We start from the raw sequence: 72,089 nt of genomic DNA, 5'->3' as shown, positions 1-72,089 counted from the left end.
ATCGCGGTACAGCGGACTGGCGGCGGACCCCCACCTCCTCCCCCACAACTAACAACATGGGAGGAGCAAGTCTTGACCATCATGCATCCAGAGGGCCTCAGAGGAGTTGGTGGAGGATGGGACACTGGTAAGTCAATTCGTAACTATCATATCCCCCACCCTACCTGCAGGATATCACACACCCCCACCCTCACCCCCTCCCCTATCACTCCAAATCCTCATTAATCTACCCATAACACAAACCACCCATCCCAACACCAAGCCCTGCATGACACAACTAAGCATGGACACCCCTCACTAAAGCATGCCCACTGCACATACCCAGAACACACCTTCAACCATCATCACACAAACCCACACACAGGAATGCTTGCACTGGGGTACACAAACACCCACCCATTGCACACCATTACACACACACATGCAATAATCATGCTCTTATGCCCCTACACGAAGGACCGTCACCACACCAGAGGGTCCAGACAACACCACTCCACCCCCAGAAGAGGCCCACAGTGACGAGAGCAGCTCTGCCCTACTGGATCCTGATGACCAGCCCGGACCATTGTGGGCCTCGGGACAGTCGGTTCCTCTTGCACAGGCACAGCCCAACACCGACCTTCCACCCTCTGGTAACACCAGCACAGCACCCTCCCAGCGGGCCCAAACCTCCCTACCCAGGACAGGTCAATCAGCGGTGTGTCCACCACTACAGGGAACCCAGGATAACCCGCCACCCCAACAACAACAGGGACCTGGGGGCAGTGGTAGTGGGCACACGGTCCAGGGGACGGAGGCACAGGAACACAGGGGAACTGGGAGGGCTGCTGTGTGACAGGGGGCGGACAGGCCAAGGGAACCCACTCTCCACGAGGCCCTCACCTCCATCATGGGAGCATACCACCACTCCCAGGAGACGATGGCCACGGTCCTGGACAAGTTGCAGGAGACCCTGTGCCTGCAGGACGAACTGTATTTGGGGTTCAGGGAGGAGTTCAGGACCATCAGCTCCGCCCTGGCCACCATTGTAGGGGTGCTGAAGACATACAAAAGACCTTGAGGGACACCGTGGAATTCCAAGGGGCCCCTGACACTAGCCAGGAAGATGAACTGCCCACCACCTCCGCCGGCGCTAGTGGACAGGACGCCCCGCCACAGGACCAACACACCAGCACCCCACCCCCTGCAGACGGACAACCACCACGCAAGCGGGCCCTGAGATCCAGGAACAGGACAGAGCAAGATGGCAAGACCCCCGCCAGGAAATGAGACCACCCTGATTGTCACCCCACTGTCCCACTTTGTTACCCTGTCCATACTTAAACTGCACCAGCTCCACTTCCTATGCCCAGATGGGCAGTGCACCTGTGAGACAAATAGACTGGACTCTGCCATGGACATTCCTCCACCATCACCCATCCTCATTTTACAAACCCCTCACATTTCAGAGCACTTCAATAAACACCCTTGAAACACAAAACAATCTGGAGTCAGTCTGTGATTTACTAAATATGTATTATCAATGACAGTGTCATAATGGGTTTACCATTGTAAGGCTAACATACCTATGTCACACATCACAAGCACTTGAAGGATGCAAGCAGTTGACACGTAGGTAACCACACCTGTGAAATCGTAATGGAAGGGCACAACTCAGTTTCCAAATAGTGATTTAAATCAAGAAACAGGATAGAGGTAGACGTGTGAAAGTTAATGTAATGGTAAAAATAAAATTCTTCTCACCTGTGTCTCACTGGAAATACTGCTGTATGACTGACTCCCTGTTGTCGTTGTCTTCTTCCTCAGCATCATCCTCATCACTGTCCACAGGCTCCACAGACTCCACAGCTGCTACAACACCGTCATCTGGATCATCCTCCTGCAGAAAAGGCACATGGCGTCGCAATGCCAAATTATGGAGCATGGAGCAGGCGATGATGATGTCGCACACCTTCTTCGGTGAGTAGAATAGGGATCCACCTGTCATATGGAGGCACCTGAACCTGGCCTTCAGGAGGCCGAAGGTGCGTTCGATCACCCTCCTAGTCCGCCCATGGGCCTCATTGTACCGTTCCTCTGGCCTGGTCCTGGGATTCCTCACTGGGGTCAATAGCCAGGACAGGTTGGGGTAACCAGAGTCCCCCAATAGCCATGCACGGTGCCTGTGGAGTTGACCCATCATATCAGGGATGCTGCTATTCCGCAGGATGTAGGCGTCACGCACTGAGCAAGGGAACATAGCATTTACCTGCGAGATGTACTGGTCTGCCAAACATACCATCTGGACATTCATTGAATGATAACTCTTCCTGTTCCTGTACACCTGTTCACTCCTGTGGGGGGGGCCCAGAGCTACATGGGTCCCATCAATGGCACCAATGACGTTGGGGATATGTCCAAGGGCATAGAAGTCACCTTTCACTGTGGGCAAATCCTCCACCTGAGGGAAAATGATGTACCTCCTTACGTGTTTCAGCAGGGCAACCAACACTCTGGACAACACGTTGGAAAACATAGGCTGGGACATCCCTGATGCCATGGCCACTGTTGTCTGAAAAGACCCACTTGCAAGGAAATGGAGCACTGACAGCACCTGCACGTCAGGGGGGATTCCAGTCGGATGGCGGATTGGTGACATCAGGTCTGGCTCTAACTGGGTACATAGTTCCTGGATTGTGGTACGGTCAAACCGGTAGGTGACGATGACATGTCTCTCTTCCATTGTGAACAGGTACACCAGCGGTCGGTACACCGGAGGATTCCGCCATCTTCTCATATGTCCCAGCTGACGGTGCCTACGAAGGACAACAGCGAAGAACCAGTCAGTATTCCTCCAGGTATGTACCCACAGTTACACACAAGACTACACCACTCACAAAACCCTTCCTGTATCTGTGTAGAGTGTAGGCCTAGCTATGTGTGACGCAGTAGTAATTGAAGCCATGCGGGCCCCTGAAATGGCGGCTGCCTGACCTCTAAACTGGGACAATTGGATTGTGGGGTAACAGCGCTGGCGTTGCACACCGTCGTGGTAGGCGTTCGTGGACCGCGGCGCAATGCTGCATTGGTTAACATTGGACCCTATGGGTCCCAGGAGCCAATGAACAGGTGCGCCGGCGGTGATGATGCGCCCCGCCGCGGACGTCACCGCCGCAGACGTCAACACCATTTTCTATCTGTTCAATCACTAGATACCTGACCTTCGACAGGAGAGGACCTACACTGCAAGTGCTGCTGTGACCTCGGTCTGGAAGCGACGATGGCTGCTGCGTCTGGGGAAAGGGCCCCTGCCTTCACTGCACAGGAGTTGGAGAAACTGGTAGACGGGGTCCTCCCCCAGTACACGCTACTCTACGGTCCTCCAGACCAACAGGTTAGTACACAGGGAGCACGTTGTATGGGCTAGGCCTGGGTGGAGAGGGCTGGTTGGAAGAGGGAAGGGGGCAGAGTTCAGGGAACATTAATGCATGTGCCAAATGGCAAGGGTAGGGAGGGTGGACACTTACATCTACGGTGCAGTTGGTAATGGCTTCTCTTCTTCCCTTGTGCATGTCATGTAGGTCAGCGCCCACCAGAAGAGGGACATTTGGCGTGCCATTGCCAAGGAGGTCCGGACCCTGGGGGCCCACCAGAGACGGGGCACCCACTGCCGTAAGAGATGGGAGGACATTTGCCGCTGCATCAAGAAGATGGCGGAGGCTCAGCTGGGGATGGCCTCCCAACGTGGGAGGGGTGCCCGTCGCACCATGACCCCCCTGATGTTCCGGATCCTGGCGGTGGCCTACCCGGAGTTGGATGGGCGCTTGAGGGCATCACAGCAGACACAAGGGGGTGAGTACAACCTCATTCTGCTGACTTTGCGCGTAGTGGAGGGGTCTGCGTGGGGGAGATGGGCTGTGGGTGTCCCTAGGCCAGGGCGAGTTAGGTAGGCAAGGCCCCTCCGTAATGTAGGCCATGTGGCACTCTACCCCACCTCAGCAGAGTGCCAAGTCGAGGTACAGTTGTCCCTGTGGCATCCATGTGCGCAGATGTCCACCATTGTCATGTAGGCCATATCCCAGGAATCGCATGTGCAGAGGGCAGGAGCACGGCGTAATGCAGGGGGCAGCTGCGTCTGTCTTGTCCGCCAACGGTAGCGGTAATCCATGCACTAAAACTCCTTTTCTTCTGTCTCCCCCCCTTTTTCTGCTCTCCCTGTCCTTTTGTACATCAGCATCAACAGGCGGAGGTACAGTGGCACCGGAGCACGAGGGAGCTGCATCCCTCATGGCCATGGAGGGCCACACCACAGACTCTGAATGCACCAGTGGGACGGAGGGCGAGGGGAGCTTCACGTCGGCCACCGGATCACCAAGCAGCGACACAGACTCGTCCGCCGATGGGGGCTCCCTTGTGGTGGCGGCACCATCTGTGCCCCCCACCTCTACAGATACAGCCGCCGCCTCCCCTACCAGCCCCGCCCTCCCAGCAGCCCCTCAGCATTCGCCCGTGCCCGCTCACCCAGGAGGGTGGGCATCACCTTCGCCCCAGGCACCTCAGGCCCTGCCCCAGTCACCCCTGCTGCCCTCTGTGAGGAGGCCAGTGACCTCCTCAGGTCACTCACTGTTGGGCAGTCTACCACTGTGAATGCCATCCAGGGTGTAGAACGAGAGTTGCAACACGGTAATGCATTCCTGGAGGGCATTCATTCTGGTCAGGCTGTCCTTCAGCGAACCCTGCAATCTCTGGCCTCAGCACTGATGGCAGCCATTGTCCCTGTCTCTAGCCTCCCCCCTCCAACTTCCTCCACCCAGACCCAATCACCTTTACCCCAGCCCATCCCAAGCACACCTACAGACCAGCATGCACACAAGTCAACAAACACAAGTAGCTCAAGCAAACATAGGCACCACACACACCACAGACACTCACGCAAGCCTCACCCACGTACAGACACAGCAACATCCACTGCCTCCACTGTGTCCCCCTCCTCCTCTTCTCCCTCCTCCCTCCCAGTCTCATCTACACACACACCTGCATGCACCACATCTACAGGCACCATGAATCGCACAAGGACACCCAGCACCACAAGCCGCTCACCTGCACTCACCACCTCCACTGCCATTTACACGTCCCCTGTGTCCTCTCCCAGTGTGTCTGTGACGCCACCTCCCAAAGTACCTAAACGGCGGCAATCACTCACCCAACATCCATCCACCTCACGACAGCCTCCAGTACCTGCACCTGCACCCAAAACACCTAAAGTGACACCTCCGACAACCACCTCCTCTTCCTCCACTCCCAGACCCCCTCCAACTACCCATCCCAGTGTTCGTCAGAAACTGTCCCTCTGTAAAGTTGACCTTTTTGCCCCCACCCCACCCCCTCCAATTCATCAGTCCCGTCGTAGCGCCTCAGCCAAAAAGCCTCCAATACCAGTGGTGCCTGTTCAAGGTTTGTGGAGTGCACCGGCCACCAGGGCAGGCAGTAGGACCCGGAGCCAAGGCACTGGCAGCCCACCCCCTGTAAAGGCTCTAAAATTGGAGAGTGGACCGCGGGACCATGTTAAGACTCCTGGTGGGAAAACAACTGACATGGGTTCCAAGGGGATTGGAGAGTCAGCTGTGACTCCACCAAAGTTGTGGAAGGGCCAGAGGAAGTCTGCCCAGCCTGTTGTGAGTGTCACAGCGGAGAAGTGCGCCATCATTTCCGGCGGTCGACACACAACCGCCAGCACCGTCATCACTGGTCAGGAGACCACCGCCAGAGTCACAGCCCAGGAGGGCGCAAGTATCGTCACTGGTCAGGAGACCCCCGCCAGAGTGACAGCCCAGGAGGGCCCAAGTATCGTCACTGGTCAGGAGACCACCGCCAGAGTGACAGTCCAGGAGGGCCCAAGTATCGTCACTGGTCAGGAGACCACTGCCACAGTCACAGCCCAGGAGGGCCCAAGTATCGTCACTGGTCAGGAGACCACCGCCAGAGTCACAGCCCAGGAGGGCCCAAGTATCGTCACTGGTCAGGAGACCACCGCCAGAGTCACAGCCCAGGAGGGCCCAAGTATCGTCACTGGTCAGGAGACCACCGCCAGAGTCACAGCCCAGGAGGGCCCAAGTATTGTCACTGGTCAGGAGACCACCGCCGGAGTCAGTGCCCTGGAGGGCCCCGGCTGCCACAGCCCCGCTGGGCAATGATGGAACGTCATGCCACACAGCAATGCCCAGTGTAGAGAAAGTCATGCCACACACCAATGTCCGTAGCAGAACCGCCATGGCAAAGCACCGCTGAACAGGGCAAAGACCGCCATGGCAAAGCACCGTTGAACAGGGCGAAGACGGCCATGGCAAAGCACCGCTGAACAGGGCAAAGACCGCCATGGCAAAGCACCGCTGAACAGGGCAAAGACCGCCATGGCAAAGCACCGCTGAACAGGGCAAAGACCGCCATGGCAAAGCACCGTTGAACAGAGCGAAGACCGCCATGGCAAAGCACCGCTGAACAGGGCAAAGACCGCCATGGCAAAGCACCGCTGAACAGGGCAAAGACCGTCATGGCAAAGCACCGCTGAACAGGCCAAAGACCGCCATGGCAAAGCACCGCTGAACAGGGCAAAGACCTCCATGGCAAAGCACAGCTGAACAGGGCAAAGACCGCCATGGCAAAGCACCGCTGAACAGGGCAAGCACCGGGTAGGAATGAATGGGCCGCCACATCAGGCATCCTTATCCCATGTGCAGCTGGGACAGTGACAGGACAGGAACTTTCACGGGCAGACTCATCCAGTCTGGGCACCAGTCCCCCCCAGTACCACTAGAGACCTGCATCTACTTGAGTGACTGTGGCTTTGCACTCCCCAGGATGGAACAGTGGGCACCCCACCCACTGTAGAGACTTGAGAGACTGTGGCTTTGCACTCCCCAGGATGGCACAGTGGGCACAACCCACCCACTGTAGAGACTTGAAAGACTGTGGCTTTGCACTCCCCAGGATGGAACAGTGGGCACCCCACCCACTGTAGAGACTTGAGAGACTGTGGCTTTGCACACCCCAGGATGGCACAGTGGGCACCCCACCCACTGTAGAGACTTGAGAGACTGTGGCTTTGCACTCCCCAGGATGGAACAGTGGGCACCCCACCCACTGTAGAGACTTGAGAGACTGTGGCTTTGCACTCCCCAGGATGGAACAGTGGGCACCCCACCCACTGTAGAGACTTGAGAGACTGTGGCTTTGCACTCCCCAGGATGGCACAGTGGGCACCCCACCCACTGTAGAGACTTGAAAGACTGTGGCTTTGCACTCCCCAGGATGGAACAGTGGGCACCCCACCCACTGTAGAGACTTGAGAGATTGTGGCTTTGCACTCCCAGGATACATCAATGGGCATGGAGCCCCGTCGTGGATCTGGCTTTGCAGTCATCCAGCTGAGGTGCCCCCCCTTCCCTTCCCCCTGAGGTGCCTGTAGTATTTCTATCTGATGCCCCGGCAGTGTTCTCTCCGATTGTGGTCAGGTATCCTTTGTGGGCCTCGCCCATGCATTTTTGGACTGTTGGTGCACGGACATTGTTGTGTACATATCTGCACTACTTCTCGTATTGTATATAATTCTGACTGATTTTCAAATATATATCTGTATATTTTTGTATGACATGTATATTGCCACATTACAATGTTAGACCGAATTTCGCATTGTCTTTTCATTCTTCCGGGGGGATTGTGGGTTGTTACTGTGATTTTTGTGAATGTATTGGTGTGTATGTTGTAATATGCGAGGGTGGGGGTGTTTGGTGGGTGTCCCCCTAACTTTTGCCTCCCCCCTCCCCTATGTCGTAGGTGCAGTACTCACCGTTGTCTTCGGCGCCTATGTAGCTGTTGGTCGTAGAGGAGCAGAAACACAAGGGCAGGTAGTATTTGGAGTTCCGGCTCCATGGAGTCCTCGTTCCTCGTGGGATGTGTTCAGGTGAGCGTTTTCCCATAGTAAAAGCTGTTTCCGCCGTGTTTTTATCCACGGAGAATCCGCCCCGGAAAAGGTGGCGGATTGGCGGGTTGTAATACTGTGGGCGGTACATTGTCTCCCGCCTGTCTGTTGGCGGGGACCGCCGCACTGCTTGTTTGCACCGCCGTGGCGGGCGGTGTGTTAAAGTGGCTGTCTTTGTTGGCGGTTTCCGCCAGGGTCATAATTCCCTTTTTTGGTCCGCGGGCCTGTTTGCGGTGTTTCCGCAGCTTTAACACCGTCCGCCAGGGTTGGAATGACCACCTTAGACTTTGCGATTAAATACTATTTTCAGGAAGCATCTTTTGCAGAATATTAATGCTTAAAGTTGCATTTTTTGGTTTCTTTGAGAGGTTAGTGAAAAGGATCCTCATCTTTTTGCACAGACATAGGGGGTCATTTTGACCTCGGCTATCTTTTTTACAGACCGCCGAGGGACCGCCGTGCAGAAGACCGCCAGTGTGGGCGGTTTGCCGCTCAGCCTATTATGACCGTTGGCAGCTCTCCGTCCCTTTACAGACGGAGAGCCGCCAACAGCCATACTGGCGGGCGGCGGGGAAGTGGAGGTTGCTCCACCTCCACCGCCACGCCAACAGAACACCGCCCAGCGAATCACGTCTTGTGATTCGCCGTGGCGGTGTTCTGTTGGCGGTGTGGTGTCGGCAGAGCTGCCCCCATGGCTCCCTTCCCCTCCCAGAGGATCGACGGACCAGGTAAGTCGATCGTCCATTAGGGGAGGGGGGTGTTGTGTGTTGTGTGCGTGCATGGGGGTGTGCGTCTGAGTATGTAGAGGGTGTGTGTGAGTGCGTGTATGCTTGTGGAGGTGATGCGTGTTTGGGAATGAGTGCGTGTATGTCTGTGGGTATGTCTGTATGGGTGTGTGCGTGTATGTTTGAATGTGGGTGTGCGTGTCTGTCTGTGTGTGTGGATATTGGCATGTATGTCGGGGTGTGTGCGTGTGTGTGTTGGTGGTGCCTGCATGCGTGTCGGGTGTGTGTGAGTTATGTGATGTTGGGGGTCGGGGTGGGGAGGGGGGCCCTGCCACCTTTTGGGGGTGGCAGGGGTGGTGGGGGGTGTAGGGGAGGGAGTCGTGGTGGGGGTGAGGGGGTGGGAGAGACCCCTATCAGTGCCAGGGAAGGAATTCCCTGGCACTGATAGTGCTTACCGCCATGGATTTCATGGTGGTTCAAACCGCTGGAAATCCACGGCGGTAAGCCGGGTCCAAATACCGCCGGTGTTATAGTGACAGCTACCGGGCTGGAGACCCAGGTCTCCAGCCCGGCGGGCGGAACGGAGAACCGGCGGATGACCATGGCGGTAACCGCCATGGTCATAATTCCACAAGGTAAGACCACCAGCTTGTTGGCGGTCTTACCGCCGGTTCTCCGCCTTCCGCCAGGGTCGTAATGACCCCCATAGAGTCTTTCTTTTGAGACATGTTTATATGCAGGTATCGATTTTTGCAAATATTATATATATTCTCTTTGGGTTTCAGCTATATGAAGGCACAGGGTTCCACCAAAACATAGAGAGTTTGAAACATAGCAATCATTAAAATGTATATCATATGCAGTGTTAGGAATTAGGCACCGGAGTCAAACTGAAGAGATCATTGAAGCCTTCCTCTTGTGTTTAGATATCAAAGCTCCTGAAGTTCAGACCATGCCCATCAGGGTGGCCAGGCAGAGTGACGATATTCAGTGTCTCTGTTTCTCTCTCTTATCCAATCCAAAAGTACGTCTACTTCTAACCAACATATTGGTTGGAATGTATCATTTAAAACACTATGGCACTATTGTCTATTGTGAAAGATTCTTCGTTTCTGATACTTATCCTGAGGTCAGTCTCATACACATCAATCAATCAACATTTATAAAGTGTGGCTTATCACCTATGGGGTCTCAAGGCGCAATACCCACACACTCTGCATTCCAAGGTTTGCAAATGTCAGCATGTTCTACGCCCATGGGAAATTACCTTCAACTTGGACAGCCATCCCCTCTTCAAAGCTCAGCTTCCCAACAGTCCTACAAACTTTCTTGCCTCCCGTATATACAGTTATGAACACAACAGTGCAGGCATTGCTGCAGTACTAAGTGCCACCCTCTAACCTTTCTCATTTGTCGGGTGAGTATCCAGCATTGGAATACTGCACAACTCATTTAATTATGGGGTCATTACATCACAGGTAAGTTCATTGAGGATCATTACATCACAAGCAGTACATTAGAAGGCTCTACATCAGGAGTATCTTTACATCGCAACTTTGCAGATAAGTTCATTGTTTGTGTATGTCTATGTATGTATAACAGTAATTTTTATATATTATATACATATTTTTAAATATTAAGTTTGTGTATGTATATATATATTTTAAATTATGTTTTGTATATTCATGTAGGTCTTGCTTTAATTATCATTTTAAGTAAACAATTTTATACATAATTAGATTTTAAAATTCATGTTTTTATTTTTCCTTTATTTTTGTGTAAATTTGCTTTATTTTTTACTTTATTAAATCTTTGTATAGTTTATTTATATTGATATATACGCACACAAATATACATATATATATATAAACAAAGCTCTTTCAGTAATAAACTGACACATAAATTATGCAAAAAAGAAGCGAGAACTCTGGATAGTTCCCAAGTTTATGTAAAAGCAGCTCCAGAAAGGAGCATCCTTCAACACCAGCGACACTCTAGATTTGCTAACCTCAAATGTCTGTTTATCTAGCAAAGTTTTTAAGCGTAGGATCAGCACAGTGCTATCCATGCCAAGCTAGATTGGAAAAAAGTATTTTTACATTTGTACAGCAAAATCGTTAAGCATAGGATTGACAAAATGACATCCTTGCCAAGCAGTAAAATGACAACGCCATTTACCACGCCAGGCACAGTATTACAGCTTTGGACTGGCAAAATACCATCCCGGCCAACCTAGAATGAGTGAAAGCAACCCATGCCATGTATTTCGCTATCATTATAGCTCTTTAGAGGGGTTTAGCTTTGTTCAGACACAAGGGAGCACCCGGTCTAAGTCACAACGAAGCTCTTTCAAGGTTAGAGTAACGCATAAATTATGCAAAAAATAAGAGAGAACACTGGGTGGTTCCCAAGTTTAGGTGGAGAGCAGCTCCAGTAAGGAGCACCCTGCACCAGCAGCCCACAGGGTTTCTTATTAAAAACACGCAGGGGTCCAGTGGCCCCATGCCTCGCGCCCTAAGGTAATTATAACTCACTCCTTCGCCATGCACTGCTAATTACTCCACTTAATATATCATTGATGACATATTCTATGCCATCTTTTATTTTCTCACTGCAACATTTGCAATAAATTTATTGATGAGATAACTGTGCATGGCGAGGGCGTGCGTTATATTTAGCTTAGGGTGCGGGTTTTAGTTACTTCAAAGAGCTCTAAATATAACTGCTGAAACTCTATGGTTTTGTACGAGTAAATTCAGAACCTAACTTTAAAGTCCCTATAACCTTTGTTTTTTTGAGTGAATATGTACATATATATGAATTGCCTTCAAAAAAATAAAGTGGACTGGCACTCGTGGAGTGCAAGAAGTTCTTTATTAAAGAACCTAGCAAAACAACAGACACCATTTGGCTATGCGCCTTTGTCAATGTTGGCATTTTCAGAGGAATGCACGTCTTTTAAAGGAATAAACACATATCATTTTATTGGCTGATCATTCCAAATAAAAGATAACAGATTAAATACAAAATACCTTTCATGGTTCATACTGATCATGGCTTCCATCTTAGTCCTATGCCACATCCATAGTCTAGCATATTCGCATGCAAGTAAATACAAGTAAATCAAATTTCAGTCCTTACTGCAGCAACAATTATTCACTGATATATAACGGAATTAATTTTATGTGTAAATCTCATTACAAACTATTAAAACTTACATTTCAATCAAACATTGTACTTGTTTATGTGGCATCAATCGTGACACTGTGTCATAATCCAATGATACACCTGTTATTTTATAAATTCTAAATACATCAAATCAAACTCTATTGGATGTCACACAATTACTTGAATTTACTTTCAAATTATAAGTGCTAAAATAAGTTAATTTGTTTTTCATAACAGTCATAAGCACAGCCTTCTTGGTATCATTTCACAGTGTATTTGTGTGTAAAAAAAGCAAACTACATTAATTTCCCTTCATAAAATGCTTGCTACTATGGAATATAATTCATTCTACACCTAATTTCAAAAGCTCAAAATGAAAGTCACAACCATATACAATTATTTTTTCTGTAGCAGCTATCTTGACATTGTGTCACGTCATTATTATATGCCCCACTCATAGTTGGTCTGAATATGTAATTTGCTACTGGATGACCCCTCATTGCTTAAACGTTTGCCCAATCCTGCCCTAAATGGCTGATTCTACTTTAGTGTTCACTATCCTCTAGCACTCTAAGATGTGCCAAAAATATATAGGTGAAATAAATTAATAAACTGAATTGCTGTATGGTTCGACATGAGATCTCATACTGATGGGACATTTTAGCCACCCAAATGCGATGTCAGCTCCCTATCGCTATTAAGTCCTCTTGGTATCTTGGTGGGGAGGTCAATTATATATCTTGACTCTAATCCCCTTAATTTCAAGACACTGTCTCTTCCACTTTCCCCTAGGGGTATATGATCAAGGCAGAAATATCTTAACAGCTTTCTGCTACTATTGTGAAATAACTCAAAATGCCTAGCCACTGTGTAAGAGGGATCTATATTTGTTATGGTCCTCATGTGTTAAAAACGCACACTTTTTGGCAGGATGTTCTGTACTCCCTATTTATTGTTTGCTGCATGGGTACATCAAGCAATATACAGTGTATTACGTGTTGCAATTCATCAGGTAATTACTCTTTTTGGGAGTTTCAGACGTAGAATTTCATGTATTAGTCTCTAAACTATATTTACATGATTTGCCACTGGTACATGGGAAAAGCCCCCTATCCTGTTTTCATTGGGTCTCATGTTAGTATTGCTGAAGTGACTATGTACCAATAAGTCCTTCAGAGATATGCTTCATCTATATGCTACTAATGATGATTGGGTGGATCAGGACCTTATGTAATGTCGGCCTGTGGAATATGCCACTCCCTACAAAGTATATGATAAATCTCAGACATGTCCTCCGAGAAATCTGTTGAGTCTCAGTTCAGATCCCCTCCTGCCTGTGGTTTCTCTTTCAATAGATCCTCTCTTTTAATAGTGAGTACCTTCTCCTTAGCTGTCCTCAGAACATTTTTAGGGTACCCAAGGACTCAAACCTCTCAATGACCATCCCTTGCAGCAATGTCATAATCTTGTTTCTGAGCACTGTTTCTCTTGATACGAAGGAGCTCCCCAAAAGGGATGCTCCATTTTAGTCTGTTAGGGTGATTGCTCCTTGAATACAGCAAGGAATGTTCTGTAGTGGGCTTTCTGTATAGCGAGGCGCAAATTTTCTTATCTCCTACTAACACTTGCAAATTAAAAAATGTTACTCTCAGGCTACGTGCTTCTCCTACCAGCCCACTAATAATACACAGAACAGCAATGGGTACCTGCATCGCCCCCAGTTACACAAATGTATTTGTGCACTGGTGAGAGAAGCACGTAGCCTGGTCTAAAGAGAGTGACCACTGGTTGGAAGAGTTCATAACGTGGGTCTAATATATTGATGACCTTTTCCGTATTTGGAGAGGAACTAAAAAGTTAGCACAGGCGTGCACATCAACATTAAGTCCCAACACTGTAAACCTAAGATTCACATGTGAGATTAGCTCAGAGAGAGTAACACTTTTGGATTTGCAAGTGTTTGTACCGGATAAGAAAAAGGTTTTTGTAATTTTACAGCTCAGCGTGGATGGCACTGTGCTAATCCAATGCTTAAAGGCCTTGGTGTTTAAATGGAAAAAGACTGTGTCCCTTTCTAGCTCAGCGTGGATGACACTGTGCTAATCCTATGCTTAAAAACCTTGTTAGAAAAAACACAATTTAAGGTGAGCAATTTCAGAGTGTTGCTGGTGTTGTAGGGTGCTCTATAAAGGATGTGCTCCCCACCTATATGTGGGAACTCTTCAGAGTTCTCTAATTCGTTTTTTACATAATTTATGCAGCACCCTAAGCCGGAAAGGGTGTTTTGTTTTACTTAAATTGGGTGCTCTCTTGTGTCTTGACAAAGCTAAACCGCTCTGAATTTGATAGCGAAAGACGTCAGTGGTTGCTTTTATTCATTCTAGGTTGGATTGGATGGTATTTAACCAATCCTAAACTGTAATACTGTGCCTTGAGTGGTAAAAAGATTTTGTCATGTTACAACTAGGCTTGGATGGTGCTGTTCTAACCCTTTGCTTAAAGACTTTGCTGTGTAAATGGCAAAAGATTTTGGGCCTGATTTAGAGTTTGGAGGACGGGTTACTCCGTCACCAATGTGATGGATATCCCGTTTGCGTATTACGATTTCCATAGCATATTATGGAAACAGAATACTGCAGCAGGGATATCCATTACATCGGTGATGGAGTAGCCCCATCCGCCAAACTCTGCATCAGCCCCTTTGTCCCTTTTTAGCTCGGCGAGGATGGCACTGTGCTAATCCTATGCTTATAAACTTTGCTAGCAAAACAGGCCTTTTAGGTGAGCAATTTTAGAGTGTCGCTGGTGTTGTAGGGTGCTCTATACAGGAGCTGCTCTCCATCTATACTAGGGGGCTACCCAGAGTTCTCTGTTTCTTTTTTGCAAAATGTATGCAGTACTCTAAACCTGAAAAGGTATTGTTTTGACTTAAACTGAATGCTTCCTTGTGTCTGGACAAAGCTAAACCTCTCTGAAGAGCTATAATGATAGCAAACACGTCAGAGATAGCTTCTATTCTTTCCAGATTGGCTTGCATGGTGTTTTCTAAACCCTAAACTATTGTGCCTGGAGCGGTAAAAATATTTTATCATTTTACTGCTCAGCATGTATGGCACTGTGCTAATCCTATGCATAAGGCTTTGCTGTATAAATGGCAAAAGGTTTTGTCCCTCTCTAGCTCGGCATGAATGGCACTTTGCTAATCCTATGCTTAAAAACCTTGGTAGAAAAACAGCCATTTGAGGTTAGCAACGTTGAAGTGTTGCTGGTGTTGGAGGGTGCTCTATACAGGAGCTGCACTCCACGTACATTTGTGAACAACCCAGAGTTCTCGCTGAAGAGCTGTAATGATAGGAAACAGGAGGCAGGGATTGCTTATATTCATTCTAGGTTGGCTTGGATGGTATTTTGCCAATCCAAAACTGTAATACTGTGCCTGGAGTGGTAAATGGCTTTTGTCGTTGTACACCTCGGAATGGATGGAACTGTGCAGACCCTATGTTTAAAGACTTCGATGTGTATATAGTAAGAGACTTTGTCCTTTTTTAGCTCTGCGTGGATGACACTGTCCTTTGCTTAAAAACTTTGCTAGAAAATATACATTTGAGGTGAACAAATTTGGAGTGTCGCTGGTGTTGTAGGGTGCTCTACACAGGAGCTGCTCTCCACCTACACTTGGGAACTAACCAGAGTTCTCTGCTTCTTTTTTTCTGCACACACACACTCCTAAACTCTTAAATACACACATATAGTTTCTCTTTTTCAAATGCTTTTTATTTTTTATTTTTCAACTTAAGTTTTACTTTTGCCCTATTTTACTTTTATTTTCCCTTGATATTTTTTAATATTACTAGTATAAACATATTAATAATAACATATGTAAAAAACACAATTACTATATTAATGTTATAATTTGAATTTAATTGTATTTATTAAATTGTTATTTTTTAATTGTAGTCTATATTTTAAATGTGCTTAACTGAAGCATACCTTTAAATGGGAGCACCGGGTAGAGACTGGGACACAATGCCCTATTACAGTTACAGCACTGCCCCAATTGCAGCTTCAAACTCACTCCTGACTGGGGGGCAGTGCTTTGGTGAAGGATGGACTGGCTATTAGAAACAGCCAACCTTTTTCACTGTGCATGCAGCAACCTAGCCTAATTTTGAAAGGGGACAGGGATTCCAGAGAGCCCGGGATGCCACAGTGAATTACTACACCAGCCTAAAGGGTGATGTTTGCTGATTCATGGAACCCCCTTTACCCACTTCCTGGGGTTGCCCTTTGAGGCACAGTGACTGTGCACCACCTCTTGTGGTGCCCAGTCAATGCACCTTTCTGCAGCTCCCTTGCCTTGGCGCCTGCATTTGAATTACAGTGCGGACACAGAGGCAGAATGTTTCCTCATTTGCATGGGGCCTTGCTCTCATGCAAATAAAGGGATGCTCCCTTAAGATCATGCTGGGACATGTTTTTGCCAGTGTGATCTGTATTAAAGATAGACCACATAAAACCCTGTGACCCCATCTGCAATACCAATGTGTCCTGAGGGCAAAGAAAACGGAAGCAAATGCCCATTGCACTTTCAGGGCACTCCATGTACAAGACCCTTGATATAATGCTTGTTATGTAAAGGTGGCGTATCTTGAGGATGTCTTGGGTGGCAGGTTCATGGGTGTGTTGTACTAAAACCTACCTGGTGTTGATGCTCTGATGTGACTAGTGTGGAACTGAAGAGACTGATGCTGGCGGAATAAAGGGGATGCAGATATTATGCATGATTTGTGTACATTATTGTCTACATTGTTTTCAGTGGTTGATTGAAATGCGCTTGTTAATAGAATGTGATATTTCTTACATTAACACACAAACTGGCCATCCTTTCTAGTACTAGCACTGCTAACACCACTTTAGCCACAGTAAAACTTTCTCACTTTGTGGACCTTTGTTCCCTCTAGCCATGAAGGAGGAGAACAAAATTACCAGAAACCATATGAAGCACATGTTGTCTATTACTAGTGGTACTACTTGCAATTATTTCAATGTTCTGCACTTGAAAAAAAACATGTGTAGTCCTTGAAGCAACCATTGAGGAGGGAGAAGAGGACCTTGTTTGTCAGAATCTTTGAAGTCTGTTCTTCTGTCCCCTCACATTTTTATATCTGGGTTCATTAAGTAGCAAACAAAACAAGCAGTGACACTTGACTGGTTGCCTAATGAAAACAAACCTTTGTGTTGTTAAAAAGGTGCTCTTTTCCTTTTGGTCCTGGAAAACATTTTCATTTGTTTATTTTGTGAACAGACTAGTTGAAGGGACACACAAGCGCATTGCCTGAGTTTCCTTGCTTCCTTGTGATTGGAAGAGCAGAGGGAACAGAAGAGTTTATCATAAATCTGTATTGAAGTATGGGTATAGACAGTTTTATCTTTCACATATGTTATAAACAGAAAGTGCAGCAGAAACAACTCACCCCAGGGTCAGAATGGCGTATAGGGCAATCAAGCAGTGTCTATTGGGCTGGTCTGAAATGTCAGTGTGGGGAACGGTTTTTTGACTGGTTCTGTTCATTTCCATTATATTACAACAAACAATACCTGCAGCAATCTCAAATCAATGAAGTCTTCCATACCTTGCAAAACAGTTAAAAACTGCCCCAATTTGCAAACTTGGGCCCCTTTTTAGGTCTCGACTAGGCAGCGCATGCACTGTACCGAAGAGACGTGTTGTGTACAATCTGTGGGCTTCAGCTCCATTGTCGCTCTTATATCCTTTGCCCTGTTTGTCCATGGCCTGCTTGCGTCATTCCTCTTACTGTGTTTGGCCCTCCCCCACAGCATGGACTAAGTACTCCTCCCATTTTGAGAGCTACTTTTTACTTTGTCTTGGACCATTCTGAGTGCTTGTGGTTTGACAGGCTCCGTCTCCTCCAACCCACCCCCAACCCTGTTACTTCTTTCTGTCTGTGGATTGTACAATAATTTGTGGTTATTTATTCCCCTCCTCATTAGCCCTCGTGCCGTTACTGTCGCATTTTTTAACTTTTTTAATTTTAGGTGTGTTTCACTATTTAAAAAAAATCTGAAATTGAAATCAACATGGTATGTTGTTTATCAAGCTAGGATGCACTCCATGGGAGTGTGACACACACGTCCTCGTTTATTTTTCACTCTTTCATTTCACTCACTACACCCCTCTCTTTTAAACATAATTTCCAGGCTTCCAGCTTCTGGCAGATGGGTCACAACGAAGCACACTACAGTTGAAGCACACAAAAACAGGTCTGCTGTTAGGGGAAGGGCATGCGCCCTGGAATTGGTCAGGCCAAGGAGCAGCTGTGGGACCAGAACTCAGGCAGTTGCTGCTGCTAGCTCAGGTGTTTTAATAAAAATTATTAATGAGTGTTTATGTATTTTGAGTAATGGATTTGCATAGACAATATAATAATGTAGAAACTAATGACGCATAAGAAAATGTGATCACGATGAAAGGTCACCAATGTTCACAAGGTGTACTAATCTATGAGTTATTAATATGAAATGTTGAGAATATGCTGGGTTAATGTAGTAGTGCATCATATTAAGAGTTATGAATTATGGGGGTGATTCTAACCCTGGTGGTCGGTGTTAAAGCGGCGGCCAACCCGCCAACAGGCTGGCGGTAAAAAATATGGGATTCTGACCCTGGCGGGAACCGCCAACACAGACAGCCACTTTAACACTCCGACCGCCATGGCGGTACAAACAAACAGCGCGGCGGTCACCGCCAACAGCCAGGCGGCAGACAATGTACCGCCCACACTATCACAACTCACCAATCCGCCACCTTTTCCGGGGCGGGAGCACCGCCGATAAAAACACAGTGGAAACAGACTACGGACGGGAAAACGCTCACCACTACGCACTCCAGGAGGAAGGAGGACAGCATGGAACCCGAATTAAACATCCTACCTGCTCTCGTCTACCTTCTCATCTACCACGAGTACGAAGTCCGGCGCAGACGACAACGGTGAGTACTGCACCTACGACACACAGGAGGGGGGAGGACGAAAGGTTACGGGCACACACATATGCGACCCTCCCCCCAACTATGTACACACCAATGCAGAGCAACAAGTCACAGTGACACCACCCAAACACCCCAGAAAAATGCTAGGACATAATCAAATTTGGAATAAATATTTATGTACCAAAAAGCTCATGAAAATTATCGTACAACCATGAAAGATATTCACAAGAAAACTAATGACATACACATCAGTGTATAACTGAAGTAACAAGTCCTGCACATCCTACGAATTCATCATGTCCGTGGGCCAAAGTTTTGAGAAACAAGGGCAAAGCCCACACAGGAGACCTGAGTCCTTTGGAGAGAACACTGCAGGGGCATCAGATGTAAAAACTACAGGCACCTCAGGGGGAAGGGAAAGGGGGGGGCACCACAGCTACATGAGTCCACGACGCCAGATCCACGAGGAGCCACCATGCCCACTGTACCATCCTGGGGAGTGCAAAGCCACAGTCTCTCAATGTCTCTACAGTGGGTGGGCTGCCCACTGTACCATCCTAGGGAGTGCAAAGCCACAGTCTCTCAATGTCTCTACAGTGGGTGGGCTGCCCACTGTACCATCCTGGGGAGTGCAAAGCCACAGTCTCTCAATGTCTCTACAGTGGGTGGACTGCCCACTGTACCATCCTGGGGAGTGCAAGGCCACAGTCTCTCAATGTCTCTACAGTGGGTGGGCTGCCCACTGTACCATCCTGGGGAGTGCAAAGCCACAGTCTCTCAATGTCTCTACAGTGGGTGGGCTGCCCACTGTACCATCCTGGGGAGTGCAAAGCCACAGTCTCTCAATGTCTCTACAGTGGGTGGGCTGCCCACTGTACCATCCTGGGGAGTGCAAAGCCACAGTCCATCAGGTGGATGACAGTCTCCACTGGTCAAGGAGGAGGCATGGTGGGCACAGTGAACCATAAACAGTGATTGAGACGGCGGTGCCCAGCGGAGCGGTGCTTGACAGGAAGGGCCCAGCGGAGAGGTGGAGAGACAGCGGGGTCCAGCGGAGCGGTGCTTGAGATGAAGGGCCCAGCGGAGCGGTGCTTGAGAGGAAGGGCCCAGCGGAGAGGTGGAGAGACAGCGGTGCCCAGCGGAGCGGTGCTTGAGAAGAAGGGCCCAGCGGAGAGGTGGAGAGACAGCGGTGCCCAGCGGAGCGGTGCTTGAGAAGAAGGGCCCAGCGGAGCGGTGTTTGAGACGGCGGTGCCCAGCGGAGCGGTGCGTGAGAAGAAGGGCCCAGCAGAGCGGTGCTTGAGACGGCGGTGCCCAGCGGAGCGGTGCTTGAGAAGAAGGGCCCAGCGGAGCGGTGTTTGAGACGGCGGTGCCCAGCGGAGCGGTGCTTGAGAAGAAGGGCCCAGCGGAGCGGTGCTTGAGACGGCGGGGCCCTGTTCAGCGGTGCTCTTCTGCACCGCGGGCCCTGTTCAGCGGTGCCTATCTTCACGGCGGGCCCTGTTCAGCGGTGCTCTTCTGCACGGCGGGGCCCTGTTCAGCGGTGCCTATCTTCACGGCGGGCCCTGTTCAGCGGTGCCTATCTTCACGGCGGGCCCTGTTCAGCGGTGCTCTTCTCCACGGCGGGCCCTGTTCAGCGGTGCTCTTCTCCACGGCGGGCCCTGTTCAGCGGTGCTCTTCTTCACCGCGGGCCCTGTTCAGCGGTGCTCTTCTCCACGGCGGGCCCTGTTCAGCGGTGCTCTTCTTCACCGCGGGCCCTGTTCAGCGGTGCTCTTCTCCACGGCGGGCCCTGTTCAGCGGTGCTCTTCTCCACGGCGGGCCCTGTTCAGCGGTGCTCTTCTTCACCGCGGGCCCTGTTCAGCGGGGCTCTTCTCCACGGCGGGCCCTGTTCAGCGGTGCTCTTCTTCACCGCGGGCCCTGTTCAGCGGTGCTCTTCTCCACGGCGGGCCCTGTTCAGCGGTGCTCTTCTCCACGGCGGGCCCTGTTCAGCGGTGCTCTTCTCCACGGCGGGCCCTGTTCAGCGGTGCTCTTCTCCACGGCGGGCCCTGTTCAGCGGTGCTCTTCTTCACCGCGGGCCCTGTTCAGCGGTGCTCTTCTCCACGGCGGGCCCTGTTCAGCGGTGCTCTTCTTCACCGCGGGCCCTGTTCAGCGGTGCTCTTCTCCACGGCGGGCCCTGTTCAGCGGTGCTCTTCTCCACGGCGGGCCCTGTTCAGCGGTGCTCTTCTCCACCGCGGGCCCTGTTCAGCGGTGCTCTTCTCCACGGCGGGCCCTGTTCAGCGGTGCTCTTCTTCACCGCGGGCCCTGTTCAGCGGTGCTCTTCTCCACGGCGGGCCCTGTTCAGCGGTGCTCATCCAGCAGGTCAAGGGAGCCAGACCTGGCCTGGACTCCCTGCTCAGTCGCCCTTGGACCGTGACGTTTCTGGACCCTTCGGGGATGGACTCCTGGCCTCCTTAGTGTCCTCCTTCCCAGCTGGGATGTGGCATGTGGGGTCCACCTTCTCCGCGCTCCTGCTGCCCTTCCGCTCCTTTGATGGGGCTCTCGGGCCCTTGCCTCCCCTAGATGGTGTGGGTGGTGAAGTGGCCGCACATTGCTCCTTGGGGGCAGCCCTGTCGGTCCTCGCACGGCGGCCCTTGTTTTTCCGGGTCCTCTTGCCGGGGGGGGGCTGGACGTGTCCTTGCTGCTGATCGATGTGTCACTGCTGGCAAAGGGTGGGCTCCAGAACCCATGCACAACAGTGACACCCGAAGCTGGGCTGGTGGTGGCTGCGGTGCTCTTGGGACTCTTTGAAGATGGATGGGGGAGCTCATCGGGGAGAAAGAGGTCAAGGTTAGCCATGAAAAGTTTTTTAGGGCCAAGGTAAAGGGTAGGAGAAGTGGAGATGGAAGTGGAGGTAGAGGAGGTGGTTGTAGGAGAGTCAGGTGTGCTGTCATTGGGTGAAGGTGCTGGTGCTGTAGGCTGTCGTGAGGTGGATGTCTGTTGGGTGGGTGGCTGCCTGCGTTTGTGTGTCTTGGAAGAGGGGGTGACAGACACAGTGGGAGAGGACACAGGGGACGTGTAAATGGCAGTGGGGGTGGTGACTGCACGAGTGTGGACTGTACTGGAGGGTGAGGTGGTGATGGAAGCACTGGCTGATGTTGGGGTGCATGCAGGTGTGAGTGTAGACGTCACAGGGAGGGAGGAGGGAGACGAGGAGGAAGGGGACACAGGGGTGGCAGTGGCTGTTGGCATGTCTGCATCTGGGTGTTGCTTGGGTGAGTGTTTGTGGGATCTGTGGTGCTTGTGTTTGGATGAGCTGCTCTTGGGTGTTGAGGTGTGTGCAGGCTGGTCTGATGGTGTGGATGGGATAGGCTGAGGAACAGGAGACAGAGAAACGCTGGAGGCAGTAAGAAGAGGGAGGCTGGAAACAGGGACAATGGCTGCCGTCAGTGCTGAGGCCAGAGCAGTGAACGCTCGTTGATGGGCAGCCTGACCCGAATGAATGCCCTCCAGGTACGCATTGCTCTGTTGCACCTCCCTTTACACACCCTGGATGGCATTCAAAAGGGTCGTCTGCCCAACAATGAGCGTCCTTACCAGGTCAATGAGCTCCGCACTGAGGGCAGCAGGGGCAACAGGGGCAGGGGCTGAGGTGCCTGGGGCGAAGGAGACGCGCGCCTTCCTGGGCGAACGGGCACAGAGCGAAGACTGAGGGGCTGCTGGGAGGGCGGGGCTGGTGCGCTGGGTGGCGGCTGTACCTGTAGAGGCGGGGGGCACGGATGTTGCCGCCACCGCTAGGGAGCTCCCATCCGAGGACGTGACGCTTTCGCTGCTCTCACCAGCGGTCCCCGTCGTGGTGCTCCCCTCGCCCTCCGGATCACTGGTGCCCTCGGTGTCTGTTCCTGGGCCCACCGGGGCCTTGTGTCCTGCAGCTCCCTTGTGCTCCGATGCCAAATCTCCTCCGCCTGATGATGCTAATGCACACATGCACAAGAAGATGAAGAGAAAGGGTGGGGGGAGAAAAAAGAAGACCAGGTTGAGTGCATGCAATGTCAACACCGTTGGCGGAGAGGGCAGACACAGGAGCCTAATGCACTAAGCCGCGCATTCGGGGTACACTACTCAGTACTACTGACTAGGACAACAGGCCAAGAGACGTCAAACGCGCACATGGGAGATGCTGGACCTTCAATGGCTGTACTTGTCACCCTACCGAGGTGGGGGCCGGGGGCACAGGGCCATGCCTAAGGGAGAGGACTACACTACAGAAAGCGCCCTGGCCTAATGTCACCCACAGCCCTCCTCCCCCACCCAGACGCCTCCACTGCGCAGAAAGATAGGAGAATGTGCTGATACTCACCCCCTTGTGTCTGCTGTGATGTCTTAAAGCGCCCATCCAATTCTGGGTAGGCCACCGCCAGGATCCGGGACATCAGGGGGGTCATGGTGCGACTGGCACCCCTCCTAGGTTGGGAGGCCATCCCCAGCAGTGTTTCTGCGGTCTTCCTTGTTCCGCGGCGGATGTCCTCCCACCTCTTGCGGCAGTGGGTGCCCCGTCTGTTGTGGACCCCCAAGTTCCGGACTTCCTTGGCGATGGCACGCCAAATCTCGATCTTCTGATGGGCGCTGACCTATTTGACATGTACAGGGTGGAAAGGAGGAAATCATCAATGACCTGCATGTTAGATGTGATTGGCCCCCCCCACCAACTTTGCCATATGGCACATGCTCTCATCTGTCGGGCGTTGCACTCCTCATTCGCCCCCCACCCCACCAACTTACATCCACCCCAATCCACACAGGCATAGCCCATTCCATGTACTCACTTGTTGGTCTGGAGGACCGTAGAGTAGCGCATACTGGGGGAGGACCCCATCGACGAGCTTCTCCAACTCTTCAGACGTGAAGGCAGGGGCCCTTTCCCCAGTCGCAGCAGCCATTGTATCTTCCAGACCGAGGTCACAGCAGCACTTGCAGTATAGGTCCTCTCCTGTGGATGATCAGGTCTCGAGTGATTAAGCAGATAGAAAATGGCGGTCACGCCCGCGGCGGTGCGTACCGCGACCGCCGGCGCACTTCGTCATTGGCTCCTGAAACCCATAGGCTTCAATGTTAACCAATGCGGCTTTGCGCCGCGGTCTTCGACCGCCTACCGCCACGGTGTGCCCCGCCAGCGCATTGACCTCACATCCCATTGTCCCACTTCACAGGTCAGGCAGCCGCCATTTCAAGGGCCTACATGGCTTAATTTTGACTGCGACACACAGGCCTAGGCCTTGCATTGCCACACATACACGCCTTTCAACCCATTGCCATTCTTTAACTGTGCAAGCTGTCTGTACGTACCTGTGGTTTGGCTGACTCTGTGCTCCATGTTGTCCTTCCTAGGCACCGTCCGCTGGGACTTGGGATGAGAAGGAGGAATCCTCGCGTGTACCGACCGCTGGTGGACCTGTCGACAATGGAAGAACGCCATATAATACTTCGATACAGACTTGACCGTGCCACTATCCATGAACTGTGTGCCCAGCTGGAGCCAGCCCTGATGTCCCCCATCCGCCAACCCACAGGGATTCCCCCTCTGGTGCAGGTTTTGTCAGTCCTCCATTTTTTGGCAAGTGGGTCATTCCAGACCACAGTGGCCATGTCATCTGGAATGTCTCAGCCTATGTTTTCAAAGATTTTGAGTAGAGTGTTGTCTGCCCTGATGAAACTCATGCGGAGCTACATCATTTTCCCAGAGGAGGGTGACTTGCCTACAGTGAAGGGTGATTTCTATGCCCTTGGACATATCCCCAACATCATTGGTGCCATTGATGGGACCCATGTGGCTTTGGTACCCCCAAAAGACGATGAGCAGGTGTACCGAAACCGAAAAAGTTATCATTCGATGAATGTCCAGGTGGTCTGTTTGGCTGACCAGTACATCTCCCATGTAAATGCCAAGTTCCCAGGGTCAGTGCATGACGCGTATGTGATGCGAAATAGCAGCATCCCCTATGTGATGGAGCAGCTACAGAGACAACGTGTGTGGCTAATAGGTGACTCTGGATACCCCAACCTGCCTTGGCTACTGACCCCAGTAAGGAATCCCCGGACCAGGGCAGAGGAACGGTACAATGAGGCCCATGGGCGAACTAGGAGGATCATCGAAAGGACCTTTGGCCTCCTGAAGGCCAGGTTTAGGTGCCTGCATATGACTGGGGGATCCCTGATGTACTCACCAAAGAAGGTGTGCCACATCATCGTGGCCTGCTGTATGCTTCACAATCTGGCATTGCGACGTCAGGTTCCTTTCCTGCAGGAGGATGGTGCAGATGGTGGTGTTGAAGTAGCTGTGGAGCCTGCGGAGAGTGAAGAGGAGGAAGACTCAGAGGACGACACAGACAACAGGGACAGAGTAATAGAACAGTATTTCCAGTAGCACACAGGTAATAATCACCCATGCCATTTTACATTTCCTGAAAGCCTCCTGCATCTCAACTTTGTCGGTTTCCCCCCAGACCTATGAACATGATGTTTGATTTTCCCTTCCCTTTTCTGTGCTGTATGAGCCACTGCGTGACCTCGGCTTGGTTGGCCCATGGACTAATGCTAAGTTACCTCGGTATGTGTAATTCACAATGTTCACAATACGTAATTGATATGTAATGTGTCATACATTTGTAAATAAGACAGGCTGATTGATTTCAGTGCAATGTGTGATTTATTATTAGTGCATAGATATTGGTACATGATAGTGAAACAGTGATGGGTGGGGGTGGAGTAATGTCCATGGCGGAGTCCAGTTCTCAGTCTCACAGGTGCATTGTCCATATGCCTGTGGCAGGATGGAGCAGGGGCAGTTCAAGGTTTGACAGGGTGGCAATGTGGGACAGTGGGAGGACTTCAGGGGGTATGTGATGCTGGCGGGGGACTTGACATCCTACTCTGTCGTTTTTTTTAATCTCAGGCTCCTTTTAGCGGGGCGGTTGTTGTTCAGCAGGAGGTGGGGTTCTGGTGGGCTGTCGTTGTGGTGGGGCCTCCTGTCCACTAGCGCCGGCGGAGGTGGTAGGCTGTTCCTGTTCCTGGCTAGTGACAGGGGCCCTGTGTGATGCCACATGGTCCCGAAACGTGTCCTCTATGCGGTTCAGGGCCTGGACTATGCTCCCCATAGCGGTTGAGATGTTGCTGAGTTGGTCACTGAACCCCATGTAGCGTTGCTCCTGCTGTGCCTGGATCTCCTGGAACCTGGCCAGTACCGTCGCCATCGTCTCTTGTGAGTGGTGGTAGGCAGCCATGATGGTGGTGAGGGCCTCTTGGAGAGTGGGTTCCCTGGGCCTCTCCTCCCCCCCCGTCACACAGCAGCCCTCCGAGTTGCCCTGTTTCCCTGGGCCTCTGTCCCCTGGACGGTGTGCCCACTCCCACTGCCCCCAGGTCCCTGTTGTTGTTGGGTTGGTGGGTTACCCTGGGGGCCCTGTAGTGGTAGACACACCGCTGCTTGACCTGTCCTAGAGACAGAGGCATGGGCCCGCTGGGTGGGAGCTGTGCTGTTGTTCCCAGAGGGGGTTGGGTCTGCAGTGGCCTGTGTCTGGGTGAGGGGAACCGACTGCCCAGAGGTCCCCGATGGTCCGGGCTGGTCGTCAGGTTCCAGGTCGACAGAGCTGCTGTCATCACTAGTGGCCTGTTCCGGGGGTGGGATGGACATTTCTGGTCCCTCCTGACCGGTGTGTTGTCGTTCGGGTCCTGCATGGGGTAAGAGGGTATGGTTATTGTTTCTGTGTGTGCATTAGCTTGCGTTTTATGGGTGCCCTTGTCCCCCAGTGCTGGCATTCCCTTGGGGGAGGTGTTGTGAGGGTGTTTTGTGGGGGGGGGTGATGGGTATGTGCAGTGGTCATGCTTAGGTGATGGGTGTCCATAGTTTGGGGGTGGCATGCAGGGGTTGGTGTTGGGTGGGTTGTGCTGGGGAGACATTCTCAGGGAGGATGTGTGGGGGGGGTTGGGGGTGAGGGTGGGGGTTAGCATGCTGGGGGGGGGGTGAAGTGGTTGGCCTTGTACTTACCAGAGTCCATTCCTCCGTGTACTCCAGCGAGGCCATCAGGATGCAGGATGTTGAGTACCTCTTGCTGCCATGTTGTGAATTCGGGTGGAGTGGGTGGGGGTCCCCCGCCAGTCTTCTGCACTGCGATGTTGTGTCGCGAGACCATCGAGCGCACCTTCCCCCGTAGGTCGTTCCATCGTTTGCGGATGTCCTCTCGATTTCTGGGATGCTGTCCCACCGCGTTGACCCTGTCCACGATCCGCTGCCAGAGCTCCGCCTTCCTTGCTATGGTGGTGTGCTGGACCTGTGAGCCGAAGAGCTGGGGTTCCACTCTTATGATCTCCTCCACCATGACCCGGAGTTCTTGGTCCGAAAAGCGTGGGTGCCTTTGTGGTGCCATGGGGTGGTGTGTATGAGGTGTGGGGTGGTGTATGTGATGATGTGTGTGTTGGTGTGTGGTGCTTTGTGCTTCTATGTGGTGTGTGTGATGTTGCGGTGTGCCTCTGTGTGTCTGGCTATCTATTCTCTGATGTGTCTCTCTCTCCTTCGTCTCTGGTTTTTGTTGGTAGGGGTTTGTGGGTGATGTGGGTGTGTGTTTTATATGGTATTGGATGTGTGGGAGTGGTGTGTGTATGTGTTTCAGGTGTGTGCCTTTCAAATTGTCCAATGTGGTAGGGGTTTGTAAAGGTGTGTGTATTTTGACCGCGGCGGTGTGTACCGCCAATGGAATACCGCGGTTGAATGACCGCCTCGTCGATTTGCCGGTCATAATGGGATGGGCGTATTTCTGTTGGCGTGGCGGTGGAGGTTTGGTCTTTACCAGTTTACCGCTGGCCGCTGATGTGGCGGACTGCAGTGGAGGGCGGATTTTCGGAGGTTTTGCAGTTGTGGGTCAGAATGTCCGTGGCGGCTGACCGCGGCCGCGGCGGTATTGTGGCGGCCTTCTGACCGGCGGTAAGCGGCTTTTACAGCCGAGGTCAGAATGACCCCCTATGTGTTAGTTGTAATAATTGCAGGCCTTAACTTAGCAAAGGGCTTGACCTAGTTGCCAGGCCTCATGTCAAGCTGTATTTCTTAACGTTTAATAAAATATCTGTCCTAGAGAGTTAAACTGTGATTTTCCATGGCATTGTTTAAATGTGCTCTTAGCTGAATCCTTCTCATGAGAACTGATTGCTAGAAGATGCTGTTCTTGCTAAATGTAACCAGTGTTTGTAATGTGTGTGAGACTGACTTTCTCAAGAGGAGAACAATGAGGATACTGACTGGAGTATAAGTTGCAACAATATTGTTACTTGATAAGTCGAATGATGAAGACGTCAGTGGAGAAGCCAATCAGCGACATGTAAACGGAGTAGTGGTAGAATTCTTAGATTTTAAGTTTTAGTTTTATTTGACAAGGTGTGAACATGTGACTAATGGACCAATAGGGCTTTGGGAAATAGGTTTAGGAGATCTAACATAGCCGGACTGCTGAGGGGGAAGATACACCGTTTTTCTCTATTCTCTAGAGCATGGGTACTCACAAACATTTTCCCGGGGCCAAAATGTTTCATCTGTGATGTGACCGAGGGCCGCATTAATGCTAGCAGCGTGGCACTCAGGAGGAGAAAGTTCCACGGAGTGGTGCCAGTAAGGTGGGTGTACTGGAAGCAAAGCATATACAGCCGCTGAACTGCACAATGTGAAACCAGAACACCTGGAATTAATCTCAGTTTCCCCACTTTACCAAATTGTGTGATCCTAGGCAATTGTTTTGTTCCACTTTCCCTTTTTTTTCCCCTTCATTATCACATATAAAAGGATGTTGAAATACATGACTTCAAGATGTGCAAAACCTTCTCCAGTGTTCGATTTAATAAGCTTTAATGTTGTTCATGTATAAGAGGAAACCAGCCCAAAGAGTGCACTTAACAAGTGACTTGCATCTTAGCTCACTATTGACACTGTTGTTAGGGTGGGGAAAAAATGAATGTAAATTCATGTTTGAAAACTATCGCTTAATAAAAAAAAATAGCTATTAAGGCTCTGATAACATGTGATGTACGAAGGTGAAACGGAATATATGTTAATGAAATACACTTTCTGAATCTTAAATAGATTTTATCATATTTTTACATTTTTGATGCAAGAGGTCTTTAAAAATAAAGGTGTTTCTGAAGTTAAACAGTGCAGGATCACCTAGTTACTTCTTTTCTTTAACTTCAATTAACCTTTACATAAAGACTTGTTTCTTTATTTAATTTCTTCGTTAATGTTAGTGCTGATTCAAGAAAATGGTAGCCCAGTGCTGCTTTTGACCTGGGGGCCGCATGTAAAGGTCAGAGGGTCCGCATGTGGCCCCCGGGCCGTTCTTTGAGTATCAATGTTCTAGAGGGTTACCGCTGTTCTGTTGAGTTGCTTAAAGACTTTGCGTTTTCTAAACTTTGATGCTGAATCCTGATGCATTGCTGATCGACTGATGTCCTGAGGATGAAGGCTATCATGACTTGCCGATCCAATTGAGGAGGGGTATTACTGAACTTATGTGTATATTATGCATATTTGTTTTTCTTTCTAGGTACCAACTGCACTGTTTTGATAGAGCCATAGTTAGATGTTTCTAAATTTGTGTTACTAAATTGTTTTGCATGAAGCCCAACATGCTGATGATAATCTGATAGTAGTTGAGGATAATCACTAATGAAGATCTTGCTAACTGAGAATAACGTTTGATGTAATTCTATGCTGAATCTAATGTTTGTTATATCTTTTGTGCAATTGTTTTTGCTAGTGATTTGCACTATAATCGTATAATGTGTAGTAGCTCAAGTCTTGATTAGATTACATTTCTTCCGTAGATTTGGACAGCCAGTATTGTTTCTGTATGTGTATCATTTGATTTTGAGATTAACCTACGTGAACTTAGCATTGTTAATGTAGGGAAATAAATATTCTAACTTTTACTAAAAGGTGTGGTTATTCATGACTGAAAGGTTATGGTGTGTGACAATTACTGACTCTATTGATTATTGATGTTACTGATTAGTGTTGATTGTTGATATTGAGTATTGGGTATTGATTATGGATCTGTATGTACTGGAGTTATGGTAAGAACATCTTAATTGTGAGTCCAAAGGTTCATCGGCCTATTTGCGTCATCTTGTGAGTTTAATGATCAAGATCTGATGCGCTAACACTGCTCTGGCACTTTATTTCAGTTACTTTAAGAGTTGCTCCTTGCATGCTCTTGCCCAAATGTTTTATTTCACCAAAACCTTTTTCTTCATTATCTTGCATTAAAGCACATTCAAACATGCAAGTTCGGAATACAATGCAGTGTGCTCCTGCCCAAATATTTTATTTCACAAAATGTTTTACTTCATTATCACGCATGAAAGCACTTTCAAATATGTGAGTTCAAAATACGGGGCACTGTGCTCTTGACCAAATATTTTATTTCAACAAAACAGTTTTCTTCATTATCGCTCATGACTATTTTTCTTCATTATAGTGCATGAAAGTGCTTTGAAGTTCACAATACAGAGTAGGCTTGGTCATATCGCTTTTTTACATGACATTCAACCATGCTGAACAGCAGCAGTGATACGGTTCAACATGGCTAAAAGACATTGACAATGACAGCGCCAATAGCTCTCACATTGCCAAGACCTAGTGACTTTGTCAATGCTTGTTTAGCTGTCTAATTCACTAATAGGGGCCATTTTCTTTTTTGTGTGCCAGCGCAATTTTCTGCCTCAGTCTGACCCTGATACCTCCAAAGTTATTGGTTTCTATAAGCATCATTCAAATATTAAGCAGCCTACATTCGTCAGCCACAGGCTGATCTTAACTGTCATAGTGGACTTATAAAGTTTTGCCTGTGCAGCCATATATGGGCATTTGTGCAGCAGTGAGATGCGTCTACATATGGAGGTATGCATCATTTGTATCCTGTGCAGTGCTCTAGAAGTCAAGGGGCAAAGCTCCTTTAAAGTGTGGCGTCTAGTCTTGGACCCTCAGCTACCACCAGCTGTCAATTACTCCACATCTCCGAGCAGAGGTTGAACCTGCATGGCTTTAGTCAAACAAGCAAAGGCTGCTCTCAGTTGTACCATGTGTGTTGGATGTTGTATTCCTGGTCGAGAGGGGTGACACCCTACTCAAGCAGCAACCACAATTTCTTTCAGGGAGAAACACAAGTGAACCGCAAATTAACCTGGGCATAACCCTCTGGTAGCTTCGCACAAAAGCAGTCAGGTTTAACTTGGAGGCAATGTGTAAAGTATTTATGCAGCACGTCAAACAGTAAGAAGAGAAAGTGAAAACACAACCCAATTCAGAAAAATGGAGTAGCACAATACATTATTTGAGACGAAAATGACAAACATCCAACCGGCAGACCTAGAGTTATGCAGTTTTAAAGTCTTAAGTAAAAATAGTGTCTAAAAGCATAAAGCATCAACTGTGGTTAACTGGTCGTGCCAGACAGAAACACAATCACAGGTTCAGGCCTACAGCAATGGAGCACTGGCCAGCTACAGGGACCCAGTTAGGCCCACTGAACAAGAGTACATTAAATCCTGGTTATGGAGTGTTGTATGGTCTGTGCCAAGGGTGTGTCGTACAGCCAAGACAATGAGAGGTCCTGATATAGAGATATGTTGTGCAGCAACACTTCTGAGGAGCTGCATTGCTGCACTGCAAAGTTCTGTGTGGTCTTCGAGGAAGGACTTGTAATGCAAAGCCCTGCATCAAAGATGCATCACGCACCAGCTTGTTCTGAAGGAGCTGGGGGTCTTGCTAAGCAGACTCCTGCATCGTTTTCTAGGCTGCCATCGTCAACGGCTTGCAATGCAAAGACCTGCATTGAGAATGCATCATGCAGCAGTGGTTCAGTTGAGGCTGCAGGCTGTGATGCCATGTCCTAAGTCAGGGTTGCTTCAAACAGTGATTCAGATGAGGAGATTTCAGTAGGTGGTGCATTTCAGCTTGATGTAGAGTTTCTGTGAGGAGAAGCATCACGCTGCGTTGGTTGTGCTGAACTGCAGTTGGGCTGGAAGAGCACCTTCAGGTCCACGACTGAGGTGGAACAACCTGTGGGTACAAGACTCACAGCAGACAGAGTCCTGGTGCTGAGTTCAAGATGGTGGAAGCCTGTTCTGTCCCAGAAGCTTCTAATCAGGCGGCCTTGCAGAAAAGCAGCACAGCAGTCCTTCTTCTGAGTCTTTCACAGGTCCATATTTGTACTGAAGAGTTGGGTTTAAGGGGCATATGCTTATACCTGGTGCCCACATTGAAACACAAGAAGCTTGGAGGAGGTTTCCACCGCCAGAGGTGTCTGAAATGTCATGCCTCCCAACCCTGGAGCCAGAATGTCTGGGGTCCTAATGGACTAATGTCAAAACCCTTAGTGAGTGAGTTCAGGCAGAGTCTTTGAGATGTGCAAGTGTGTTAGGTGACAGCTCCTCCCCCTCGTTAAGTCAGATTGGCTCATTCAACCATCACCTAGCTTCCCTTTGTCTAACTGTCTGGGAGCAATACACAAGAACCAACTGCCAGCTACACCTAGTCATGTGACCTAGGGACAGGCTGGAGGTACCAAATGGTTAGGACAATAAGATCGCAACTTTCTGAAATTGGTATTTTCAAAATTGTGACTTAGAATCTGACTTGTTAAAGAGGACTTTTTAGTACAATTCTTTAGACACCAACTCAACTTGTTTATCTGCTCCCAACTGACCTGTTTCTGTTGGCCTTAGGACTCTGGACACACTGGTGGTCATTACAACCCTGGCGGTCGGTGTTAAAGCGGCAGTAAGACCACCAACAGGCCGGTGGTAAACAAATTGGAATTACGACCGTGGTGGAAACCGCCAACAAAGACAGCCACTTTAACACTCCTACCGCCACGGCGGTACAGACAAACAGCCTGACAGTCACCGCCAACAGACAGGCGGAGGACAAAGTACCGCCCACAGTATCACAACCTACCAATCCGCCACCTTTTCCGGGGCGGATTCACAGCGGATAAAAACATGGCGGAAACAGGACTTCAAAGGGAAAACGCTCACCTCTACACACCCCACGAGGAACCAGGACACCATGGAGCCGAAACTCCAAATTCTCCCTGCGATCCTGGGGAGTGCAAAGCCACAGTCACTCAAGTCTCTACAGTGGGTGGTTTGCCCACTGTTCCATCCTGAGGAGTGCAAAGCCACAGTCTCTCAAGTCTCTGCAGTGGGTGGGTTGCCCACTGCTGCATCCCGGGGAGCGCAAAGCCACAGTCTCTCAAGTCTCTCAAGTGGGTGGTTTGCCCACTGTTCCATCCTGGGGAGTGCAAAGCCACAGTCTCTCAAGTCTCTCAAGTGGGTGGTTTGCCCACTGTTCCATCCTGGGGAGTGCAAAGCCACAGTCTCTCAAGTCTCTACAGTGGGTGGGTTGCCCACTGTTTCATCCTGGGGAGTGCAAGGCCACAGTTTCTCAAGTCTCTACAGTGGGTGGTTTGCCCACTGTTCCATCCTGGGGAGTGCAAAGCCACAGTCTCTCAAGTCTCTACAGTGGGTGGGTTGCCCACTGTTCCATCCTGGGGAGTGCAAAGCCACAGTCTCTCAAGTCTCTACAGTGGGTGGGTTGCCCACTGCTGCATCCTGGGGAGTGAAAAGCCAGTCTCTCAAGTCTTCCAAGTGGGTGGTTTGCCCACTGTTCCATCCTGGGGAGTGCAAAGCCACAGTCTCTCAAGTCTCTCAAGTGGGTGGTTTGCCCACTGTTCCATCCTGGGAAGTGCAAAGCCACAGTCTCTCAAGTCTCTACAGTGGGTGGGTTGCCCACTGTTCCATCCTGGGGAGTGCAAAGCCACAGTCTCTCAAGTCTCTACAGTGGGTGGGTTGCCCACTGTTCCATCCTTGGGAGTGCAAAGCCACAGTCTCTCAAGTCTCTACAGTGGGTGGGTTGCCCACTGCTGCATCCTGGGGAGTGCAAAGCCACAGTCTCTCAAGTCTCTCAAGTGGGTGGTTTGCCTACTGTTCCATCCTGGGGAGTGCAAAGCCACAGTTGCTCAAGTTTCTACAGTGGGTGGTTTGCCCACTGTTCCATCCTGGGGAGTGCAAAGCCACAGTCTCTCAAGTCGATGACAGTCTCCACTGGTTCTGGAGGGGGCTCTGTGCCCAGAGTGCTTCATCCTGCTAAGGACAGAGGTAGTGGATGACAATCTCCACTGGTTCTGGAGGGGGCATGGTACCCAGAGTGCTTCATCCTGCTAAGGACAGAGGTAGTGGATGTAAATCTCCACTGGTTCTGGAGGGGGCATGGTGCCCAGAGTGCTTCATCCTGCTAAGGACAGAGGTAGTGGATGAGAGTCTCCACTGGTTCTGGAGGGGGCATGGTGCCCAGAGTGCTTCATCCTGCTAAGGACAGAGGTAGTGGATGTATCTCTCCACTGGTTCTGGTGGGGGTATGGTGCCCAGAGAGCTTCATCCTGCTTGTGACGGACTCAGTAGCGTCAGTGCCCTTGGCGCTCATGGGCCAGCGGTGCTTGGAGCGGCGGTGCCCTGTTCAACGGTGCTTGAGGCGGCGGTGCCCGGTTCAGCGGTGCTTGAGGCGGCGGTGCCCTGTTCAGCGGTGCTTGGAGCGGCGGTGCCCTGTTCAGCGGTGCTTGGAGCGGTGATGCCCTGTTCAGCGGTGCTTGAGGCGGCAGTGCCCTGTTCAGCAGTGCTTGGAGCGGCAGGCTCCTTTGCAGTGACCCAGCTGCTGGCGGTCCTCTCTAGCCCACGGGCTTGTGCTGGCAGTCCTCTCTGTCCCAGCGGGGCTTGTGCTGGCGGTCCTCTCTGTCCCAGCGGGGCTTGTGCTGGCGGTCCTCTCTAGCCCAACGGGACTTGTGCTGGCGGTCCTCTCTGTCCCAGCGGGGCTTGTGCTGGCGGTCCTCTCTAGCCCCGCGGGTCTTGTGCTGGCGGTCCTCTCTAGCCCAACGGGGCTAGTGCTGGCGGTCCTCTCTGTCCCAGCGGGGCTTGTGCTGGCGGTCCTCTCTAGCCCAACGGGGCTTGTGCTGGCGGTCCTCTCTAGCCCAACGGGGCTTGTGCTGGCGGTCCTCTCTGTCCCAGCGGGGCTTGTGCTGGCGGTCCTCTCTAGCCCAACGGGGCTTGTTCTGGCGGTCCTCTCTGCCCCTGAGGTGCCTGGGGCGAAGGTGATGCCCACCCTCCTGGGTGTGCGGGCACGGGGCAAAGGCTGAGGGGCTGCTGGGAAGGCGGTGCTGATAGGGGGGGTGGCGGCTGTACCTGTAGATGGGGCACAGATGTTGCCGCCACCACAAGGGAGCTCCCATCAGAGGACGAGTCCGTGTCACTGGAGCTCCCCTCGCCCTCCATCCCACTGGTGAAGTCCGAGTCCGTAGTGTGGCCCTCCATGGCCATGTGGGATGCAGCCCCCTCGTGCTCCGGTGCCACTGCTCCTCCACCTGATGATGCTAATGCACACAAGAAGAGGGAGACCACAAAAAGGGGGGGGGGACAGAAGAAAGACATGTTGAGTGCATGTATTACCACTACCGTTGGCGGACACGACAGGCACAGAAGCCCCCTGCATTACGCCGCGCTCTTGGGCTCCACTGTTCAATCCCTGGGAAATGGCCTACTAGGCTATGGACGACATCTGCACACATGGATGACATAGGGGCATGACTAGGTGTACTTGGCACTCTATAGAGGTGTGGTGGGGTGCCACATGCCCTGCCTTACGGAGGGACCTTGCCTACGAAACTCTCCCTGGCCCAGGGAAACCCACAGCCCACCTCCCCCACCCAGACCCCTCCACTGCGCATAAAATCAGCAGGATGAGAGTGTACTCACCCCCCTGTTGCTACTGTGATGCCCTCAAGCGCCCATCCAACTCCGGGTACGCCACCGCCAGGATCCTGAACATCAGGGGGGTCATGGTGCGACGGGCACCCCTCCCACGTTGGGAGGCCATCCCCAGCTGAGCCTCCGCCGTCTTCTTGCTCCAGTGGCGAATGTCCTCCCATCTCTTACGGCAGTGGGTGCTCCGTCTGTGGTAGACCCACAGGGTCCGGACTTCCTTGGAGATGGCACGCCAAATATCTTTTTTCTGGTGGGTGCTGACCTACATGAATTGTACAGGGGGAAGAGAAACTTATTACCAACTGCACCGTCACAGTCATTGGCCCCCATCCCTACCCTGGCCATGATGCACATGCACTCACCGTCGTTTCATGCACGCCGCAATCCCCCCCCTTCTTACATCCACCCCACTCCACACAGGCGTAGCCCATACAGCATGCTCCCAGTGTACTTACCTGATTGTCTGGAGGACCTTAGAGTAGCGTGTACTGGGGGAGGACCCCGTCTACGAGTTTCTCCAACTCCTCCGATGTGATGGCAGGGGCCCTTTCCCCAGACACTCAAGCCATTGTCTCTTCCAGACCGAGGTCACAGCAGCACTTGCAGTGTAGGTCCTCTCCTGTCGAAGATTAGGTATTGAGTGATTGAACAGATAGAAAATGGCAGTCACATCCGCGGCGGTGCGTACCGTCACCGCCGGCGTACATCGTCATTGGCTCATGGGACCCATAGGGTCCAATGTTAACCAATGCAGTATTGCGCTGCAGTCTTCGACCGCCTATCGCAACGGTGTACAACGCCAGCGCAGTTACCTCACATTGTCCCACTTTACAGGTCAGGCAACCGCCATTTCAGGGGCCCACATGGCTTCATTTTTAACTGTGTCACACATACCTAGGCCTAGACTCAACACACATACAGGCCACTTTTCAGATTATGATTTGTGTTCTGTGTAAGTTGTGGGTACGTACCTCAGAGTTGGTTGACTCTGTGCTCGCTGTTGTCCTTCATAGGCACCGTCCGCTGGGACATGTGAGGAGATGGCGGCATCCTCCGGTGTACCGACCGCTGGTGGACCTGTCGACAATGGAGGAAAGACATGTGATCATCACATACAGGCTTGACCGTGCCACAATCCATGAACTGTGTACCCAGCTGGAGCCAGACCTGATGTCAGCTATTCGCCATCCCACAGGAATCCCCCCTCAAGTGCAGGTGCTGTCAGTGCTCCAGTTCCTTGCAAGTGGGTCATTTCAAACAACTGTGGCCATTGCATCAGGGATGTCCCAGCCTATGTTTTCCAACGTGTTGTCTAGAGTGTTGTCTGCCCTGATGAAACACATGCAGAGCTACATCGTTTTCCCTCAGGTGGAGGATTTGCCTACTGTGAAAGGAGACTTCTATGCCCTGGGACATATCCCCAACATCATAGGTGCCATTGATGGGACACATGTGGCTCTGCCCCCCCCGCAGGAGTGAACAGGTGTACAGAAACCGGAAAAATTATCATTCCATGAATGTACAGATGGTATATTTGGCCGACCAGTACATCTCCCATGTTAATGCCAAGTTCCCTGGCTCAGTGCATGACGCCTACATCCTGCGGAATAGCAGCATCCCTTATGTGATGGGTCAACTCCAGAGGCACCGTGTGTGGCTATTAGGTGGGCACCTGGAAGCAAAACAGTGGGAATGGATGTCTGGGGTTATCCCTAAGGGTTAGTGTGTGTGCAACAGTTGTCCCTCGCCATTTGCAGGTGACTCTGGTTACCCCAACCTGTCATGGCTACTGACCCCAGTGAGGAATCCCAGGACAAGGGCAGAGGAACGCTACAATGAGGCCCATGGGCGAACACGGAAGATAATCGAGCGGACCTTCGGCCTCCTGAAGGCCAGGTTCAGGTGCCTCTATATGACAGGTGGATCCCTAATCTACTCACAAAAGAAGGTGTGCCAGATCATCGTGGCCTGCTGTATGCTTCACAACTTAGCTTTGCGACGACAGGTGCCTTTTCTGCAGGAGGATGGTCCAGATGGCAGTGTTGTTGCAGCTGTGGAGCCTGTGGACAGTGAAGACGAGGAAGCAGAAGAAGAAGACATGGACAACAGGGACTCAGTGATCCAGCAATATTTCCAGTGAGACACAGGTAAGAATACAAGCCTGCCTACTACATGTACTTTAACACTACTACCTCTCTACTGTCTGTCGTTTTCACCCAGTGTATGGTCACTGAGTTGTCACTTTCCGTTATGATTTCACAGATGTGGGTCCCACAGTGTGACATCTGCTTTGATTCCTCATTGACTAGAGCTGTGTGACATAGGTATGTTGACATTACTAATGAAAGAGCTTTTTGACACTGTAATTGCTAATACACTATTCCAAAATCACAGACTGACTCCAGATTGTTTTGTGCTTCAAGGGTGTTTATTTAAGTGCAAAATATTGGAGGGGGTAGCAAAATGGTGAGGGGTGATGGTGGCGGAATGTCCATGGCAGAGTCCAGTCTATTAGTCTCACAGGTACATTGCCCAAATGGGCATAGGAAGTGGAGCTGGGGAAGTTTAAGGATGGACAGGGTGACAAAGTGGAACAGAAGGATGACATTCAGGGTGGTCTAATTTCTTGGCGGGGGTCTTGGCATCATTCTCTGTCTTTGTCCTGGATCTCAGGGACCATTTGCGGGGTGGTTCTCCCTCTGCAGGGGGTGGGGTGCTGGTGTGGTGGTCCTGTGGCGGTGCCTCCTGTCCACTAGCGCCGGCGGAGGTGGTGGCCAGTTCATCGTCCATGCTAGTGTCAGGGGCCCCTTGTTGTGCCACAGTGTCCCTCCTGGTGTTGAGTACTTCCTTCAGCACCCCTACGATGGTGCCCATGGCTCTGAGTTCCTCCCTGAAGCCCAAATACTGTTCCTCTTGCAGCTGCTGGGTCTCCTGAAACTTGGCCAGTACCGTTGCCATCGTCTCCTGGGAGTGGTGGTAGGCTCCCATGATGGAGGAGAGGGCCTCGAGGAGAGTGGGTTCCCTGGGCCTGTCCTCCCCCTGTCGCACAGCAGCCCTCCCAGTTCCCTTGTGTTCCTGGGCCTCCGTCCCCTGAACTGTGTGCCCACTACCACTGTCCCCAGGTCCCTGTTGTTGTTGGGGCGGTGGGTTAGCCTGGCTTCCCTGTAGTGGTGGACACACTGCTGATTGACGTAGTGGCCTGTGACTGTGTGATGGGAACCGACTGTCTCGAGGTCCCCGATGGGCCGGCTGGTCATCTAGATCCAGTTGGACAGAGGTGCTGTCATCACTGTGGGCCTCTTCTGTTGGTGGTGTGGACATGTGTGGACCCTCCTGCCCGGTGACGTTGGGTAGGGGTCCTGTAGGGGTATAAAAGGATGTTTATTACATCTGTGTGTGGCATGGTGTGCAATGTGTGGGTGACCGTGTACCCCAGTGCTTGCATTCCTGTGTGGGACCTTGTGTGATGATGGTTTATGGGGGTGTATGGGTATGTGCAGTGGCCATGCTTTAGTGATGGGTGTCCATGCTTTGTTGTTGCATGCAGGGCTTGGTGTTGGGATGTGTGGGTTGTGATAGTGGAATATTTGTGAGGAGTAGGAGTAATGGGGGTGAGGGTGGGGGTATGTGATGGCATGCAGGTAGGGTGGGGGATGTAATAGTTAAGATTTGACTTACCAGAGTCCATTCCTCCTGCTACTCCTGCGAGGCCCTCAGGATGCAGAATCGCCAAGACCTGCTCCTCCCATGTTGTTAGTTGGGGGGGAGGAGGTGGGGTTCCGCCGCCAGTCCTCTGAACCGCAAGGTGGTGTCTTGAGACCACGGAACGCACCTTCCCCCATAGGTCGTTCCACATCTTCCTGATGTCATCCCGATTTCTTGGGTGCTGTCCCACTGCGTTGACCCTGTCCACTATTCCTTGCCATAGCTCCATCTTCCTTGCAATGGAGGTGTGCTGCACCTGTGATCCGAATAGCTGTGGCTCTACCCGGACGATTTCCTCCACCATGACCTTGAGCTCCTCCTCCGAGAACCTGTGGTGTCTTTGCCGTGCCATGGGGTGGTGTGGGTGATGTGTGGGGTGGGGGGTGGGGTGTGTGGTGATAAGTGTGTTGATATGTAGTGGGGTGTTGTGTGAGGTGCATGGAAGTTATGTGGGTGATGGTGTTGTGTGCCTGTGGATGCAAGTATTGTTGATGTTGGTGCCTCTCTCTATGCTTCTTTCTCAATTGTGGTTGTAGGGGTTTGTGGGTGATGTGGGTGTGTGTTTTATATTGTATTGGGTGTGTGGGAGTGGTGTATGAATGTGTATCAGGTGTGTGTATTTTTTATTGTCCAATGTGGCTGTGTTTTGTATGTGTGTGTGTACTTTGAGCGCAGCGGTGTGTACCGCCAATGGAATACCGCGGTTGAAAGACCGCCACGTGGATTCGTGTGTTGTGATAGTGTGGGCATATTTCTGTTGGCGTGACGGTGGAGGTTTTGTTTTCGCCAGTTTATCACTGACCTTTGGTGTGGCGGACTTGTGTGGGTGTCTGAATTTTGGCGGTTTTCGTGCTGTGGGCCATAATGGCTGTGGCAGATTTCCGCGGCGGTGTGCTGGTGGTGTTCTGCACGGCGGTAAGCGGCTTTTACTGCCAATGTTGTAATGACCGCCTTTATCTTTGCTAATCAGTGCTAACGTGCATGTGTTTACTCCCATAACACATGATAACATTGGTATATCCCCAATTGGCATATATAATTTACTTCTAAGTTCCTAGTAAAGTGCACTATATATGCCCAGAGCCTGCAAATTAAATGCTACTAGTGGGCCTTAAACACTGATTGTGCCACCCACTTAAGAAGACTCCTTTATTCGTAATTTCTGATTGAGAAGAAGTTGAACTAATGTGTTTGGTACCTGTAGACTTGTAATAGTAAATCTTCTTTAATGGTAACTTTGGATTTATGATTACAACTTTAAAAATGCCACTTTTAGAAACTTTGCATTTTTCTGCTCTTAAGCCCTGTGTGCATGCTGCCTGCCTCCAATACACATCTGGGTTGGGTAACAGTTGGGCTTTGTGCATTCCCTCTGGACAGTCACACTCAAAGGGAGTTGAGGTGTGCCATTCACAGCCTGATGGCAATCACCATACTGATGGGCCTTCCTGAGCTAGATGGGAGGCAGGAGATGTCAGTTGCAGCTGAATAGGGCTGTGCCTGTCCCTACACAAAGAGCTACATAACCCACTGTAGTGTGTCTGGAGCCAGGGCAGGGAAGGAGGAACTGTGTGCACTTCAAAGCCCCTCTTTGAAGTCGCCCCCACTTCAAAGGCACCACTGGGTATAAGAACTGGGCATCTGACCCTACCAGATCAGTACACTTCTGGACCTGCAGATACTCTGCCCGGAAGAAGGACTGCTGTGCTGCTGAAAGGACTGCTACTCTGCTGGAACTCTGCTGGACTTTGCTGGGTTCCTGATTTGCTGTGCCTGCCCTGCTGTCTGCTGCCCTCCTTTCCTTGGAGTTAGAAGGACCTGCATCTTTCCATCCCCAGAATCAAGTGACTGCAAGGGCTTGCTGTCTTGCCTCCTGTTCTGAAATCTCAGGGCCATCAAAGACTTCCTTCAATCCTGCTTCAGCTGCTGACCTGCCAGGATACACAAGCCAGTCCTTAGCCTTGACAGTGGGCTTTGCAGCTGTTCTGCATCAATACTGTTACACCAATCGGAACCACCACATCTGCCCTCGACGCTGATGCATTGCCGCTGCTGCTGAGATAGAGGATTCCACACCACTGATTGCGTGGCTCAGGATTGATGCATCATGACTAGCCCCAGCACATCACCTTTGCATTGCCAACTGCGCAGCTCAGCAATGATGCATCACCTTCATTGCAAAGGGTCCGATGTTGCATCCCTGTTCAGAGATCGTCAACTGCGTAGCTCAATGACGCATCCCCAGACTTTGCGGATTGGAACTGACGCATCACCTCCTCTACTCTTCGCATCAGATCTTTGACATCAATGCAACCCTCTATCCAAGGTACTGTTTTAGCAGGACAAGGTTGGTCCCAGTAACCGGCCCTCACTCCATTGCTGACAGCCCTAACTTTGGATTTAATCCAGTCTAGCACGAGCAGACAGCCACGTTGGCCCTTTAAGTTTCTAAGCACTACGCTTGCTGATATTCTTTTAAAAAAATCATATCTTGACATCTACTGATTGATTTTTTTTTGTTTTAGTCCTGTTTTGTTTATTAAATTGTGATCTATTTACCAACTGGGTGTATATTATTTTTGTTTGGTGTTTTTATGGTTTTACTGTTTTAAGTGTTGCACAAATACCTTACACATTTCCTCTTAATTTAAGCCTGACTAACAGAGGGTGAGCACAGGTTAATTTAAGGAGTGTAACTGATGTACCCTGAAAAGGATTGTTGTCCCTACTTGGACAGGGTGCATACCTCTGCCAACTAGAGACTCAGGCCCTCATTATGACAGTGGCGGTAAATCCCACTTACCACCACGCTGACTGCTGCCCACTTACCACCACTGTGGAGGATATCCGTTCACCATATTATGACACACACACACCAATCTGTCAGTATTCAGCCACACACACAAATCTGCCACACCAAAGGTCAGTGATAAACTGGCGGTATCAAAACCCACACCGTTATGCCAACAGAACTACACCCATCACATTATGACCCACGAATCACCACGGCAGACATTTAACGGTGGTAAACCATTGGCGGTACATACCGCCATGCTTACAATGGACACCCACACACAAAACAACACCATATTGGACAATTCAAACAACACACACCTGACACCTATACACACACCACACACAAACCACTATAAAACACACACCCACATTACCCACAACCCTTTGAAATTACAAACTATTGCCAGCTGAGAGACATCAAGACCACAGGCACAACCAGAGCCACATACTACGCACACCTATATACTACTCACGCACCCCACATCACACACCTGAACACATTACTCAACACACCCTCACCTCCACACCTCACACAACACCCATGGCACCACAAAGACACCCCCGTTTCACAGAGGAGGAGCTAAGGGTCATGGTGGAGGAAATAGTCAGGGTAGAGCCACAGCTATTTGGAGCACAGGTGCAGCAGATATCAATAGCCAGGAAGATGGAGCTATGGCGGAGAATCGTGGACAGGGTCAACGCCATGAGACAGCACACAAGAACTAGGGATGACATCAGGAAGAGGTGTAACGACCTACGGGGGAAGGTACTTTCCATTGCAACAAGACACCAGTTTGCTGTACAGAGGACTGGCAGTGGGCCCCCACCTCCTCCCCCACAACTCACAACATGGGAGAAGCAAGTCTTGGCAATCCTGTATCCTGAGGGCCTGGTCGGAGTAGGAGGAGGACTGGTCTGTGGTAAGTCAACTCTCTACTATTATCAACCCCCTACCTGCATGCCATCACATACCCCACCCTCACCCTCACTCCCATTACTCCACCACTTCCCACACACCCCACCATCACATTACACTCATCCCAATGCCAAGCCCTGCATGCCATACCAATGCATGGACACCCCTCACAGCCCTGCATGGACATCCCTCACTAAAGCATGCACACTATAGAGAACCAATCAGCCCACCATACACCAACGTACACAAGTGAAATCTGCCAGGGCAAATATAACCAAAGAGGGCAAGCCACGGATGCACAATATGTCAGACACAGAAACCATAAGACATCATTTACATTCCCACAGGTACCCCAGCCAATGTCAGCGGAGAGGAGGTGCCAGCACTGTCCAGTCCCCCAATTGAAGAGGCCCACAGTGATGACAGTAACTCTGGTCCTTAGGATCTGGGTGACCTACCTGGCCCATCAGGGATCTCTGGACAGCCGGTTACGCAGGCCCAGTCACACACCACCCCAAAGCCTCCCCATCAGGAAACACCACTACAGCACCCACCCAGCCTACCCACACCTCTGTCCCCAGGACACGTCAATCAGCAGTGTGTCCACCTCTACAGGGACCCCAGGCAACACACCATACCCAAGTCAATCAGTGACCTGGGGTTAGTGGCAGTGGGCACACAGTTCAGAGGACAGAGGCACAGGTCAACAGGGACATTGGGAGGACTGCTCTTCGCCAGAGGGAGGACAGGCCCAGGGAACCAACTCTCCAGGAGGCACTCGCTGAGATCCTGGACAATGTGCAGTAGAACAGGCGGCTGCAGGAGGGACAGTACCAGGGGATCAGGGAGGACTTGCAGGCCATCAACAACACCATGATCTCCACAGCAGGGGTGCTGGCAGACATGGCCAATATTATGAGGGAGGTAGTCACACAACAGCGGGCCCCTGCCACTAGCCAGACATCTGAACAGCCTTCCACCTCTGCCACCGCTAGTGTATAGGATGCCCCGCCACAGGACTTGCAGGCCACCAGCACCCCTCCCCCTGCAGAAGGAGAACCACCCCGCAAACGTTCCCTGCGATCCAGACAGAAGCCAGAGACACTTGCCAAAACCCCGCCAGGAAATTAGACTCTCCTGATTGTCACCCTTGTGTCCCACTCTGTCACCCTGTCCACCCTGAACTGCTATTGCTCCCCTTCCTATGTCCCTTTGGACAGTGCACCTGTGCTACAAACAGACTGGAACAATACCCTGGGCTTTCCTCCGTCATCACCCCATCCCATTGCACTTGCCCCTCTATAATTTGACAATTCAATAAACACCCTTGGAAAAAAATAAAACTTTGGAGTATGTCATGTATATCAATTGTGTATTCATTGTAATAGGTACAAACATTGCAACTCAACTGTACAGAAAATGAACATAGATTAATGACCTGTATCTGGCTGCAGTGATCACACCAGGAGTATATGTGAGGTCACCAACATCTGCAAAATGAATTGCCAGAGGGTACAGTAAGTGGGCATAGAAGTGGGAACTAACTGCATGCCAGTGCCACAGAAATTCAAACAAATGTCATTGAAATGTGAAGTAACACTGTCCTACCTGTGTGTCATTGGAAGTACTGTCTGATCACTGTTCTGTTGTCCTCATCCTCTGCCTCCTCATACTCACTGTCCACAGGGTCCACTGCTCCAGCCTCCTCCTTCTGCAGGAATGGGACATGGCGTTTGAGGGCCAGGTTATGCAACATGCCACCACTATCTGGCAGACCTTCTTGGGTGAGTAGCACATGGATCCACCTGTCAGATGGAGGCACCGGAACCTGGCTTTCAGGAGGCCAAAGGTCCTTTCAATAATCCTTCTGATTCACCCATAGGCCTCATTATAATGTTCTTCTGTCCTTGTCCTGGCATTCCTCATAGGGGTCAGCAGCCATAAGAGGGACAACATTTAGCTGCACACTATCCTATATGGTCAATAGCATAGGCATACACCAACACATACTGGATGGGAACCAGGGCTCATCTATTAGCCACACCCTGTGCCTCTGTAGTTGGGCCATCACAAGTGGGATGCTGCTATTCCTCAGGACAAAGGCATCATGCACTGACCCAGGATACTTAGCATTGACGTGGGAGATGTACTGGTCCGCCAAGTACACCATCTGTACATTCATAGAGTGTAAACTCTTGCGATTTCTGAACACCTGCTCATTCTGGCGGGGGGGGAAATGCAATATGTGTTCCATCAATCACCCCAATTATGTTGGGGATATGTCCCATTGCATAGAACTCGGCCTTCACTGTGGCCAAATCTTCGACCTGGGGGAAAACAATGGAGCTGCACATGTGTTTAATCAGGGCAGACAACACACTTGTCAGCACTATTGAGAACATTGGCTGTGACATTCCTGCTGCCAAGCCCACTGTCATTTGGAAAGAACCACTTGCCAGGAAATGGAGTACTGATAGAACTTGCACAAGAGGGGGGATCCCAGTGAGGTGACGGATAGCAGATATCAGGTCAGGCTCCAATTGGGCACACAGCTCAGTGATTGTGGCCCTGTCAAGTCTCTAGGGGCCATATGTACGAACACTTTTTCCCATAGACACAGAATGGAGGAAAACCTTTGCTACATCTGGCCCTAGGTGAGTATTATGTGCCTGTCCTCCAATGTTGCCAAGTCCACCAGGGGTCTGTACACGGGGGTATGTCTCCATCTCCTATTCATCCGCAGCGGTAGGAATCTATGGGGCAAAAGAGTGAGGAGCTGGTCACAAACTGAACAATGGAGCTACAACAGAACATTGCATGCTGTTAACTTGTAATGGGTCAGTGTGATTAGTCCAGTATGTCCTAATTTCACCAGTGACGCCAATATTTTCCAGGGCCTGCCCCCCACCCTGAAATGGCGTCCGACTGTCCTGTGTGGAGGGACAAGTAGAAATGAGGTAATTCCGCTGACGTTGGGTGCCGTTGCGGGAGGCGGTGAGGAACTGCCCTGCAACTCCTCATTGGTTAACATTGGACCCTATGGGTTACAGTGGCCAGTGGGGATCTACACCGGTGGTGATGGTATGCACCGTTGTGGACGTGACTGCCATTTTCTAACTGATCCCTCACTTGCTACCTGACCTTCCACAGGAGAGGACCTACACTGCATGTGCTGCTGTGACCTGTGTCTGGAACCTACCATGGCCCGTGTGACTGGGGAAAGGGCCCCAGCCTTCACTTCGGAGAGACTGGTGGATGGGGTCCTACCCCAGTACGGACTGCTGTATGGGCCTCCAGACCAACAGGTGAGTACACTGTGGGCACGATGCATGTGGCATGAATACATGGAGTGGTGTGTGTGAAGGCCTTGTGTAAGGGGGATGGGTGGATGTCCCCTGGGCGGCATATAGGTTGTGTACTTGGCCATGTATGTGCCAGTGGTGATGGAAACGGGTATGGTAGGCCATATGTGTAAGAGGCAGGACTGTTTGTATAATGGTATTTTCCTGTGTGTATTGCCCATGCAGGTCAGCGCCCATCAAAAGAAGGGTATATGGCGTGCCATCACCAAGGAGGTGCGGACCCTGGGGGTCTATGGCAGGCCGAGCACCCACTGTCAGAAACGGTGGAAGGACCTGAAACGCTGGGCACGGAAGTTTGCGGCGGCCCAGCTGGGGATGGCCTCCCAATGAGGAAGTGGTGCCCGCTGAACCCTAACCCCCCTGATGGCCTGCATACTGGTGGTGGCCTATCCTGAGCTGGATTGGCACTTGAGGGCATCACAGCAGTCATAAGCGGGTGAGTACATTGCCCATCATTACAACTTACGCATGGTAGGGTGGTGTCCGGGTGGAGGGGGGGGTGTCAGTGGGTGCCCCTAGGCCAGGCCTGACATTGCAGCAAAGGTTCCCTGGTGGCTAGGGTTCAGAACTGATAATCTAGCTAACTAGCTCATAAGCATCCACAACAGGTCAGGGCTGGGTGGGTCCCAGGTGTGCTGCATTTGGTGGTGTGTGCCCCTCCCCATGACTTGGCTGCTAACTATTTCTCTGCTGGTGCCATGCATATTGTGTAGGCCCGTTCCCTGTATGTGAGGGTACTGTGTACGTTAACAGTGGTGTTGGTGCAGCCATTGACCAAGTGTATCCTTTGTCTCTTCCACCACCATTTTGTTTTGGCATCCTGTCCTCATGTGCATTAGCATCATCTGGTGGAGGATCAGAGGCACCGGCGACGGAGGGCGCTGCATCCCACAGGACCCAGGAGGCAGAGTCCACCCACGGTGAGGTCACCAGTGAGATGGAGGGTGAGGGGAGCACCACAATGGAGACTGGGGGGGACAGTTCTGATACAGATACCTCCTCCGATGAAATCTCCCTGGTGGGACACTTCTGTGACCACCCCAGCTACAGCCGACACCCCCTGTACCAGCACAGCCCTCCCAGCAGCCCCTCAGTGAGTTGCCCATGTCCGCTCACCCAGGAGGGTGGGCATCTCCTTCACCACAGGCACCTCAGGCCTTGCCCCAGTTAGCCCTGCTGTCCTGAGTGTGGAGGCTATTGACCTCCTGAGATCCATCTCTGTAGGGCAGTGAACCATTGTGAATGCCATCCAGGGGCTGGCAGCCCAGATGCAACAAACTAATGCATTCCTGGAGGGCATTCACACTGGATTATCGGCCCAACAGAGTGGCTCCAGGCTCTGACCTCCTCTCTGATGACAGCCATTGTCCCTGTTTCTACCTTCCCCCCTCCAACTTCCACTGCCCAGTCCCATTCTCCTCAACCCCAATCCATTCCAAGCACACAGGCAGACTTGCATGCACACAAGACAACACACAAGAGTGGTACAGACAAACACAAGCACCACACTTTATCCTACAGGCACTCACACAAACACCATACAGATGCAGACACACCAACATCCACTATTTCCACTGTCTCCCCCTCCTCCTCCACCACCTCCCACCCAGTTCCGTCCACACTCACACCTGCATCCACTACATTATCATCCACTACCAGCATCACCACACAAAGCAGAACACACACCTCACTGGCAGACATCTCCACAACAGCCATGCACATGTCCCCTGTGTCCTCTCCCACTGCGTCTGTGCTCCCCCCTCCTAAGGTACACAAACGCAAGCACTCAGACACCCAACAGCCATCCACCTCCCAACAGCATACAGCCCATGCACCTGCACCCAAAAGCAGAAGACAGACACCTCCAACAACCACTCCCTCTTCCTCCACTCCCATTCCTTCTCCCTCTTCCCACCCCAATGTCCCTAAAAAACTGTTCCTATCCACCATTGACCTCTACCCTCCCCCCATCCAGCAAGTATGGCCAGGGTAGGAAGAACCCAGCCAAGCACCTCAGCCACAAAGTCCATGGGCCCAGTCGTCACCACATCCACTTGTGGTGGAAAAGGATCCAGGCCACATGTCCTGAAGGTGAAGGAGCCTGCCCGAGCTGCCAGAAAGACCAAGGAGCCTGCCCCAGCTGCCAAGAAGACAAAGGAGCCTGCACCAGCAGGCAAGAAGAGAAAGGAGCCTGTCCCAGCTGCCAGGAAGACAAAGGAGCCTGCAGCAGCTGCAAAGAAGGGAAAGGAGCCTCCCCCAGCTGCTAGGAAAAGCAAGGAGCCTGTACCAGCAGGCAGGAAGTCCAAGGGACCTGGGGCTGGAACTGTAACGGAGCCCCCACCACCAGCCGGTTGCAGGGGATGGGCAGGACCCCCGCCCAGCAGCAGCAACACCACTGAGAAGCTGTCCGAGGCTGCAGGGGATGGGCAGGAGCCTCCCCCCAGCAGCACCACCACCACTGAGCAGCCGCCTGAGGTTGCAGGGGATGGGCAGGAGCCCTCCCCCCCAGCAGCACCACCACCACTGAGCAGCTGTCTGAGGCTGCAGGGGATGGGCAGGAGTCTCCCCCCAGCAGCACCACCACCACTGAGCAGCCATCTGAGGTTGCAGGGGATTGGCAGGAGCCTCCCCCCCAGCAGCACCACCACCACTGTGCAGCCGTCCGAGGTTGCAGCGGATGTCCAGGAGCCTCCCCCCACCCAGCAGCACCACCACTGAGCAGCCATCACCGCCGGCGGATGGCATGTGATCCTGCCTCTATGGGCTGATGTGCAGCCTGCCCCCTGTGACACCCACCTGAGAGACTGTGACCTTGCACTCCCCAGTATCATGAACAGGGCATGATGCCCCCTCCAGAACCAGTGGGTAAGACACCCACATGGCCAACACTCCCCAGGATCAAGAGCACAGGGCACGATGCCCCCTCCAGAACCAGTGGGCAAGACACCCACATGGCCAACACTCCCCAGGATCAAGAGCGCAGGCCACAATGCCCCCTCCAGAACCAGTGGGCAAGACACCCATATGGCCAACACTCCGCAGGATCAAGAACAGGGCACGATGCCCCCTCAGAACTAGTGAGCAAGACACCCACATGGCCAACAATCCCCAAGATCAAGAACAGGACACGATGCCCCCTCTAGAGCCAGTGGGCAAGACACCCGCATGGCCAACGCTCCCCAGGACAAAGAACAGGGCACGATGCCCCCTCCAGAACCAGTGGGCAAGACACCCAAATGACCAACAGTCCCCAGGATCAAGAGCACAGGGCACAATGTCCCCTCCAGAACCAGTGGGCAAGACACCCACATGGCCAACACTCCCCAGGATCAAGAACAGGGCACGATGCCCCCTCCAGAACCAGTGGGCAAGACACCCACATGGCCAACACTCCCCAGGATCAAGAATAGGGCTTGATGCCCCCTCCAGAACTTAGTGGGCAAGACACCCACATGGCCAACACTCCGCAGGATCAAGAGCACAGGGCACGATGCCCCCTCCAGAACCAGTGGGAAAGACACCCAGGTGGCCAACACACCCCAGGATCAAAAACAGGGCACAATGCCCCCTCCAGAACCAGTAGGTGAGACATCTTCATGAAAGACTGTGACCTTGCACGCCACACGACCAAGCACAGGGCATGTTGCCCCCTCCAGAGCCAGTGGGTGAGACTCCCACATTATAGACTGTGACCTTGCACTCCCCAGGATCAAGCACAGGGCATGTTGCCCCCTCCAGAACCAGTGGTTTTGTAATATCTCCTGGCTGGGGTGCCCCCCCGTCCCCTGTCCCCCTGAGGTGCCTGGGTATTTACCAACTGATGCCCCTGCAGTGTCCTCTCCGTGATGAAGCAGGTGACATGTGTGGCCTTGGACTTTGGCCCGTGGCCATGTGGCCTACGCAAATAGTGGACTGGGCTGTGTCCCTTTTTCTGTACATATGTATATATCTATTATCTTACCTAACTTATTTTTCATGCTGTGTTGATCTCATTACATTCACTTTTGCAAAATCGTTTTGTCCTTGCATTATTCATCCGAGTTACGGGGTCAAATTGTTTTTGTAATGCAGCTGATTGTGTGCAAGGATTTGGGGTGTGTGTGTTGTGCGTCTGTGTGTGTCTCACTCTCTTTTTCCTCCCTCTCCCTTGTGTGCTAGGCGGCTGTACTCACCGGCGTTGTCTCCGCCGGTGTAGGTGTTCGTGGTGGAGCAGAACGTAAAAGATCATGGGGAAGACTTCAGTTCTGGTTCCGTGGCGGCCTGGTTGTTCCCTGTGTCTCCAATGGTGAGTCCTTTCCATTCTGAGCTCAGTTTCCACCAGGCTTTTGATGTCGTTGGTACTGCCCCGGAAAAGGTGGCGGTTTGCAGGGTCATAATGTGGTGGGTGGAACATTGACTTCTGCCTTGCTGTAGGTGGCTACCGCCGTGGTGCCTGTTGTTTCCACCTTGGCGGTCGGTGTGGTACATTGGCTGTCTTTCGGAGATCTTTCCACCATGGTCATAATTTGGCGGTAATTACTGCCAGCCTGTTGGCGGTATTACCGCCACTTTTTCACCAACTGCCAGGGTCATAATGAGGGCCTCAATTTTTAGCACCACTTATTATATATAATAAAGGAACACAATTTTAGCCTAAGGCAGATGTAGGCCTTGCAGTAGTGAAAAATGAAATCTAAGAGTTCTTCACGACCAGGACATGTAAAAGTTAAAAGTACATATCCAACTTTTCAAGTACAGTGCACCCCCCTCTGAGCTATTCAGAGCCTAATCTAGGGGTAGTTTATGTGTATTAAAAAGGAAGGCTTAGGCCTGGCAAACAGTTTATTTTGTCAGGTCAAAATGGAAGTTTAAAACTGCACGCACAGGCTGCAATGGCAGGCCTGAGACATGTTTAAAGTGCTACTTAAGTGAATGGCACAATAAGTGCAACAGGCCCACTAGTAGCATTTAATTTACAGGCCCTGGGTACATGTAGCATCACTTTACTAGATTATAGAAATTAGCACTTTCCTAAAATATAAAAAAGGTCCTATTTGGCTGTTGATATGGCATTTCACCATATAAAGATTCCACAGATCGTCGATTGTGGTATTGGGTGCGTGGTAATACAGTGGAGCCAGTCCTACCTTTCTAATCACTCTTAATCGCTCCTTCTATCTCCTTTTCAATATTTTTAAAAAACCCTTCCTTTCAGTGTCCTCCAGGGGTTTGCCTGTAGCCCTACTCTTTTTAATGTTTACGTGGCTCCCCTAGTTCACATTATCCAACCCCTTAGGTTTAAGGTGATATATTTTGCTGTTGACATATAGCTTTTGTTGTCTTTTTCTGAGACTAACTCTAATCTTCAACAATCTTTTCAATCATGTCTACTGCATGTAGCAGATTGGATGAAGTAAAGCTGTCTGAAGCTTAATGTTGCTAAAACCGAGATCATACTTTTTCGTTGTTCTCCCTCTCTGTGGTCCAGTGCCTTGTGGCCCCAGGAACTGGGTACGCCCCCATTGCCAATGATGCAGGCTAGAAACTTGGGAATCCGTTTTCATAATAAACTTTCTTTTGCCCCACAGGTGAAGCCAACTTTTGGCACTGGTTTTGTGATCCTAAGAAGCCTAAAAACATTCCTGAGCTTGGTTCCCGAATGCACCAGGAAAACGATCATAATGCTCTTATCACTTCATGCCTTGATTATGGAAATGTTCTCTATCTTGGCCTTCCTAAGTAACATTTACAACATCTTCAGCTTGTTCTGAATGCTGTGGCTTGCCTGCTCCTTAACATCCCTAAATGGGACTCTCTCGCTTCACAACTTAGGACACTTCATTGGCTCCTGTTTCACTAAGGTATCTCCTTTAAATGCTTGCTGCTCACATTTTGGGCCTTCTCCAATGAAGGCCCTGTTTATCTTAGAAGGAGAATTCATCATTATGTTCATATTAGAACACTGAGATCTTGCAATCAGTTGCTGCTCAAGGTTACTCCTATTTCACACACCCATTTGGGGTGTCAATCCCTTTCTTACTTGACCCCGAAAATGTAGAATACTTTTCCACTTTTTATCTGTGTCTCTTCTGATGAATCCTCTTTCAAGAAAAGGCTAAAAACATGGCTTTTTCAATCGTACTGAACTTTATTACCTTGTTGAGTCCGCATTAGCGCCGGGGCGTCTTTGAAAGATGTGTGCTACAGAAACAGCATATTCATTTACTTTACTATGGAGTTACAAGTAAGTTAAATATGCCAATTGGATGTAAGCCAATTTTACCATGTTTAAAGGAGAGAACACAGAACACAAGCACCTTAGCACTAGTTAGCAGTGGTATGCAGAGTCCTGCAGCCAGCAAAAACAAAGTCAGCAAAAATATGAGGCTGGAAGGCAAAAGGGTGGGGAAAAATCACACAAAGGAAGTCAGGTCCAACATGTGTCCTCCCAGCTGAAGCCATTGAAAACTACCCACCCGCATGGAAGTTCTCATCACTAAGGTGAGAAAACCTGCAAAGACCATCAGTACTGGTGTCGTCAATTTTGGGGCACTGCTCCACTGTAAATTCCATTCTCTGTAGGGAGATGGACCACCTCGACAGTTTAGGATTCTCACCCCTCATCTGCATTAGCCATCTGAGTGGTCGGTCTGAACCCGAAAGTGAGTACCAGATATGTATTTACTTCCAGACACCTATTCAGTGTGCAGACATCTGCAAAGGCTTTCCTTTCTATTGCACTCCTCCTCTGTTCCTTGAGAAGTAACCTCCTGCAAATGAAGGCTACTGATTGATTTAGGTCCTCTTCAGTCTAATGGTTCTCACCTGAAACTTTCTGCAGGCGCGAGACAAGGTCATGATGACTAATCCCCACCTCCCAAATTTGCCCAGAAAGCCCAACTAAGTCAAAGCCTTTCCTGGCAGATGAGGAAGAAGGGAATCAAGAAAGAACAGAAATATTTGTCCTCCCTTAGGGAAAACTTGTCTGTGTTCCTCTTTCCTAAAAAATAAACAAAAGTTATATATTACATATACACCAATTCTTTCCCCAGTTTCCCCTATGTGACTTCCTTTTTATATTTTTATAGGTACCTGTTAATTTTCCTTCTCCCGACTAAATAGTGAGTTGCATATGTTGCGTATGTTGAGATGGGATCCGCTAAATTGGGGAGAGAATAACAGACAATGAGAATTATCATAAATTTTAACAATCTTAACAATGTGAAGGGTTATTATTCATTGCCTACCTTCACTATGTCTTTACAGGAGCATAATCCTCTTACGAGAATAGGTTAAAAGAAGAGAAACAGAGTAGAAAAACAACAACCATGGGCAAAAGCAACATAAAAATATAGCTATATCATTTGCATTACATCATGCACTAATTTAGGCATTCATGCTTTTGCTGTGTCCATTTATGACGCCATGTCATGCCTTAAAACAAAACAAAATACTAGTCGCACCAGGAATACGATTAATAATAAATGCTGAAACTGAGTTTGTTCCCACAGGTTAATAAGCCGCCCTCAGGAAAAAACACACACTCCGGGATTACAAGATCAGAGTTCAAGCAAATGTCAGATGAGTACTGAATTAGTCGTTTGATATCTTCGAAGTGAAGTATGTAAGTGCATTACCCCCTTGCCACTCAGTTCAGCTTTCTCCCTTTCTCTCCTTGCAGAATGCCCAGAATCGTGGCATTCGAAGAATCCACTAGAATGCAGCTAAAATACCTCTTCTGAGATGCAGTAGAAGGCTAACTAGGGGATGACCAGTGAAGCAGACAAGAAACGTGACCTGAAGGAACACGCCAACCAAGACCACAAGGAACACCAAAATCACAGGTGAGTGAGAGCGTAACGTAGCTGTGGCTGGAGAACTAGAACGGCAAGCAGTGTTAGGGGGTGTGGTGTGCTCCTTTATTTCCAACGTGCTCCACCACATCACACCTCTCAGAAGCCGTATGGCACATCCAACAGTGAGATCATGGCCCTATAGTCATCTGTCTGCACAATTAGCTCCTGGGACCTTGATCATGGGTGTTGTGCACATGGCCCTCTTCAGGGTGCTGAAAGCAGTTTGGCATGCCTCTGTTCAGATCACTTATCTGGGCTGCTTCTTAGAAGTCAGTTCTGTCTAAGGAGAAACAATGATGCCATACCCCTTGTTCTCGGTGAGGTCCCCAGGAAGTTCTCAAGCCAGAATGGTCATTTAGGTAGACCAATTAGTCACCTAGGTAGGCGGCTCTGAAGTTCTACAGCCCAGACGGGACCTGGTTGACCAACCTCTGGATAGTGGTAGGGGTGTCCTTCAACCTGAAAGGCATTACTCAAAATGGGAAGTGCCCATCTCAGGAAGAGAATGCAGACCTCTCTTTGGTCCCCTCAATTAAGGCAATCTGCTAGTACCCAGACGTTAAACCAAATGTGCTATGGAACTTAGCAGCACCTAACCGATCAATGAGCTTGTCACCTTGGGGAATGGGGTGTGTGTCTGTCTTTGTGAATAAATTGAGCCCCGGGTAATCCACACAGAACCTGAGTTCAGGAATGGTACCTGAAGGGGCGGCCTTTGAGACCAGCACCAATGGGCAGGGTCAAGCGCTGCTTGAGAACTCAATTACCCTTAGCCTCACCATCTTGGAGACTTGCTCCTTTATGCTGGCTCACACCTTACCAGATAGCCTGTAGATCTTATTCTTCACCGGCTTCCTGATCTCTATATCAAAATCATGGGTACACCATATAGAAAGCTCTGGGGCTAGGAAGAAGAGGCAAACTATCCCAACACTTGGCAACAGTCCCTCTGTTGTTCTAGGGCCAGGGTACGGGAGAGGTTGACTCCCTGCACTGACCCATCCTGCTCGGTAGAAGAAAGGAGATAGGGCAGAGGGCCACACTCCTCCTCCACTCCTTCATCCGTAATCAGGAGCCTGGTAACTTTGGACCTCTCAAAGTGGGGTTTGAGGTGATTGACATGCAGGACCTGTAAAGGATCTGTAAATGGTTTCTGAGAGTCTGGAAGTCCACCAAGTCAGTGGCATCCCCCTTGCCTTTCCTTTCGCCTCACAGGGCCCAGACCATCGGTCTTCTACGGCCGTGGGCTCTAACGGCTCCATCACCCACACTTTTGGCCAGTCTGAAACTCGACCAGAGTTGCCTTCTGGTCATACCATTGTTTCACAACCTCCCCGTTAGCTTCTAGATCCTTCTTTGCCTTCTTACAGAAGTACTTCAACTGGGTGCGTGAGGCTCAGCATTATCTGACCACATCATGATGGGTTTTCTTGGGAGCTTGCTCCCATGCCTCCTTCACCAGGCTGAGAGGCCATCTCATAGGATGCCCATTCAGAAGTTCAAAAGGCCAAACCCAACCCCCTTCTAGGGTACCTCCCTGTACGCAAACAACAGGCATGGTAATAGGAACTTCCACCTCAAGGGCTCTGACAGGCTCATGATCATGCCTTTATGGGTCAGGTTGAATCTCTCAACAAGCTGATTTGTTAGGGGATGACAGGGTGTGGAATCTGTATGTCACCACCAAGCTCTTCCCATTTGGATTTCATGTATGCCTACATGAAGTTAGTACCATGGTCAGCTACTAACTCCTTGGGGAGCCCCACATGGGTAAATATCCCCATCAGTGCCCTGGCCATCGCGGGTGCAGTCACTGTCCTGAGGGGCATAGCCTCCGGGTACCTGGTTGTGTGGTCCACCAATACCAGGATGAACCTTTTGCCCAGGGCTGTCTTGGGGTCCAGAGCCTCACAATGTTGCTGCCCAACCTTTCAAAGGGAGAGCAAATGACTGGAAAGGGAATCATGGGTGCCTTGCACTTCCCTCCTGACGTCCCACTGGCCTGGCATGTAGGAAATGACTTGCAGAACGCATCTGAGGCAATCCTTATTATGGGCCAATAAAAGTGGGTGACAAGCCTGACAAAGGTCTTGTCTTGCTCCAGATGACCTGCCAGGTGGACATCATTATCCAGTAGGAAGGCCTGTAGCACTGAGGGACCACCATCACACGCGGTGCACAAGGTCAGAAATTTTGGGCTCACTCTATAGGAGACCATTCTCCCAGTAAATCAGGTGATCACCAGAAGTGTCACCAGCTAACTGGGCCTCGGCCTGCTGCTATAGGCCCTCCAGAGTAGGGCACTGTACAGAATTCCACCCTGGAGGCACACGCTTCTTTTTGACAATTGGTCAGCTAGGTCAGGTTTCCTAGGGCAACAATGTCCTCCTCTGTAGGTTCTTGGGCTTTTCCCTCAGGCTCCTCCTTCTTCCAACCGTGGGAGTTTCAGGAGCAGGTTTCCCATGCCCCTTGCCCTTTCTCCTCTTGGCAGGTACCGGGCCATTCTTCCAGGATCCAGGTTCTCCTGACTACCCTCTTGGGTGGCCATGGACTGTGCGGTCAGGCACACACACTCAGGCACACCCCAACATTTCCAGGTGGCACCAGAGCTCCACCTCTTTCCAGATGGTGTGCTCCAGGTCATTACCAAGCAGACAATCCAAGGCCACAGATGGACTCACATCTACCCTCAAGGAAACTGTGATGCCCCCCATTCACAGGGAACCAGAGTCACTGGATAGTGACTCTCATGGTTATTAGCTACTACAAACTGTTGGACTACATTTAGGATTACCTGCTTCAGAGATACCAGTTGACACCTGATGGTTGTCATTCTGGCTCCAGTGTCTCTCAGAGCCTCCACCCTCTGACTACTGATGGTGACCCGCTGCCTATACCTTTTAGTTTTGCGGGGAATATGAGCCTTCAGCAAGATCTCGCTGTCATCCAGGGGCACTAGGGTAATCTCTGCAGTATCCCCCTACACTAACTGGGGCAATCTTCTTCTATTCAAGCACTACACTAGCCAGTTCAAGATAGTGGGTGTCTGTTCTGTCCCTGAACCTTCTGATCAGAAGACCAGCCGTTGGAGTCATTCTGGTAGTCCTAGGTTCAAGATGTGATTCCAGTCTTTGTTACTCAGGCAGGAATACCGAGTTCAGTTTTTCTTGCAGTAAAGCAGCACAGCCGTCCTTCTTTTTAGTCTTCCACAGGTCCAGATGTGTTCCGAAAAGTTGGGTCTAAGAGTCCAATATTTATACCTGGTGCCCACTTTGAAGTAAAAGAAGGTTCTGGAGGTTTCCACCTCCTTGATATGTATAAAATGTCATGCCTCTGGATTTTCTGGTGTCACAATAGACGAGTGTCAAACCACTTTGTGAGTATGCTCAGGCAGAGCATTTGTGAACTGCAAGTATGGTAGGTGACAGCACCCCGGTTCATTAAGTCAGTGTGGCCCATCCTGCCAACACCTATCTTCCTTTTGTCTCATTGTCTGGGAGCTATACAGAAGGACCAACTGCCGATTATAGCTAGTCATGTGACCCAGGGACAGACTGCAGGCACCAAATGGCTAGGACAAGAAAGTGCCAACTTTCTCAAAGTGGTCCCAAGACCATAGATCTCACGCTCAATGTTCAAATTCACCAAATGATCAATTTATTCAATTGTATATAAACAAAACTATAAACAATGTGACAGAACAACAGGTGTACACTGTCTGCTAGAGCGCCGGGACACTTTGGTTGAAGCAGCTTTATCAAGTGTCATTTGATTTTATTTGAATGTATGACAATTATAAGGACAAATACGAAAGGGAGGAGGTCCAGCTCTTTCACTGCCACTTTTATAACACACATTATACCTCTCTGAATGATAACAATAATATGGAGTTAGCAATCCCTGGAATGATTTGGGACTCATTTATTTTACTGTTGTAGTTTGCTACATTAGATCTGCACTTTGACCTAGTATGGCAGCAGTTATGGGTGCAAGGAGGGACAACTCATTGAGTTTGATATCAAGTGGATGTAAGCGGATGTAGAGCAACGGTCAGAGTGACCGCCTTGGGAGCTGGGGATCTAGGTTCAAGACTCTGTGTCAACGAAGTGTCCTGTGATTCTGGGCAAATCACTTAGGGGGTTATTACAACTTTGGAGGAGGTGTTAATCCGTCCCAAAAGTGACAGATATACCACCAGCCGTATTACGAGTTCCATAGAATACAATGGACTCGTAATACGGCTGGTGGTATATCCGTCACTTTTGGGACGGATTAACACCTCCTCCAAAGTTGTAATAACCCCCTTAATCTTCCTGTGTCCATGGACAGCACCTGATTACACTCACAGGTGATAAGCCGCACTATATAAATTTACACATTTCATTTTCATTTCAAGTGGATGGGAATCTGCAAAAAGTCTCCAGATTTCTAGAATGTGAACCCACAACCTGAGACCGAAGTGAGATTTACAACCCCTCGCAAAAAGCTGCTTATTCTTTGGTGAAGAACTTCATCCCAACATTGAATTTCACTTGTCCAATTAAAAAGACCACCCGCGATCGGGGCTTAAAGTTACTGGGGATTGTTAGCACAGTTGAAATGGATCCTAGTTACAGCTCAAACAGGCCTTCAAAATGAATGGTACTAACAATCAATCAATCAATCAGGAATTTGTAAAGTGCGCTACTCGCCTGTGAGAGTCTTAAGGCGCTGAGGAGGGGTGGGGAGAGAGGTGAGGAGGTGCTGCTACTGCTCGAACAGCCAGGTCTTGACAAGTTTCCTGAAGGTAAGGAGGTCTTTGGTCTGGCGCAGGTGGGTGGGAAGAGTGTTCCACGTTTTTGCGGTGAGGTGCAAGAATGATCTACCGTCGGTTGTAGTTCTGCGGACGCGTGGGACGGTTGCAAGGGCGATTTAGGCAGAGCAGAGATGCCTGGTCGGGGTGTAAAAGGAGAGCCGTCTGTTGAGGTATTCTGGTCCAGTGTTGTGCAGTGCTTTGTGAGCATGGGTGAGGAGTTTGAAGGTGATTCTCTTGTTGACTTGGAGCCAGTGCAGGTTTCTCAGGTGGTCTGTGATGTGGCAGTGGCAGGGATGTCCAGGATGAGGCGTGCGGAGGCGTTCTGGATGCGTTAGTGGACTCCTGAAGCTGGTGTTTGACCTCGCACCCTACATGGGCCCCTGTTCTACCATACTGTAGGGGCCTATCTCATGAGCAGCTGATCATACATGATTTAGGGGTTGGTAATTTACACCCACAAAATCTCTGGAAACGAGATGAAAATTATAACAACCACTCTCAGGTAACAACACACAATGCCAGGAGTGTAAAGAAAGCCCTTTCAGCCAACCCAACTGGGGTCTCCTAATCAGCAGAAGGTCAATGACTATCTCTAAGATATATGAAATCTCAGAGGCCTCTCATCACATTTTACAGGGGTGGGGGGGTAGAACATAATTTTGTGTTACGCCACTGCACAATGCTAAGGCCTAAGGTGGAAGGACTAATGTGCCTGTATCCTTCTTAGTCTAGGAGAAAGATGAGGTGGGCTCCCATAAAGTCATGAATGGCACAAGGCAGGTCAGGGAACTGCAGGCTCCACACTTGCAGTTTTGAACAGTCCCCTCTGTTCCTCAGCCTTGTAAAGCAGTCAAAAACTGGGCTGCGACCCATCTGTGGCCTTCGGTGCCTGAGACAAACTCAACACAGGCTTCAGTCGACTGGGCTTTCCTTTCATTCCACTGTTTAAGGGCAGTGTTTAATGAAGGCTACCACTGTAGCTGCCAAATGTTGAAGTTGGCAAATGCCAAAGGATTTAGGGGGTCATTCTGACATTGACGGGCGGCGGAGGCCGCCCGCCAAAGTCCCGCCGGCAGAATACCGCTGTGCGGTCAAAAGACCGCCGCGGTAATTCTGAGTTTCCCGCTGGGCTGGCGAGCGACCGCCAGAAGGCCACCCGCCAACCCAGCGGGAAACCCCCTTCCATGAGGATGCCGGCTCCAAATGGAGCCGGCGGAGTGGAAGGGGTGCGACGGGTGAGTTGCACCCGTCGCGATTTTCAGTGTCTGCTTGGCAGACACTGAAAATCTTGGTGGGGCCCTGTTAGGGGGCCCCTGCAGTGCCCATGCCATTGGCATGGGAACTGCAGGGGCCCCCAGGGGCCCCACGACACCCATTACCGCCAGCCAGGTTCTGGCGGTCAAAACCGCCAGAACCAGGCTGGCGGTAAGGGGGTCGGAATCCCCATGGCGGCGCTGCTTGCTTGCTGCTTGCAGCGCCGCCATGGAGGATTCCCTTGGGCAGCGGGAAACCGACGGGACACCGCCGGTTTCCCATTTCTGACCGCGGCTGTACCGCCACGGTCAGAATGCCCATGGGAGCACCGCCAGCCTGTTGGCGGTGCTCCCGCGGTCGTTGGCCCTGGCGGTCCATGACCGCCAGGGTCAGAATGACCCCCTTAGACTATAATACACCTAGGCCCATATTTATACTTTCTAAGCGCCATTTTTGTGCCGCTTTTTGATGCAAAAACGGTGCAAACTTACAAAATACAATTGTATTTTGTAAGTTTGCGCCACTTTTGCGTCAAAAAGTGGCGCAAATGCGGCGCTAAAAAGGTATAAATATGGGCCCAAAAGTCTCTTTCAAACAGCACTCTACATTCCCTGTCCCTTTATGCCATTTTGCAGGCTCTTTTTCATCCCTCCTTTATTTTTTGCCACTGGTCTCCCCCCTCTGTCTTCCTCCTACATCCCTCCTTTTCTACTTGGCTCTCTCTTGTTTTGGGTCAAAGCCTGATGAGAAAAAATAATTCTTGGTGTCTCAACATGAGTGCTGTTGTGCTCCACCTGCAACACTAACTAACATTAAGCACTGTTCAGGGTTCAGCTCCTCCATATACCTTCGACTAGAGGGTCTTCTTTCTCCAGGGCAAGTCATAGCAGCAGGTCTCCCAGAATCCTCCATTTGTTTCCAGTCTTAAGGTAATTAGTAACCAAGACCCAAATGGAGGGCTCTGCCGTACTACAAGAGAAACAAGATGGGAGCTGAAAATGATAGCAGAGATATGGCTGAGGGATGAAGTGGAGAAGCCCCTCCACCATACTTTGGCTCAAAAGAGGACCACCTGCATCTCTGCTGAAGGCTCTGACTCCTGTCCTGGACTAGGGCCAAAAGGTGAGCAAGGGAAGTGGCTTGCTCAGGTGGTGGTCACATAACTAAGAGGACAAGCCACGGCTGTGAAGCAGGCAGCTTCTAAAGCTGCACCAGAAACATGCGGGTGACACTGCAGGGCCTGAGGTGACTGCACTGCTTATCCTGGAGTAGCAGCAGAAGCTCGAATGTGCCCCCACACAAGTACCCACATAAACTGAACTGACAAGGGACAATTGACAGACACCTGAGCTCCAAACAGTCGAAGTTTGGTCTAATACAGAAAGGAGCAAGGTGGCATGGTCATGACTGAAGAATCCAGTAAGCTGTGTCTGGCAAAGTATACGCTGCGCCACATAAGGCACAGAAAGAACGAGCCCCCCTGTCCCTATTATGGGTGTGCAGATGACTGCATGACAACACAATACAACAACACATGTTGGTTAGCAAGCACAAAGGATGAGAAAGCCCCTTACCCCTAAAAAGTGGTACTGTAAACACTCTTTCTTGCTGCCTGTTGGACATAAAGGACAACCTCTGCAACACTCACATACCGACAAATAGCAGGGAGGCGTCAATCACTGACAGGCAATGAAAACACTCCTTGCTGGCTGCATAATTTTATATGACTTACTTAGGAACACTCCATGCTGACTTCCTGCTTTGCGAAAAGAGGAGCAAATTTTAGGCACCCGACTTGTGATGAGAAGGCCAAGCTGCGCACCATGAGACAAATGCCCTAACTTTACAAGACCACTCCATGCCCACTCAGTATCACGCGTTCCCAAAAAAGAAGTCAGACAAACAGGCTGCCATAATATTCACCAGAGACACCCTGGTACATACAATAGACTCTGGTGATGTACTTAGCCTGGTCTGGGATGATCAAAGGACATTATGAGATCAAAGTGGCCGAATTCAGTTCTGGACATAATTGAAGACCACCATGGAGATCCTTGGCAGGTACGTGCAATAACTAAAATAAAGTGTCTGATATCATGAACACAGAGCAGAGGAATTGGAGGGCTGAGCAGAGAGGAACAACATATGTTTGATCGGACCATCCCAGAAGATTGAAGGGACCTGCATGTTAACTTACCTGGAACAATGGCTGGTGCAAGAATGACCTCCTGAAGGGCTATTGGCATTCTTCACACTGGAGAGGCCACACAGAGAGCCACCTACATCAGCTTCTCCTGGAGAACCCAGTAAAGCAATTGTGGTGAGACATAACTCAGGGGAAGGGGAACTTCAGCTTCGAAAAAGGTAAAGTTATGATATTTCCTGACTTTACTGCAGCAAAAGGCCTCACTTATTGATGAAATGAATAGGCTCCAAGTAATGGGGTGATACATGCCTTCCTCTTACTCTTAAAGCTAAAGATAACAGTTGATAATATAGCCTACTTCTTCACAGACCCGCAGGAAGAGTGAGAATGGGCAGCTGGGAATTACAACTGATGCCCCTCTGAATGACATCAGAGACTGAAAAGGGTAAGCAAATATGTTTAAAAAGATGTCCTGCCAGCAAGTACAGCGAGTGAGCGAATGAGCTGTTACTGTGAGAGTGAGGCATATTACTCAAGAGACTAGATTAGAATGAAACAAATTCAGAACCAGACCATTCACACACATCAGATGAGGATTAGATGATACTTACTGTGACACCTGGGACATATCTGTAAAACAAGGGGCAACCCAATAACCTTGGGACCTGGGTAGTATAATGATAAAGGAAGCAATGAACCCAGAAGGGTGAAGTGTAAACCTCAACTTCCATGGAACACTAGTGAATAACCATTCGGGTTGTTTTTTACTAGAACAAATACAATTGCATTCAAATACAAAATATTTATAATCATAGAAAGGTAAACTTATCTAGTTCTGACATCATGTACAATTGAATTGGTGTTTCCCAAATGACACAACAGTGCAGTGAATGTGAGATAAGTGAGTGAGAAGTGCATTAGTGGTTTACAATATATACGTCAGTAGTGACTGTGGAGGATGCCCAGTTGTTCAACATAGACTCTGATATAGAGTTGCAGGCTCCTAAATTACACATACACAGTACGTTATTATAATGTCAATGTTTTAACCGTCTAGTGTTTTTGTACAGGACCATCATCAGGACGGAAGAAGGAAACCACCCATTATATAATGCTCATGCTATTAATTCCCAACGTTACAGTCTGGAACGGATCAACAAATCATAGGTCACAAGACCTAAGAACAGATACAAGTCTCCTATACGTATATGGTAGAAGGATCCATTAGCGGTCCAAAGACTGTGGAACAAGTACTAGGAGTCTAGTTTGACTTCTTATTGGTATGCACAGTGACAACAAATATCCAATGGTTGGTATACTTGCAACATTTGATATATAGTCTCGGAGATGGTGTCCTATTCTCATTATTCTCGTTATTCATAAATGCTCCCTTACCCCACCAGAACAAACGCTTTTATCGAGGCTCCGTTCTTAACTATCGCATTGACGAATGGAGAACATTTATGTATAACGAGTATGTGGCACCTTCCTCTAAGATGAAAGGGGAAGGCCCCTGATGGTCCGAGGCTGTGGATTTTAGGATGCATGGGCATGATATAAAACAGGGAGTTAAGCTGTCTGGGCGGTTCTTCGATTGACCTTAAATCGCATACCATCAAGTTGCATTATCTACAAAGTCACAGAAACGTACCACTTTTGTCACGCCTTTTGGTGCCTTTAAATTTTTAAGATTACCATTTGGGTTAGCGTCTGCCGCTAGCGTGTTCCAGAAATTAATGGAGTCCTTAGTTACAGGTGTCAAAGGTGTGCAAGCATTTCAAGATGATATTCTTATATTTGCTAACTATATTAATTAACATATTGAAACATTGAAGAAAGTGATAAGTATATCGAGCAAGAAAGTAATAACGGTTTCTAAGGATAAATGTAAAATCTTTGTAAAAGAACTTGAGTATCTGGGTTACACTGTAACAAAAAAAGGTATTAAACCTAAACAAGTTTTATTAGAGGCTATTATTAAAGCTCCTTCTCCTAATGATAAGGACTCATTGAAATCTTTTTTAAGACTCAGCGAATACTCTGCTAGGTTTGTTCAGGGATATGCCACTGCAGGAGAAACTTTGAGATGTTTTATTAGGAAACTTCAAAAATTTGTTTGGACAAGTGAGGAAGAAAAGGCATTTCAGGATATGAAAAAATTATTTGTGATGCACCTGCATTGCAACCTTTTAGTTGTACAGACAAATGTGTAGTTATAGTTGATGCTAGTTGAATTGGTATGGGTGCTGTTCTTACCCAAGTTCGTCACAGAACGGAACGGACCATAACATTTAGCTCTAGAACATTAACCAAATCTTAGTGTCATTATAGTACTATTGAAAGAGAGGCATTAGCCTGTACCTGGCCTCTTGAAAAGTGTAAACTTATTTATGGGGACATCAATTTGATTTAATTACTGTTCACAAACCGCTTATATTTTTGATGAGTGGAAACGGCATGGGAAAGTCATCAGCTAGATTAATTAGACTTTTGTCTAAATTGCAAGAGTATAATTTCACCACCAAACATATTCAAGGTGGGAAAGTTTTAGAGCAGACTGCTTATCACGGATGCCTTTAGAGTGTCTAGATAATTCTGATATTGATCAAGATCAGGAGTGTGTAGTATATGGCGTAGATGTTTTAAATCATTCGTCTGGCATCAGCACAGAAGAAGAATGGATTCAAGCATCCAGACAAGCCCCTGTCTTAAGTGAGGTAAAAAAATAATATATATTGAGTCAATGGCCATCAATAAGAAACCTTTCGATAACTTTAGTTCCGTATGAACAAATACCGGCTGAGTTGACATTGGTAAATTATATGATTACCAGGTAGGGGTTATTTATACCACCTGAAGTTTTGTGCCATAGACTAATGAATATTGCTCATAAAGGTCATCTGGCACTAAAAAGTTGTTGCAACATTATTATTGGTGGCCAGGGTTGGATTCGAGTGTTGAACAATTTGTAAATAAATGTAGTGAATATCTTGTCTCTGATAAACATTGGAAACTTGCCACAAGTAAAACTAGTAGGAATCCTTTACCAGAAGAACCATGGAGGAAGGTGGCAATTGATTTTTCAGGACCGTTTCATCGTTTACCCTCTAGTATGAAATATTTGACTGTATTGGTAGATTATTATTCCAAATGGATAACCTATGATTGTGTACATGTTCCAAATACTGACACTGTTATTGAAGTTTTAGTGCAAGTTTTTGTTTCTCACGGAAATCCCAAAATTTGGTTTCTGATAATGGCACTCATTTTGGCTCTGAAAGGATGACAGAATTTTTAAGTAGACATGGCATCAAGATTATTAGAACACCACTTTATTTTCCAGCAGCCGATGGATTAGTAGAAAGATGCAACAAATTCCTCAAAGAAGGAATACAAATGGCTTTAATCTCCAATATGAATGTACATACACATTTATGAGATAAAGTTTGGAGTTATTTAAATACTTCACACTCTATTACAGGTTTTGCTCCTTTCTTCTTATTAAGAGGGAGGGAGGCTAAAACATGTATTACACCAAATTGGGTAGATCGCAAGTATGTTGACATTTCTGTTTGTGGAAATTTTGCACACAAATGTGGTGATATTCTAACTGAGAATCATTATACTAAAAAAGATTTTGAAAAGGGGGAATGGGTTCTTGTTAAAAAACCTACGAAAACATTCAAGCAAGATTCTATTTTTTTAGAACCTGTTCTACAACTGATTTTCAGAGTTCAACTTGTGTGCATGATAGTGTTTCAAGTATTGGGAGAGGTAATTTGAGTCAGGATCTTACTACAACTGATCCTCAGCGTTCATCTTGTGTGCATGATAATGTTTCAGGGATGGAAAATGGTATTCAACAAAACATAATTGGTGTTAACGATGAAGCTCCTAACGGTGAAAACACGAACAATAGTACACATTTGGATTATGTAATTTCCACCAATAATATACCTGGAACTTTATGCACTTCTTTGTTCTGTGGGGACAGGAATGTTTGCAACAATAAACAGAGTTTAAGTTTGATTGTGAGACCTGTTAAAAGGCATGTTACTCTGCCTGCTAAGTACAAGAATTTTATTTTGTATTAGTACTATTTTATTTTATTTGTATTTTGTTAGGAAGGGGGATGTTGTATTGTAGGGTTTGGTATTATTCTTGAGAGGTATTGGAAGTGTTAATATGCCATGTTGTCTATACGTTTATACTTAAATCTTTGTTAGTGTTCTGTTGCCATGGTCGAGTGGCTTTCTCTGACATTCTCGGCTGGGAGTTGGACGGGATTACAGAACTGACCAGATGCTTGTTGAATGCTCTTCGTAGGTCTGAACATATGGATCTTTGAAGACTTTAAATAAAATTCTTCTTTCATCTCATCACTGACCTCATCTGATTCATCGTATTTAAAAAAGGATACAACATCTTACCAGGTAGGACTGGTAGAGCTCCCCTTCAGCAGGGTGCCAGGTAAAAAGGCCTGCAGCCTTTCTTTTTGTGTTCAGCGGTCATCAACAGTCACTCCCTACGTAGCCTGGCTTGAGGTCAGAGCATCTCCATGCACATAGAGGCTGGGACTCTGCAGGCAGATAGTCAGAATACATAAGCCCCGATTATAAGTGAATTGGTGTTTTCCAGCCCCTTGTCTAACCCCTCTTTGTGCAGGTGTGGGAATTCTGAGTTGGGTGGTGTCTAACACACCCAGTGATTACCGGAGCATGAAATACAACACCCTTTCTTCAACTTTAATAGGTGAATCCTGTCCGAATTGGACAGGGGAAAGATGCATGGTATTTACTGCACCATGAGCTTTTTGGTGCATTAAGCACCAAAATCCACATGTTGTTCCCCCAGACCTCAGAAAACCCAAATGACAAATTACCAGGGGAATCAAACCCAGAATTACTGATTCCCCTGGTATTTCCTCATTACTTAGAGGACTATCAGGGTCCATGAGACGGATTAATCCCCAGAGTTACCGATAGCCCAAGAGCTATCGGTATCGGTAGGTGAGGATAATCTGTCCCATTTACCAGACTACTGGTAATGAGGTCCTTAGAGAGCTGTGAGTATGTCTCAGTAATGGGATACCAGTGCATGCAGGAGGAGAGGTGCATTATGAAAGCTTGGCGAATGTTTCATTGTTTGAAGACCACTGTGTGGCGAAGATCAGAGTAGAGATGGATTAGCAATGCTATTGGGATGTCTGTCATGTGAAACGTCCTAAACAACACATCGTAAAACAACACGGACGTTTACCACGCAAGCGAAGCAATGCTTGTTGGAACAACGACTGCCTTTTTCTGTGCCTTATCCACGCATGTGCCAAACTACGCATATGCGTGGTTAAGGCACAGAAAAAGGCAGAGAGCAGTCTAGTGCATCAGGAGAGGACGTGGTGAGGTAAGTGGGTCTGGGGCAGTGTTGGGAGTAGTTTTTAGGGGTTGGCGTGGATTTAGGGCATTCTGTTTTTTTTTTTTAGGGGTGGGGTTGGGGAGGTTTGGGGAAGTTTAGTTTTTAGGGCTTAAGGTGGGTGGTGGAACTGAGTATTTTATTTTAGGGGCTTTTTTTTAGAGCTTAGGCTGGGTGTGGGGTAGTTTATTTTTTAGGGGTAGGAGAAGGTGTACGGAAGGGTGGAAGGAGGGAGGAGAGAAGACGAGGAAGGATTGAAAGAGGACACAGTGAGGTAAGTGGGGTTGGGGCAGGGTTTGGGGGATAGTTTTTAGCAGTGGGGTGGATTTAGGGCTTATGGTGGATGGGGGGGTCGGGGTAGTTTATTTGTTAGGAGCAGGAGTGGCGGGGGTCAGGGTAGTTTCTTTTTTAGGGCTTAGGGTCGGGTAGTTTACTTATTAGGGGTGGGGAAAGTTTTAGGGGTGGATGGGGATATTGGGGTAGTTTAAATTTTAGGGGGTGGGGTAGTTTTTTTTTAGAGCTTAGGGTGGGTGGGGGGTCAGGGTAGTTAAGTTAATAGGGGTGTGGGAAGGTTTTAGAGCTCAGGGGGTGGTGGTCAAGGTAGTTTAGTTATTGGGGTGGGGGAAGGTTTTAGGGCTTAGGGAGGGTCGGGGGTTGGGGTACTGTTTTAGGTTAAGAGGGGGGTTGTATGACGGAACCATGCATGCCGTTTCCACATATGCCTTTACCAAGCTTGGTTTTACAACAAAATGAGTTGTAAATGCATGCATGGAAAAGACGCAGTCATAGTTCCGTCTGCATTGTTAAGGCATGCGTGTTTCTGTTGTACAACCAGGTGGGGAAACGTCCTAAGTAGCACCTTGTAAACAATGTGGACGTTTACCACGCAAGCGTAACAATGCTTACTGGAACAACGACTGCCTTTTTCTGTGCCTTAACCATGCATGTGCCAAACCATGCATATGTGTGGTTAAGGCACATAAAAAGGCAGCGAGCAGTCTAGTGGATCGGGAGAGGACGCGGTGAAGTAAGTGGAACTGGGGCAGGATTGGGGGTAGTTTTTAGAACGGGGGTGGATGAAGAGCTTGGGGTTCTATTCTTTTTTTGGTGGGGCAGAGGTGCAGGGGTTTGGGGAAGTTTATTTTTTAGGACTTACTGAGTAGTTTATTTTTTAGGGGTGGAGAGGTTGGGGTATTTTTGGGGGGGTTTAGGATGGGGCGGGGTAGTTTATTTTTCAGGGGCAGGGTTATGTTTAAGGAAGGGTGGGAGGAGAAGAGGAAGGAATGGGAGAGGACACAGTGAGGTAAGTGGGGTTGGACTTAGTGCTTAGGGTGGGTGGGGGTTAGGTTAGTTTCTTTTTCAGGGGGGAAGGAGGTTTGGGGTGGGTTTTTTTTAGGGCCTAGGGTGGGTGGGGAGTCAGGGTAGTTCATTTTTAAGGGGTGGGGGAAGGTTTAAGAAAGGGCGGGAAGTGAGGGGAGAAGAGGAGGAAGGATTGGGAGAGGAAGTGATGAGGTAAGTGGGGTTGGGACAGGGTTTGGGGGTAGTTTTTAGCAGTGGGGTGGATTTAGGGCTTAGGGTAGGTGGCGGTCAGGGTAGTTAATGTATTAGGGGTGGGGGAAGGTTTTAGGGCTCAGGGCAGGTGGGTGGTGTTGGAGTAGTTTAGTTTTTAGGGGCAGGGTGGAGGGGTCGGGTACTTTTTTCTGCTGGCGTAGGGTGGGTGGAGGGTCGGGTAGTTTAGTTATTATAGGTGAGGGAAGGTTTTAAAGTTTGGGGTGGGACAAGGGTGTTGGGATAGTTTAGTTTTTAGGGGCAGGGGTGGCGGGTCGGGTAGTTTTTTTTGTAGGGCTTAGGTGGTAGAGGGGTTAGGGTAGTTTAGTTCTTCGGGTGGTGGAAGGTTTTGGGTCTCAGGGCGTGTGGGAGGTGTCTGGGTAGTTTACCTATTTAGGGGTGGGGGTGGTTTTGGTGCTCTGGGCAGCTGGGCTACTTTTTTAGCTTAAGGGGTGGTTTTATGACAGAACCATGCATGCCGTTTCCACATATGCCTTTACTAAGCATGCTTTTTCTGGACAGCAGTGTATGACAGGCCAGTATGGACAGGCCCTACAAGAGCTCTGTAGATGCCTAAAAACTGGGAGTGCAATGCATAGTTCGGCAAAGAGGGCATTACTTAGCTCCTGTGACAGTAGGACAAGGTGCAAGCCAGGGTAGAGGGGCTTCGTAAGAGCTCTTATTCCAGATGCTTAGCATCATAAAAGGACACTGAGTAAAGTGGAAAAATATCATCCATGTTTTGGAAATTAGCAACTTATATAGCCCAGATATATTGTGATAGCTCCCTAGCACCACAACACTGCCAGACACTGAAAATGGTAATCTATGCACCAAATAAACTAGTCCCCATTCCCATTCTGAGGCACATGGTAAGCAGAGCAAGGCTGGGGCTGCTTACCTGCCTAAGAGGATGGTGACACACTGCACAAGCCCTCTGCCCAATAGAAGGTGATATCTTTGCACAGTTCCGCTGCAGGATTTACACACACCTTCTCCTGAACTGACCACTGCTCCCAAAGTTACACCTCTTCGTCCACCATGATTTATTACATTGAGTATGAACCATCATTAATATGAAAATCCTGAGGTGCATTTATCTAACTTCACACTGAAAGCTCATGCAATGCTGAAAACTGGTTTGGGTTGTTAAGAGAAAGGACAGCAATGTATTTCATAGTTGATAATCTGCTAAAGTTTGAAATTATAAAGTTTGTTTCCTTGTTTATAAAATGACATGGGTGAACAAGAAAACAAAAATAACAAGGGATTTATGTTGCCGGAGCCAGGGAGCGAAGCAAGCCAATTGCTTATGCTGTGTCTTAACCACGCCAGAAACTTTCGATTCTTCACGGTTTTGTAGCATTAGTGAAATAGTGTTGCTCGACGGTGTTCAGATTTCCTCATTACCAGGAAGAACTGAGAACTGTCTTCATTAAGCTGCTCTAATTGGCACTCCCTGGGGTCCAGCAGGTTAATGCAAAATGTTTTGATTCTGCCTAGTTAAAGAAGAGGAGGAGAAAAAAAGACAAGAAGCCATGTCTGGATTACTATTTTGTTTCAAAAAAAGAAATATGGAAAAGCCATGCGTTACCCAGAAGCAGACTGCTGCGCAGTCTGTCCTCTCCCAGGAGATTGCGCAAAACAAAAATGTAGAAGACTTTTCTAATATTGTATTGCTAAGTGGACACGTGCAGTCTGGAAGAACCTGATGCGGTCATTTGCAAATGGGAGATTGGCGCCCACGTGGGATGATGGTCAGTATAATATGGAGGCACTGCCAGGACAGTTGTGCCTTGGTGTATCAACAGCTACATGCCGGTGGATACAGTGAGAAAGAGGACTGTATACAACCATGGAAAATTAGGCCCAAATGTAAGAAAAATTATGCAGCTGTGCGTCAAAAACTTTAACTCCACATAATGACATTCCTTAGCGCCATCCGTGCACCGTATTTATAAAAGGGGACACCATGGTGCTAAGGAAAGTTTAGCATATAAAAAAGGACCCTAACCATTGCAACAGGGCGTAAACAAAAATTATGCCAAATCTGCAAAAGTGGTGGCACCTTATTTGACGCTAATTGTGCTTGCTCCTTTTTTGTGTTAAAAGCATTAAAAAAAAGCAAGCAAAAATGCCAAACAAGCCATGAGAACCCAAGAGGGAGAATGCAGGACAGGAAAAACCTCAGAGAGACCACAATCAGCCCGCTACAAGCCAGGATAGACAGGCAGACTCACAGGAGAAGGAGAAAAGGAAGAGGAAGTGTTGTTTCAGTGAGGAGGAGAATACCATCTTGGTCAGAGAGGTGACAGAGCACCAACATCAGCTCTTTATCACCTCTAAATTGCCAATAGGTAGGAAGGAGGCCATATGGCAGTCAATAGTCAATAAAGTCAACAGTGTGGCAGATGTGAAGAGGACTGTCACCAACTGTAAGAAGAGATGGCATTATTGGAAGCGCAGAACTAACGAGAAACTGACCAACAACCAAAAGGCAGCACTGCAGACTGGAGGTAGAAGTCCCAGGAGCAGCTGTATGAGGTGGAGGAGATGGTGGCAGCGGACATCCCAGAGGAGGTGGTCACTGGACTCTCAGGACAAGACAGTGCAGACTTTCGAGAACTACCACCAATGCAG

This window comes from Pleurodeles waltl, chromosome 8, assembly GCF_031143425.1.
Source record: "Pleurodeles waltl isolate 20211129_DDA chromosome 8, aPleWal1.hap1.20221129, whole genome shotgun sequence".
Classification (NCBI taxonomy): Eukaryota; Metazoa; Chordata; class Amphibia; order Caudata; family Salamandridae; genus Pleurodeles; species Pleurodeles waltl.
This window is presented reverse-complemented; position numbering follows the sequence as displayed.